Source organism: Gymnoscopelus braueri (assembly GCF_963280865.1).
Source record: "Gymnoscopelus braueri genome assembly, chromosome: 17".
NCBI lineage: Eukaryota > Metazoa > Chordata > Actinopteri > Myctophiformes > Myctophidae > Gymnoscopelus > Gymnoscopelus braueri.
Window position 1 is genome coordinate 40,725,013 of NC_137617.1, and position 72,089 is coordinate 40,797,101.

General features: G+C 42.6%; 2 protein-coding genes across 2 annotated transcripts; one reads left to right on the forward strand and one right to left on the reverse strand.

Moving 5' to 3' along the window:
* The first annotated feature begins 548 nt into the window (after nt 1-548).
* Nucleotides 549-33,559, forward strand: sec24c (SEC24 homolog C, COPII coat complex component). The gene is made up of 23 exons (XM_080455314.1): nt 549-696; nt 5,212-5,381; nt 9,243-9,366; nt 9,590-9,756; nt 12,074-13,042; nt 13,550-13,707; nt 15,853-15,961; nt 16,469-16,596; nt 18,288-18,426; nt 19,098-19,213; nt 22,521-22,645; nt 23,698-23,889; nt 24,013-24,106; nt 24,585-24,701; nt 26,163-26,333; nt 26,804-26,900; nt 27,013-27,158; nt 27,783-27,921; nt 28,281-28,399; nt 28,577-28,756; nt 29,874-30,059; nt 30,615-30,704; nt 30,978-33,559. Exons 2-23 carry the CDS (start codon nt 5,231-5,233, stop codon nt 31,116-31,118), a joined length of 3,858 nt encoding a protein of 1,285 aa, XP_080311440.1. The 5' UTR covers nt 549-696; nt 5,212-5,230; the 3' UTR covers nt 31,119-33,559.
* A 35-nt stretch (nt 33,560-33,594) lies between these two features.
* Nucleotides 33,595-41,326, reverse strand: LOC308104819 (NACHT, LRR and PYD domains-containing protein 3-like). Its single transcript, XM_080455348.1, has 9 exons — nt 41,098-41,326; nt 40,614-40,751; nt 39,779-39,856; nt 37,794-39,549; nt 37,365-37,526; nt 37,045-37,218; nt 36,289-36,462; nt 35,147-35,193; nt 33,595-34,739 (listed from the first exon to the last, which is right to left on the reverse strand). The coding sequence occupies exons 1-9, from the start codon at nt 41,141-41,143 to the stop codon at nt 34,219-34,221; spliced, it is 3,096 nt and encodes a 1,031-aa protein (XP_080311474.1). The 5' UTR covers nt 41,144-41,326; the 3' UTR covers nt 33,595-34,218.
* Between the last annotated feature and the right edge of the window lie 30,763 nt (nt 41,327-72,089).

The window sequence follows — 72,089 nt, forward strand, 5'->3', positions numbered from 1 at the left end:
TCGCAGCCGCACCGTAATAAACTAAAGAGAACAACAATAAATAAACCACTTTAACCCGATATATTATAACTCTATGCTTTAACCTTGTGCAGAAAAAAAGTTAAATGTTCAAAAACATAATGCTTTTGTTTTTGTTTTAATGTTTATTTCATGTATTTATTGTTATTTTGACAATTAGGCAAGTGCAAGGGTATGTGTGAATGTGTGTGATAGTGTATGTAATGTATGTTACAAAAAAATAAAATAAAAATATTATATAAATATATTAATCAAAAATAGATACAACATTGTGAGCTTTCAGCTTGTAGATCTGCTTTATTCACTATTTTTTGCAAATATATGAATGTATAAAATAAGACAGGCCATAAAGTGTTTAATGTCATTCTTGGGTTTGCGCACATCACTAAACCTTGCTTTATTATTATTACATTTCAGCACCAATAGTTATGTCAAATCGGCGATTTGACATGGGCGTTGCTATGACAACCGTCCCAGTTAACGAATCACAACGCGACCAGCCACCCCCACGGGCTATGGGATGCAGACCCTCTACCGTGAGAGGAAAATACCGAAGAAGGGATTACACCGAGCCGGGGGACGACATTCATACATCAGTTTTTATCAGACGTAACCACCGGGTTTTTAACACTCTGCTCCGCACCGGGGACACCGTCACCATTCACCACACCGCCGCAGGTACGTTGTGAGCGAGGCGGACGGTGATTGTGTGACATTCCCGAACTCAAATAATGTAGCATTCCGGGAGGCTAGGGTAGCGGGTAGCTAACGCTACTAGCATAAAGCCAACGTCAATGCTATGGCTATCTAATGGGGGGGATGCTATGCTAACCAGCTAGCCTAGCCTAGCCTCCAGCTGATCGCAACAACTGCTGCTGTCATCAGTATCCCGAGTCGATCCGTGCCGTTCCGTTCTAAACCAACCAGTGGTTGGCAACCAGAGTGATGTTATTATTATGTTACTTTACACATGATTCGTGTGTTGTCAGGCTGACAGTGTTATTATACAAGCTCCATGGGGGTTGACACTATAGGCTAACATATCAGCTAGCAGGGCGACGAGTAATGCGGCACTGAGGCTGGACTGGAGACGTTCCCCGTTCCCGTTTAGCTCACTTGTTGTGCTAGCTAAGCTAAGCTCTTCAAGGTAACGTTAGTAAACAGTGGCTCCTCTTGACACTGACAGCACGACATGGTGTTTTATTGTCAAAGAAGTGCCTCTTGACATCAAGAACACGCTGCTGGATGATTTAAAAGGGCTTGTGTGTTGTTGTGTGACAGTGACACGGCCCGGGTCGAGTCCCGGATTACCATTATAGCTAACATCCATTAGCTATTATAGCTGGCTGCTAGTGTGGATGGAAGCCTATAGCTGGGGCAGCTTTGGGTCACTCAACACACCAGGCCCGTCCGTCACGGTAAATAGCCGCACGACTAGTCCAGCGATTGTGTTTCTTTCCCCCGTGTGTGTGTGTGTGTGTGTGTGTGTGTGTGCGCACCTGTACACACCGCTGAATTATTCACTGGCTCCTGTTCAGGTGAGCCTGTGTGTTTGTGTCAGATGATACTCCTCATCTGGAGTCCAGGAAAGACGCAGAATAACTCGTGTACACTACTACACACATCTGTCGGTTATGAGGCTGTGGTCCCCTCAGTGTAATCCGGCCCACTGCTGCGATGAATGGCCTCTCAAGTTAGTTACTTATTAGATAGATCAGGGTCAAGATCAAGGATCAAGGACCCCCTGGCTGAGAGGAGATGAAGCAGGGACCCCCCCAGGCCCCCACTACATATTGTGTAAAATTGTGTTGCAGATTAAACTTTTTCATAGATAACTTCCTAGACTTGTTTGACAGCACTGTCAAGTGTTGTGTTGGATTCATGTTAATGTGTATTTTCAGACATTTAACCACTTAAACGGTCAACACTTAGTAAACTTGACCTTTCACTCTGTAATTGGTCTGTTCTTCCTACCCTCTACAACTAACAAACCTCTTTGCCGAAAATAGACGATCTACAAGCTCATTGCGCCTCGCAGCGCAAGGCGTTAGGAGCTTGTAGATTTGCTATTTTTGTCTAAAGTTCTCAGAACAGGGATGCTAGCGTTCAAGTGGTTAATGCATGCAGTAACTCTGAGGACCCCCTAGGGGTCCCAGACCCTATTAGACTAATACTTTACTTTACTGTCTTTGATGACACCTCAAATCAGACAGAGCCATGGGTTCAGTTGAACCCACATAAGGTTTAGATTTTTCTTCAATTCTGCGTACTGTCCACATTGTTGCGAGAGTACAGGGCTGTCCACACCACAAATACAACTATAAAGAATAACAATAAATGGATGATGAACGATAACATTACGTAAACATGTTGAATGAGAGTGGTGTGTTGAACATGACACACATGGTTACACCCTGTAAATTCAGATGGATTTTGATTGGCTGCCAGTGTTTTTATCGTTCATCAAATCACTCTGAAAGTCATCCCAACGATTTAGTTCCCCGCTGTTGTTGTCATTATAGTTGTGGTGTGGACTCTGTCTTCCTCTTGAGTTAGAACGGATTATACATATTTATAGTAATCGTTGTAGTTATCATTCTTGGTGTGTGGACACTGGACAGCCCTTTAGTTACAAGTTATGAGACTTTGCGGCTGTCAGGCCGTCGGTACCACAGAATACTTGTTTTGTTACGCTTTAACATAATGAGAATCATGTACACCCCCTGAGTAAAGTGCAAGAAACTGAGTTAGTGTGTCAAGCCTCTGAGTCTGCGTTTGCTGAGCCAGAGAAGAGTTGGTGGTGGGTAAGGTGTGGTCAGCACAAACAACTAAAGCTAATAAAGGTGTTTCTCACATAAAGGAAATGATGACGTACTATATAACGGCTATTCTGTCACTTAAGAAAGTTGCACACTTAAGTACTGTGCAATCTTTTGTGTATTGACTTCTGTGTGAGTTGTAAGTGCAGATGAGTGCCGCGTATTAACACGGTTCAGTTTTTCTACATAATATCTCTTATATATAATCTTTGTATAATATTTTGGTCAAAAGTGAGCAATATGCACAATTTCTTATATAACTACTGACTGAACTGCATGCTGCACATAGTTCAGTTGACTTTTACACACATCAAGGTGAAGGCGGCAGGGATGTGAGAGAGACGTCTAATCTCACATTGTATCTGAACTCCAACTCCCGCTGTGCTTGAGGCTCCGGCTGTTGCCTTGCAGCAGGTAGTGGTACTTCACCCCCCCTTAGTTGGAGCACTGCTGTGTGGGCAGATTTGCCTGTCTGCAGGAGGGAGATGCCAAGACCCAGAGGAATTAGGTCTGTCATAACAGTTTTTAACACTGTTACCCTGCCTCACTCGCACTATAATAATAATTATAGGGGTGCAGCAGAATTGACTCCTCGCATTCGGAATTTATGTTCAGTAGTTGATTTGTAATTTAGATTCACTATAAAGCCTAACCCAACCCTGAAGCTATTACGACGGAACATTTAACATGTCGAAAATCTAGACAATACAGAATATTATAGGCTATGTATGTGGCAAGTGGCAACTCCTAAACTTTAATCAAGCACAGTGAGTCTGGTTTCTATTGGCAACGGTGGCAGTGTTGTTCATTCTAGCCAGTCCCTCTTTCCCATGAGATGGATTTATTTTCTCATCATCACTAAGAGAACCCTGCAGTGATTATAAAATGGATCGATCATTTCTTACAGTTAACTAAATGAATGGAACGGAGGAGAGTCATCAACACGAGCAAGGCAGTCAGAACTCAAGCAACCAGCAGCAAAAAAACGAATCCCAAACCCGACAATGACATCTATTTAGGCTACATTATACAGACTCAAGTTAATCACACCGTTATGCATTGTCTGCAAATAAAAGTTGTCACATGCAGCCAAGTATGGTACCAAGTAAGCTTGTGAGATGGTAGTTTTTATTTATTTCTAGCTAAGAGTTGAGGTGTCTCTTGTTATTACGGCGTGGCTATGCAGAAGTCTAGTCACTAAATAAGGTTGGTCTGTCGATCTGTGTCTGGAGCTAATCTCTCAAACCACTGGACCAATCAGCGCCAATCAGGACGTCAATGGGGTTCTGTTAGGGCTGAAACCTTGCCTAAATTTGGAGTCATACCTTACGTCATAGATATGTAATAATTGTCATATACGACGACTGATGTCATTGATGACTGAAGTCACAGGTTGGCAGGTCACAGGTTGGCACGCACATCGGTGCCACGCTGTTCCCATGTGGAATTTTGCTGATGTATTTTTTTGCAGGTGCCTTCTTTGCCAGACCCAAGGGGTCGGCCTACATGAGGCTTTGTCCCTATTTCGTCCATACATGGGCATAAAAGAGGGTTCAAGTTTCGTCCCCCATTGTGATGGAGCTCACTTTTAAAAAAAAATGATTTTTTTGAAGTGCATAATCCTATTTATAGGTTATTAATGTCATCATGTGTCTCACTAGCCAATCACAGTGCTGAATAGAGTCAGCCAATTTCGTCCCCCTTTCGTCCATACATGGGCATAAAAGGAAAAGGAATTTATTCTGGGTCTGGCAGAACCAGGTCTCCTGGTCTTGTTGCCAGACCCAAGGGGTCGGCTTACGTGAGGCTTTGTTTCGTCCATACATGGGCATGGTCACTTTGTCCTTAGGCCCCAGCCATAAAAGTCTGTCCCCCTTTCGTCCATACATGGGCATAGACACAGGCTGACACGTCATGTGAAGTCTGGGTCTGGCAGAACCAGGTCTCCTGGTCTTGTTTAAAAACAATGTGGATCTCTGACTCCATGTGATCAGCCTGTCACATCAGTCAGACGTCCGTCCTTTTATGACATATTTGACCTATGACTCCAAATTTGGGCAAAGTTACTTATGGTGTGACCACAATCCCATTGACTACATTAAAAATTTCAAATTAAATATGTAATATTTCAAAAAGTATAAAACGTGAAATAAATTTGTGGAAGTACTTGGCCTACTGGCAGCGTGACGTGTCATATACGGCTAGCCTGTTGCAGAGCCACTGCATAAAAAAATAATTTGGGAACCTCTGCTCGAGGCATTCCAGATGTGAACGCAGCACTATATTTTCAGCAGGTTTAACAAGCTCTTCATTCTCTGTCAATGATCATTCCTCCTGAGCAACTGTTTGATGGTTATGTCATAATCTGACCCAGATTTAGGCATGAACTGAGGATGAATGTAAACCAGCAGACTCGAATGGCGTCTCCATATGGCCAGCCCCAGCCTGGCTACGGCCAGCCCAGCTATGCTCCCCTGGCAGGGGGCTACCCTGCTCCCTACAACGGGCCCACATCGGCCTACCAGCCCGGGGTTCCACCACAAGGTAAAGTATAGTTTTACTTTAAGCACATAAGCCCTACTACAGTATAGACTGCCTTGCATGACGAAGAAGACTGAAAATAGCTAATCTTGTAGATCGGCTACAAGCTTGTAGTGGGTGAGATACACAACAACAGATAGGGCATCAGGCAGTTCACCCAGCCATAACCTCGTAGTGTCCTACCCCTCCCCTCTGCATCAGAATGTTGAGCGTGCTGTCTCTGTTCTCCCACCCATCACTTCTCATTCGGCCTGGCTTCACTGATTTCCCTTCTCCTCTATTGTGCTCGCCTTCTCTCCCTCTTTTTCTTGTATTTCAGGTTACTCTCCTTATGCAAGCTTTCCCTCTAAGGCTGTGGCAGCCAATCCTGTCTCTGACCTGTCTGCTCCTCTTGACTTAGGTAACTGCTTCCTCCCCTCTCTCTCGCTTCCATCTCTCTCTTTCTCAATTAACCATTAAGTCCTATACTTAGTCGTTTGACCAATAGCAAATATAGCTGATCTACAAGCTCACAATGCTCGCATCGTGACCCGTTTTGAGCTTGAACATCTTTTTTATTTTTATTTTTTACTTTAGTACATTTTAGTATTTTTTTTTTAAATGTGTGAATGTTTGCCTATGATTACAGGACCAAACTAGGAACGGCAGGTTGAAAGTGTTTAAAGGACCATACAGGTGGTCTGGCATATAGCCCATTGACCACAACTCACTGTATACTAAACTAGCCATTGGATTCCATAAATTTCAGTACGGTAACGGTATGAAAATTACTTGGCTCCAATTCGTTTTAAAGCGCTGATTAATTTTACACGGCCAGCCGAAAATATTCCTAGAGAAAATAAGAAATTAGAACTTCCTAGATCTTTGAAGTGCGTAATGATGTTAAGCCAACATAGACTTAGTTATTCAGATGCATTCTATATTTTCTAAATTACTATGTACAAAATCTAACATATAAGAAATACTAATAAAAACAACAACAACACAAGAGCAGAACCGTTTCTAATTCAGGTCACTCAGTTTGGTCTGAGGTTTCTTCGGCCATTTCTCCATCCATGCCAACAATGGTGACAAGCTTACGCCTTAGTCTGCAGTTGAGCTTGCCAAACAATGACGTAAGGTTGAAAGTGAGTACACTTGTCAATCACAGTCTTGTACCCAGTTTCTAAAATTGGTTGGCTCACGTTAAGACGTTTGAGTCTTCTGAGACGGTAAATGTGCTGTGAACGGTTCTTGAAAATATATTTAGTATTTCCAGATAAGCTTAATGAACAATCCATAATTGTGCCCCAGTACTGATTTAGTTCGAGTTCTTACGTTTTTACCAGTGTATAACCCGTTAAAACCGGGAAAGATTTTAGCGTTGGCTATTCAAGAATAGCAGATGTACAAGCTCACAGCTCGTCACTTCGTGCCGCGTCAAAAACATTTTTGAAACATCTTGATGGTGAAGAGCACTACTGGTTTTGAAGGTACTACATTGACACCATGTTTGAAGTGTGTGTGTGTGTGAGAGAGTGTCAGATAGTCCACTTAACTAAGGCCATGTCATCAGCATACTTGTACAACTGTAGCATTGTCTTGGATCATCATTTCATTTGTGTACAAAGAAAACATTACGGGACAGAACTGTACAGTCTGTACTACTGGTGAGTTGATCAGACATATTCTCTTTGACACAGACCTTCTGTTGTCGGTTGGAGAGGAACTTTATTAACCGAAGAACGCTAACAACACTGTTAATCCCAAGTTCAGCAAGTATTTTGAAAAGACTGTGGTGTTTTCATTGTATTAAAGCAGAACTAAAATTAAAAAATAGCTCTCTAGTGTATCCTTTAGGCTTAAGGTTAAGATGTCATTGTCTGTTCCTCCTATGACTTTTATAAGGTAAATTAACTTCTAAACAACAGAGGAGTAATGCGATTGATTAAAGCCTTTCCATGGTCTTGCGCAGAAAATAAGTAGGCGCTATTGCTCGAATAATGTCATTCATCATACTGGCTCCTGATTTCTTGTGCACAGTTTTGATGATGGAAAGTTTCTACGATTCAGGTATGGTGGAGGTATCCAATATACTGTATACTGGAACAGCCTATATGAGAACCCCTTTTAATTGGAGGAGGCAGACTTTAATGACACACCCTTTAAGTCTATCTAGTCCTGTGGCCTTGTTTGGCTTTAGCTTGGCAAGGCTTGCTGCGACCTCCACCTCTTTTAATATCCTAGGAGAGGTTATAAAAACACTGGAGCATAATTGATTACATCATCTTTGTCAAATCTGCCAAAAAAGACATACAGTTCCTTAGCAAAGGATTGACTGGTATTTGTTGAGCATTCCAGTTTTTTACTGGCCCAAGTTGAGACCCCCCTAGGCATGTCACACATCACCTGTGCAGAACGTATTTTCAATCTTATATTTGTAGTCAATATTTGTCTTTGTCTTTTTATTTCGAATTATTTAGAAAAGCATGATTTGTTGTTTGGGGAAATCCTGATAGATTTGGTCTCAATTATATTGTCTTTGCAGAACTTTATATATGAAGAGATGGTGTCTGTGAGTTTGTGGTCGTCTCAAGGAAGAAAATGTCCCATTCGCTGTCCTCCAGACAGTCCCTCAGTTCCTCTGTGCTCCTTTTCGGACCGTACTTGTATCACTTTGGTGGCAGGTTTCATTTACTTAACGATAGCGCTGTACGTGGGCACAATATGAACATTGTGGTCCAAGGGCCTTCTAAGCGTCTGGGATTCCAAAGCCGAATGGGTAGAACGATTGGTACAGTCCACATACAGTATGTTCTGAAGGGTGGGCAGGTATCCAGATAGTATTAAAACTACAAGGATAAAAACAGATTGATCCACAGAGCGAGAGAGAGAGCGCATTATTGTAACTCTCCGCTATCATCTCTGCTGCAGCTTCTTTATTGCCTGTGCCAGGTATATATACTATAAGTATTGATAATGGTAATCTGGTCAAACTCACGTGGGAGTTAGAAGGGTCTAAATGAATCGGTATTTCAAAGTACGGAGTACATGCGTACTTGCGTAAGCAGAATTGTTTTGCCCTGGTTCTCTTCAACAAATATACACAGCCCCCCCCCTCCTATTGATTTGTGTGAGCTGTTTCTCTGCCTGCTCTGATTGTGGTTTAGCCTCTGGGAGTTGCCTGCTCTTCCTTGAGCCAAGGTTCGGTAAAACAGATGAGATTACTTATCCTGAATTCACAGTCATGTTCTGCTTTGGCTGTGAGTCTGTTCCAGTTTGTTGCTACAGCCAAGTCTTCTAAGCTGTTAAAACGCCTCCTCTCGAGCCTCGTTTATTTGCTCTTTTTGGTAATGTTTTAGTCTTAACGCATTTCATTGAAGTCCTTGAGTAAAAATAAGTCCAAGACATCACCAGTGTTGTTCAAAAAGGCTAGAACGTCTCGTGTAGACGAGAGTGTCCTTGTGCCGTCCGTCTGACAGAATCTACAATGCAGCACAAATGCAGTGAAGCTAAACAGTCATCCATAATCATATAAGGGTCATTGTATAATTCTACGCTACAAGTTCACTCTAAATAAATTATTTAACAACATTACCCACTTAAGCCCTATTTTATACTTTGTTGTAGGATGCGGTGAAAATAGTTGATCCACAAGATGCGACGCGCTGTGAGCTTGCAGATCTGACATTTTTGACATTCCATATACAGCATCTGGCAACCGCAGTGGCGTGACCGCAAGGCCGTGCTTAGATGTGCGCTCTAATAATCCCATCACTGTTTGAAAGATTGATCTCAGTTAGTGGATTACGGATCGTCATGATCCGAAGTGATTAAGGATTTAACAGCTGGTTAAATATCTAATCTCTTCTCTTTGACTTCCAGGTCCTCCCAGGGCTCCTCCTACCTCTGGGGCCCCACCGGTCTCTGCCCCACAGTCCTACTCCCACTACAGTCCGGTGGACCTCCAGAACGGACCCCCACCACCCATGACCCAGGCACCTCCCAGGTAATGAATGGTGTGTGCGTGCGTCAGGGTTGTGAGTTGTCTGTCCTCATCGTGAGGATGACCACTTAAGCCCTATGTATTTAGTCCTATGACTAATAGCGAAATGGGTCAATTTTGGCCTCTGACATGCCCAAAATAGGGACGCCAGGTTGAAGGCGGTCAACCCCACAGGTGGTATTGTGCACACTGTGCTGTGATGATAAGTGTGTTTTCCTCTTTATAGGCCTGCAGTGTCTCAGCCATACAACCAGGGGGCGGTCAACCTGTCGGGGCCACATCCCTCCTATCCCCAGCAGTATGGGGCACCGCCCGGCATGCAGCAGGTCACCAATCAGATGACTGGGATGCAGATCTCCTCTGGACCGCCCACCCCTGCTGGACCAGGATATGGTAAAATTCCAGTACCCCAACTTCCACACTCGCTCACTCCACTCGCGTCCTCCACCCGCACATTAGTCCCGCCTCCGAGCGAGGAGGAGAGGATTATTATGCGAGTCCGGAGGAATCAAGCCGGCTGGACTGACAGCCACTCTGTCTCACTCCTGCTCACTCACTCTTTACTCCTGCATTTCATGTTGTAATGTATCTATTTGCCTATTGCTGTATTTCTCATAGGCCTTTATGAGCTGTTTGACATGCACTCTCGATAACAGCATGATTTTATGAATAAAAATCAACCCATTTATTTCATTTGTTGCTTCAGTAGCTCAGAGATCCCTGTTATTCAGAATGATATATATAAATGGCAATGCACTTCAGTATCTCTGCAGTTTAATCAAATAAGACACTTTCACTCTCAAACCGTTGAACACACGCATGCAGGCAGGTTATGTTTACATTTTAGGATATGAGCCCGCAGAACAAAGTTTTGTCGGCTCTAAAACATCCCTTCTTTGAAGTCCGCGACACGGCAATGCTGTTTTTCTTTAGACCCCATCTCCCAGACAGCGTAGTTATGGGTTTCCCTCCAATAGCCCTAGACACGGTCCATCCAATAACCGAACAGATAGGCAGACAACACTTCCGGCGAGAGGATGAGCACAGGCTGAAGCCTACACTCGATGCTGTTTGACGCTCCAAGCGGCTTTGAGAGCCCACTCTGTTCCTCCACACGGCTCCTCCAAAAAGCCAATTACCAATTGGGACAAAACTATTTCTGGGTTAAGCTGGAGGACCTAGTGTGAGTGAGCGAGTGAGCAGAGATTTTGGGTATTAGAATTTGGTTTTGGAGTTATAGACATCTAAAGCTAACGGGAAATGCACAACTTAACCTGTGTCCCTGCCTGGGTTATTTCTTGTTGCCAGCCGGCCCCCAGATTGCCTAGATAGAATCTCCTACATACAGTATCAAATACCTGATTTATACTTGGTTGCGCATCATGTCATGCACCACAAATAGCAGATCTGTTATTTTCGGAGCGCATCACTAGCATTGCAAGTATAAATCAAGCTTAACAGTTCTAAAAATAATCATAGAGTTTAGAATTTTGGATTGAGTATATTGAGGCCTATCATTTTGTTGCCCAAATGAAGGATTCTCGAGCCAACCTCGTTTCAGCCTAATGAATGAAAAATGTATATCGTCTCTGTCGGGTGAAAACCTCATATGCCCAAAACTGTTACTTTTTTCAGGAATCGAATTAAAAAATGTAAAAAATAGCAGATCGACAAGCTCAAAACGCGCCGCTTCGCGCCGTGTTTCTAGCTTGTACATCTGCTACTTTTGTGTGACACTAGTATGATCAAGCAGGGCATTCATTTACGAAAAAACACAAAAATGTTCTGCCTGACAGCAATGATATGCTATACAGATATAACAATATTGCCTAACCACATCCAACGCTACTGGTTATTACACAACAGATGCGTTACCTAGTTCTCTTTCATCCAGCATGCCTGTAGCCATTGCATCATTTCTGTGCAGTGGGTAGAGTATGTAAAACATTGGAAAAGCATTCAGTTACTGTTCCACTGCGGCTTGTTTATAAGCTCCAGCAATCGGACACCAAATTATTACATTTATGTTGATATTGTTGAGTATCAACTCAACAATTGTTGTTGTACATGGCAACTTTCTAACATTGAGGATAAATGGGCATTCTAAATATTCTGTGAAAGGCATTAGGCCTATATTGTGCCTTTCTTTATTATTTGAGGGGGATAGGTTAGGTAGTGGGTAGGCTTTGAAGGAGTAAAGAGTAGAAATCTGCAAGTATGCCTTCATTCACTGAATCTGTGTGTACACGATACAGCTTTTATAGAGTATTGACTGGATGATGTTGGCAAAACACATTTTTAAGCACTGCACGAGGTACTAATGTTTCATTATTGAATAGAAAGTAGCTCAAAGTGCCACATCCAGCCATCACTAGTCCATATCCGCATTTCTACCTGCGACCCCAACTACAGTTCCCATAGAACCATCCATGGCATTGCTGTCAATTCAGCATATGGGAATACAAATCCTGTTCAGAAAATTTCTGAAAAGTGAAAAATCGACATCCTCACTCACTGCATATTGCGATCGTCAACGGCCATGTACGAGTTCAGATTGACTTTTTTTTAGTTGATTGAATCCTGGGGACTTGTTTCCATTGTGGTCCTGTGTATTCAACTCATCAACATGGCAACCCACTGAGAGTTTTGCTCATTGTCTAGTAGGATGACACCATGATGAGTCACTGACCTTTTCTCCTTGTGTCTTCAGCTCCGCCGCACAGCGCTGCGCCTCCAGTCAGCGCCGCCTACTCTGCTGCGCCTCCTGCCTCCTACACCCAAGCTCCTCCGCTCGCGTCCGCGGACCCCACCCAGCCTCCCGCTCCCAGTGACCCCGCCGCACCCCCGCAGCAGCAATACTACGGAGGCCCCCCTCCTCCTTCCCAGCGCTTTGCCTCCCCCGCGCCTCCCCCTCCCGCCTCTCAGCAATTATACACTTCCTCTGCTCCTCCTCCTGCTCCTCAGCAATCGTACCCCTCCTCCGCTCCTCCTCCTGCTCCTCAGCAACCGTACCCCTCCTCCGCCCCCCCTTCTGCCGCTCAGCAACCACCGTACGCCTCGGCCGGTCCTCCTCCTCCTGCTCAGCAGCCGTACGCCACCTCCGCTCCTCCGCCTCCCGTCTCTCAACAATCGTACGCCTCCTCCGCACCCCCTCCCTCCCATCCAGCGTTCCCTCCCTCCTCCTCCTTCTCCGGTCCCGTGCCTCCCAGCCAGGCTCCCCCGGTGTCTGAGCCCCAGCAGTCCTTCCCTCCACAACCTCCCTACGCCTCCGGTCCTCCTCCTCCCACACAGGGCTCCTTCCCTCCTAGAGGAGCGCCGGGCCCTCCTCCTCAGCCGGGCTCCTTCCCTCCCGCTGGTCCTCCTCCTCCCACCTCGGCCGGCCCGGGTCAGTACCCCCCGCCGCCGGGAGCGCTGCCTCCCCAGTCCCAGGGGGGTCCCCCTCCTCCCCAGCAGTCCTCCCCCTACCACCCCGGCCCCCTTCCTCCCAGAGCTCAGATGCAGATGCATCCTCCCACCTCCATGGCCCAGGCCAACCACCTGCCTCCGGGACCGCAAGGCCCGCCACCGGGGCCACCTGGGCCCCTCGGCCCACCTGGGCCCCTCGGCCCCCCCGGGCCCCAGCAGCAACAGCAGCCTCCTCAGCCTGGCATGCAGGGAGGATATCCGCCTCAGCAGAATGGTGAGGAGACGGTCGTTGACTAGAACAGCGGTTTCTCAGCCGTTTTTAATTTCATGGTCCACCAGTTTGATATGCGTTAGGTTAGGCCATGGACCCCCATTTGATGCGATTTATATCTCTTTATATCTCTACACTGTAAAATCCTCGGAGTCCGTTTCGTTCCGTTTGTACGCCCAGCCTCTCAGAGTCACAGACCCGTAAGGGAGCATTTGGTTCCTCCCAACTACCAATCATTTAGCTGGGGACCACCTGGAACCCTCCCCCCCCCCCAAGGAGGCTGGGGGTCCCCACGTTAGAACATTCACAGAGTGACCTGGTGGCTTTTTAACGTGACATCCCGGGTTCGAATCCCACAGGTCCCAGCTGTGTCCCTCCTCTTGTCCTTATCCTGCCGTTTCTCTTGAGAGAACAAAAAAAACGAAACCCAAGCATTTTCAATACAGTCTCCAGTGTAAGATAAGTGGAATGCTCTGTACGGTGCCTCAGTGGTTCTTTGATCCCCTCCAGGTGCATTTGGCCAAGTGAGAGGCCCACAGCCCGGCTACGGAGGCCCACAGCCCGGCTATCCTGGCCAACCACCACCAAACTACGGAGCCCAGGCTCCAGGCCCTGGTCCAGCTCCCCCTCCACAGAAAAGACTCGACCCAGACTCCATCCCCAGCCCGGTGAGAGAGAGAGAGAGACACACACACACAGTTTTATGAACGTTAATCGTACAATATATACACAGACTATGTAATTTTGTGATACAATTGTTAGGTTATAGCTTTGTAAATCCCTGAGGGCATTCTAGTAACCAACAATAAAAGAGTCAGAAAACCAAATAGAGTGTGAATCCCCAAATTGGACTTAAAATCTCCTGATGCAGCTAAGCTAAATTCCTTTAGGGGGCTTTTGCACAGCAGACAGTGCTTACCCAAAAAACAAGGCGTAAGCCTTAAAAGATGAGCTATTTCTACAATTTCTTGGTAAAAAATTAAAATAAAGTCCTATCGCACCAGACATTTCGGCAGATGCCTTTATCAAGGTATCGGGTGGAAGTGGTATACTTCACGTGTAAAGTGTCATAACTGTATGTATACATAAATGATATGATTCAACATGCACGACACAAGTCTAACCGTGTTAATTTCTCTTTTTAATATTCCTTGCTCGCTGCAGTATACCGTCTGCAGCATTCTGTACATGTAGACCAGCTCCGCATGTGCGTCAAACAAGACTTATGACGCTGCTTGAATCTGTCGTATAGTCTGCTATATCACTAATCTATAATCAATACTACTGCTCGGTTCATCTCTGCACATAGACAAATGTCTGCCTGCTAGTCAGGACAATCTGGCAGAGTTCTCTTTTTTTTACTCACTCTCAATCTGTCCCCTTTTTTTCACTCTTCTCTGTATTTTAATTTCATTTTATTTTTGCATAACGCGCTGGACACACTCTGTTTTGAAACTTAAAGCAAGCGTCTGACATGCCGGCTGTGCAGAAATCAAGACATAGAATAGACCCAGACGCTATCCCCAGCCCAGTAAGTCTCCTGTGTTGCCTGCCTTTGCCCTTTCCTCTGTGCCCTGTCGCACTAACCCTCAGCTGCCCTCCAGATTACCTTCCTACCCCGCCTAACCCCAAACTCTTAACCCCTCAAACCTCGCCGCTGGTATTCAAAATGTTGAAGATGGGCTGCTATTGGATATATAGTGTTACCTGTTGATAACTCAGTGTTTCTGAGCCATCAGCAAGCAACAGAAACACTAGAAAAAAACATTTATAGAATATAGAATATTTTGAATGCCTCTGCCATGCTAAACCACTATGGCGCCAACACATTTGCACATTTCAAGTTTACAGTAGACATTAAGGACAATTCTGTACTACTGGCCAGATTACATTTGTCTTGGATCGTGAGGACTATGAATCTGATTTATTTTAAAGGCCCAATAAGTTCCGTAGTCATTTGGGATTTTAACACTAATATAACATTTCAAAGAGCAGTTTGTGTACCACTTCACCAGCATACAATAATTATTTGAACACAACATCACTTATGAGCAATGTTTCAAATAAACATACCCGATGAAAGACTAGGGCAAAAAGAATGGTGGTGTTTAGGACTTGCTGATTAGGTCTTTAAACAACAGCAACAATAATTTTGGTCAGTTATAACGTGCTTAAGTCACAATTTTAATCTAAAAGGTGAACATTTTCCCTTGTCTTTAGCAGAAATAATTAGTGGATATTCACTTTTCACTGAACTCCCCCAAGGCAGCCCATCTCAGCTTTGACAAACTTTAAAGAGGGTTCCCTAGTTTCCTGGGTTTGGGTGGGTTTTCTTAAGAACTTTCACCCCCCACCCGACCCCAACCACACCCCAACCACACCCCAACCCCCTGCCCTGCATGCCAGTCTGCAGTGTCTCACTTGCCCGTGGTTCGTAGCTTCAGTGGCATGCACTGAGCATCCCCAAGGATGTTCTCATCTGCTTGTTCCTTCAGGTGTCTGTGGGGAGTGATTCTTTTCATTGTAGCGAGTCCCGGGATCTGTGCACACACATGTCATCTGCTATTTGTTCCTGGCCTCAGCCTTGACAAACTATGGGATTTATTTGAGTGTGTCTGTTTAGTTGTGTGTCTTTGTGTGTGGGTGCGTGCGTGTGTGTGTGTGTGTGTGTGTGTGTGCGACCAGGATTGTATGCCTTCTCCTGCATGCGTGTTCTGTGTACGTGTTTGTTGTGCGACTAAAGGCGTGTGTCTGCACTCCTGTCTTACCTCTCCCCCCCCCCCCCCCCCCCCCCGTTCTCCTCTCCCGCTCAGATCCAGGTGATTGAGGACGACAAGAGTAAGGGCGCCGAGCCCTTCACCACCGGGGTCAGGGGTCAGGCCCCGCCCCTCGTCACCACCAACTTCCTGGCCAAAGATCAAGGTAAGCGCCTACGTACTCTCTGCGTCTCTGTGTGCACACAAACCCCTGTCTGTGAATGGTTTGTAGTTTGAGTATGTAGATTATTTGTAAAATGAAGGTGTCATCCTCAGGGCAAACATAATTTGTCTAGGACTGGGCCGCAATTATACTATGGATTACTTTTTTGATTAATCGAATAATCAAGAAGCCCGTATTTTTTTTGGGTGTAATAAAAAAAATACACATATCATCAAAAGCCCTATTTTATGCAGTACTTTGTTGTACAACGGTGTCATGAAAGAAATACGAATCTACAAGCCATTTGAGAGCCATTTTTACAAGCTCAAATTTGCTGTTTTAAAAAATTATTAAAATGTATAATCGTTTATGACCAGTTAATTTGATTAGTTCAATATAAGTGTTGGACCAGTCTTGCCTTTCATAAATAATATGATCATCATTCTTGACAAAGAAGAGTTGAAGATGTTTTGGGTGACATTGTCTGTGTGTGTCTCTTTGTGTGTCCAGGGAACGCCAGCCCCAGCTTCGTCCGCTGTACAGCCTACAACATACCCTGCACATCCGACATGGCCAAGCAGTCCCAAGTGCCGCTAGCCGCCGTCATCAAGCCCCTCGCCACACTACCCGCGGACGAGGTACCTCACTCCTCCCGCTGTTAGGGTTGGCATCCCTTAGGATTTTAACCATTCAACGATTCCCTCCTAAATAATCCCTAAATAAACAGTTTGAGAACCACCGGTATTGTAATTGTATAGCAGACGTGAAGTCCACATACCAGCTCTGACGGAAAAAAAAGACGGTTGGTGGAAACGTTTCCAAATGTGATGGAACCGATTCCGGTTCCTCAATGTTGGATCCGGTTCCTCCCACTGTCTCCTGCCAGTAGCTACTGGAGCTCTCTCTGAGATGAAATGAACATTTGGTGATGAGCCAGACACCGTTAGGTTATTGGATAACTTCCATTCATCAACCTAATCCTTCATTTCACTGTATGAACACATGCTTATCAGAAACAACACAGTGCTTTCTGGGGCTGTAGACACTGTTGGGAGGAGTTCATTGAGTTCATTTGAATAATTTCCTCTTGTGCACGTCAATGTACCACGCCCTGTTGGAATAACCTCTGCAAAAGAAAAACATTGAAGTTCTCATTTACTAAAGACATCTGTAGTAACTCTGTACTACCTTTGCATTTTTGATAAGACTTTCAGAAATAGGACACAAAATAGACAGTTTCGCCGGGCCCCCTAAATTCTGCATGGCCATGCTGTGACTGATTCCCAGAGGTACAGTAAAGGAGGAGGTCACAGATGGGGCTATCCTTTAACCAACCCTGTAATTATAGGAATGCAGCAGGGTTCTATAAGTCTTGCCCTAATGTCCATGTCACTGGAAGTCATGGACACGGTTTATCAGTCGGTCTCTAATAGCCATACCACTGGAAGTCATCATTTTGTTCGGGCCTGACTGAGCCTTGCTTGGATATTTTACTGTGTGAGAAGGCATCATATTTATCCAATCGCAGTTGTAGCCTTAATGCTTTTTCATTCCAATACATAATTTTTAGGGATCTAGCATAAGTGATACTGCGGCACAGTGCTTGCACACAGTTACCGTTTTATCCACCCCCATTGTCACAGGTAATACTAAAGCTGTAATGCGCCCATACAGCAGACTGAAACCATGCTGGAAGATCAACTAACTGTACTTAGTCTTGCCTAACTGACAGCTGACACTTCATCCATGCCAACTGAGAGCTTTCACTGGGTTATTGGCACCAGGTTTTTCCCACCAATAACTTTATTCAATCCACCAATACATACAGGCCCTGAACCATAACTAGCCAACTGAATGTTTTGAATTGACCATTGCTAAAAGAAAAGAAGAAAATGTTTACTACTTTTACTGTTGACAAGGACAACCTATCAAGAGTCGGTCGTTTTGTCAGCACATTTTAACATTCCTAATTATTTTATAGTTTGATTTGTATTGTCAGCCTTATGCTTAATTTATACTTAGTTGGATGCCAATGTCACGTGTCGAAAATAAGCAGAATCTACAAGCTCACAACGTGTTGGCGAGGCGACACGTTTGTGAGCTTTTAGATCAGCTAATGTTTGGCAGGCAACCAAGTATGAATCAGGCTGTGGCTTATCAGCTTTCCATGTTTGTGCATGATTTAATTTGATTTTGGTAAAAGAAATACAAGTTTTAACACAATATAACTTCAGCCCAGGATGTACACATAAAAGTGTAATAAAACACTTATTTCCAATGTGGTCCTGTGCTTCTTTTGACTTGATTTTTGTTTTGTTTTTCCTCCCAGGCCCCTCCATACGTGGTGGACCACGGGGAGAGCGGTCCTATCCGCTGTAACCGCTGCAAGGCCTACATGTGCCCCTACATGCAGTTCATTGAGGGAGGACGCCGCTTCCAATGTGGCTTCTGCAGCTGCGTCACAGAGGGTAAGTTTCATAGCCGAGTCCTACGCATAGGTTAAAGTTCTCAGCCTCAGTCTGAAATCAGGCTGATTACAGTCATGTGGATTCCATAGAAGCCAGCATGTCTTGTCCAAAGTAGCCTATCTACAAGCTCTCAATGCGTCGCAGACGCATTGAGAGCTTGTAGATAGGCTACTTTCGGTTATTATTTTAAGATTAGAGCATTTGAAGTGGTCAAACTATCAATATGTGCAGAAGCATCTTCCATAACATCCTAATGGTCTGGGATATTTCATAAAAGCAAATTAAGCAAGTTAAAACTTCAATCTGTGATTTATTTATTTTGGCTGTAGCCTATGTAGAACAGCAGGAACAATATAACTTGTTAATTATTTAGGAAACAGCGTTAGTGGGGGGGGGGGGGGGCCTGTTTCCCAAATCGCACATTAGGACACAATTTTTCAGTCGGGAGATTTTATTTTGCTTTAATCCATGAGCCTACGAGTTAAAAGATAAGGGACCATTTATACTGTACTTATTTGCACACCTGTGTCATATGACAAAATTACATATTTTCATTTGAAAGAAAGTGTTCGTCACGAATCGTTAGTTTTTTCTGTGCAGCACTTCTTGAACGTATTTGAGTGAAAATGTAAAAAGGAGTAATGTAAGAATCTTTCAACTGTTCCCACTAGTGCCTCAACATTACTTCCAGCATCTGGACCACACGGGGAAGAGGGTGGACTGCTACGAACGGCCAGAGCTCTCACTGGGCAGCTACGAGTTCCTAGCCACCGTCGACTACTGTAAGGTAAGACTTCCCATACATCGTGGATGACTGGCTTCTGCAACGGGGAACCTGTCCCTTATACCGGATACAATTCTGTCTCATTACTTTACATTACCATTACATTACAGTCATTTAGCAGACGCTTTTATCCAAAGCGACTTACAGTAAGTGCATTCAACATCAACATAGGTAGGCAGGAAAACAGCTAATCACCAGAAGTCTTAAGTGCATTCTCTTCTAAAACAAGCAACTAAGAGTATACTTAGCGCTACGGTAAAAGTGCAATATATCAGCTACTGTAGCTACTTTCTTAAACAGATGAGACAAATAGGAAAATCAAATGAGCAAGAGCTAAAACAAATAAGTGTATCAAATAAACAAGATCCAATAAAACTAGAGCTCGTACAAATAATTGACAACAAGTAGGCAAGGCTAAGAGGAAGGGTCAGGGTAGTGTTTCCTGAAGAGGTGGGTTTTCAGCCTGCAGCGAAAGATGGGCAGACCGAAGTGGTTGGGCAGGGGTGTAAGCCTTGACCATAGCCCGGAGGTAAGAAGGAGCTGTTCCTTTCACTGCCCTATAGGCTAGCACCAGGGAAGGTTCATAGAAGGTTTATGACTTAATTTCTAATCAGTGTGGTAGGCTTGAGCATGGGACTGAAGGATCGCTGACAAACATCACGTAATTGCCCCGGTATTTGCCCTGAGCAAAATGTATGCGAAAATCTGGATTTAATATTTTCAGTTTGAGGGTTGGGTCTCTGTCAGGTTTTACCGGTCCAGTGCAATGTAATTTAGTATGAGCTTACATCACTTTAACTTTATGCAATCTGACTGTACCAGCGTTTTATCATCATGAGGCGCCACAGCACCTGGCACATTGTTGGTGCATTGGTTTTAGTTTGCCATGGGTAGACCTGTTCCTGTTGCACATCCTTGAGACCTGAAGCCGATTCTACATGTCTCCTAAATCTCAACAGTTTTCTGAAAAACCTATGTTTCTATATCAGTGGTGCTCAATCTTTTTCATGTCAAGGACCCCCAAAATGATATGTATTTGGCCGCGGACCCCCATCAAAATATTTTGTTCCAGGGACCCCCAGAAGCAAAGATTTGAGTAACAAATGTTCGCTTTAAAAAAATATATATTCAAAGGTTTGCACACATTTTCACGATTTTTCAAAAATAGCAGATCTACAAGCTCGTAGCGCGGCACTCGGTGCCGCGCTATGAGCTTGTAGATCTGCTATTTTTGAATAGCCCAAAGTGTAAAATAATGCTTTTTAGCTCAAATCTAAAAATGACACAGTTCCAGGTCTTAATGGGTTAAGACCTGTGGCTTATTTTAAAAATGTCTTCTAAATCCTAACAGTTTTCTGAAAAACGTATGTTTCTATATCAGTGGTTCTCAAACCTTTTCTTGTCAAGGACCCCCAAAATTACATGCATTTAGCCGCCGACCCCCATCTCAAAATATTTTCCAGGGACCCCCAAAAGCAAAGATTTGAGGTAAAAATGTTCGCTTTAAAAGAATATATATATTATTCAGATTCAGATTTGCACAAATTGTCACGATTTTTCAAAAATAGCAGGTCACAAGCTCGCTATGAGCTTGTATATCTGCTATCTTTGAATAGCCAAAGTATTAACACATTGAGTGCCAGGGTCTTTTTAAAACAGGGTACAGTCGGTGCCTGGATTTTTAACCATTTTTGAACCTTTTTCAAGTAGTCACAAAATATTTTCAGTGATCACCGTCCTCAAGGTGACCCCCTCATTACACACAGAGAGGTCTCGTACAATCGGGGGAAAAAAATTAAAAACATTAGGTAATCCGTTCCATAGTTGCAGCCAGTTGAAAATAGTCGAAAATAGTCAAAAATACATATTTTAGAAAAAAAGTACACAAGAGCCGAGATACAGGCTTTTGAAGTCATAAGTTAACCAGGAAGTGGATTGGAGTCTAAATCTTCAAAAAATGATATCTCCTGGTGCTGGGAAGAAAAACAAAAAAAAACGGTCATAACCGTTTTTGGCACACAACGCATGGCTTCTCAAAAACGGTCCGGACCGTTTTTGGCACTCAATGTGTTAAATTACAGATGCTTTTCTGGTTTTAATGGGTTAATATTGCTGCACTGCGTCAGAAAAAAAACGGCAAATAACAGCAGCGCTCCATTCATTTTTAGAAGAAGTGAGAGGGGGATTTCCCTAGCATTTCCCTTTCAGTGAGCCAGCGCAGAGAGAGAGGAAGGAACAATTGCGAGAAAACAAAAGTAACTCTGTGGCTGTCTTTTCCCCCAATGCCAAGAATTGAAGATGAAGATGAGAAAACACAACATATACCATTATGGAAACACTTTGGTATATGGAACAAAATCTAATCAATAGATTCAAGTATCTGACAATGTATAAAGTCACCATACCAACACTTCCTCAACCTTTGATGAGGCAGTGTTGTTTTAAAAACATGTTTGTATTTTATTTCCTGAATTTGTTGGTTTCTTCCCGACAGCAGAGATATAGTTAAAAACAGAAAAACAACTGCATTATTAATGTCATTGATTGTGTTTTTTCTTATATTATATGCTCTAGTCTGGAACAGCTTGTGCGTGTGCCCCCTAACATTAAACATTTACTGGTACCAGGTGTTTGGCAAAATTATGAAACCAGAGCAGACTGAACATTGTAATGGAGTGGTGGCAGGGTGCCTGCAGGTCCTGACTCTGACTGAGAGAGCTTTAAAATGCCATTGTGTTCCAGGCTTTAAATACAGTTACATGTTGTGTATTATTAAAGTTCTCAGTCGCCACGACTGATTTCAGTCATTTGGATTCCCGCATGACTTCTATGGAAGCGTGTCACTCACCGAAAATAGGCTATCTATAAGCGTTTGTAGCGCTTGTAGATAGCCTATTTTTGGATATTAGTTACTTTAAGATTAAAGAGTATATGAAGTGGTCAAACTAGCGATAGAATACATGTCCAATCTTCCAGAAAACCCTAATGATCTCAGGTATTTCATAAGAGCAAAGGTTAAAGCCTCAGTCTGCAATTTCTTCAACTGGCTGGCTGTATGGCTACCAAAACATTATAATTATTTTACATATTTTCTTGTTTATGAAACACAGCACTAGTGTGAGGGGTGCTCCTTTCAACATGTTTCACAACTTGCAGATTAGGACTTGGCCTAACAAAACCTTTCAGTCATGAGATTAAAGTCTTAAATGTAGCCACACAGTCTCCCTGTGTAGGCTGTCCACTGGAATAATAGTAGAAGCTCTTTCTGCGTTTATCAAATGGAGCACGACTTTCTCTCCTTCTGGCACAGAACAACAAGCTTCCTCAGCCTCCTGCCTTCATCTTCCTCATCGATGTCTCCTACAACGCTGTGAAGAGCGGCATGGTCAGCATGGTCTGCCAAGAGCTCAAGACCCTGCTTGACTGCTTGCCCAGGTACACACACACACACACACACACACACACACACACACACACACACACACACACACACACACACACACACACACACACACACACACACACACACACACACACACACACACACACACACACACACACACACACACACACACACACACACACCTGCTCTCTCTAACCTGAAAATGGCCCATATTCAAAGTTTCAAAGACAGTAATAACGCATATCCTCTGTCCTTGGTACTGAGCCAAACTGCAAAAGCACCAAACTTTTATTAAACAGCAGCAAAAAAAAGACGTAATAATTACTACTGATTAATAAAGTTGGGAGCAATTAAAGTTAGTTGCGAGCCCTTTCTTTTGCCCTTTTCAAAGTTTAACACATTTGTATAGCAGCACATTTCAACCACAAAGGCAATGCATAGGGCTGTGCGTACAAATACATTTAAAGACATAAAAAGGGCATTTAAATATAGCTAGAGAATAGAAGGGAAATGGAGAAATAAATAAGTAGCTCCTGGTCTGAAAAATTAAGCCAATACAAGTTACTTAAACCTGCATTCTCTCCTAATGGCCAGCAGGGGGTGTCTGGTTACAAAAATACATAGATGTTCTCAATCGCTAGCTTCAAGTCTTCAGCATGTTGTTCATTTAATAAAGTATGTTCCCATTTTAGAGTAAAATAGTCAGTAAAGCAGGGTATGCCTTAAGCCAGAGTGTAGCTATGTTGTGATTGACAAGTCGCTATCACAGGACTTGTCAAGATATAAAACACTTACGTTCCCAGAACATATAACTAACTAACACAGTCCATTTATATACTCTTTGCCCCTTACCTTGCAACAGGCATTGGCTCAAAAGTTATAATTTCGTTTTAACGGTTTAATTTCATGGACCCCCAGTTTGATATTCATATTAGGCCACATAATTGGACCCATAAGGCTCAATTTGGTCCCTAACTATCATCACTTAGTTGGGGACTTCCTGGAACCCCCTCAAGGACCCCAATCTGTGAACCACTGCTGTTAGCTCATGCTCTTGTGTTTGTGTTTGTGTGTGTCTCTCCAGGGAGAACCCAGAGGTGGACTCTGTGGTCCGCGTGGGTTTCGTCACATACAACAAGGTGTTGCACTTCTACAACGTGAAGGCCAGTCTGGCCCAGCCCCAGATGCTGGTGGTCTCGGACGTGTCGGACATGTTCGTACCGCTGCTCGACGGCTTCCTGGTCAACGTCGCCGAGAGCAGGATGGTCATCGAGAGGTGAGAGAGAGAGAGAGAGAGACGGCAGGACACGCACATGGCATACAGATGAATGAGGTGTTGTGTTGGACAGATTAAGCGTTTCAAATGAATGACACACTGTGTGTCGTCTCTGCGTTTCAGCCTGCTGGATCAAATCCCAGAAATGTTTGCTGACACACGGGAGACAGAGACGGTGTTTGGACCCGTCATCCAGGCAGGACTGGAGGCACTCAAGGTAACAAAAATGTTTTACTTAGTTCTATCATACCACCCACACACATACGTTTGTATTACTATACTTGTGAGGACATCAACATTTTAGGACGGTGATTTTAATCAATGTCATTTTAACCTTAAATATAACGCCGGAAATAGTCAATCTGCCTCAACGGCGTGCAATACATTGGGCATAATTACTCTAACCCCTAAACATAACTTCTAAATAGCCTAACCCCAACCTGAATCTTTTCCTAATTGTAAGCCTAAATCAACAAATCTATCCATAAAACAATCATTTCTCTTGTTAGGACCAGGACAATGGTCGTCGCAATGTCTATTTCTCTAGTTCCACTATACTTGTTGGGGCGTTTGGACCTCACAAGTATAGTGTAGTAATACAAACACACACAGAGTTACATAAACACAGTGGATGTTCCTGTGTTGAACCGGTGATTGTTTGGGTGTTGTCTGATGGTTGTTGTGTCGTCCTCCAGGCTGCAGATTGTGCAGGGAAGCTGTTTGTGTTCCACACGTCGCTGCCCATCGCTGAAGCCCCCGGCAAACTAAAGAACAGAGAAGACAAGAAACTCATCGGCACAGACAAGGAGAAGGTACCTAACCGGAGCATCATGTTTACAGTGAAATACTGTGTTAATTTAACTCTGAGCATGTAAAAAATGGAACCAAATGGACTCGTAAGGGTCCATTTGGTTCCATTTGTGAAAACGAAATTAACACTGAGGACTTTACTGTGATAAGGCTGCAACTAATGATAATTTTCATAATTGATTGATAGATTTAATTAATTTAGGCCATACAATTATGGTAAATATAAGGTAATTTGGTACAATATTCAATCAGTCAATCAGTTTTATTTATATAGTGAATCAATTAATCAGTTTTGCTTATATATATATATATATATATATATATATATATATATATATATATATATATATATATATATATATATATATATACACGGTGTGTATATATATATATATATATATATATATATATATATATATATATATATATATATATATATATATATATATATATATATATATATATATATATATATATATATATATATATATATATATATATATAGTGCCAAATCACAACAGCTTGTGCCAACATGTAGAGCAGGTCAAGATCTCTTCAGAAACTCATAATTCTCCCATTACATTAGCAAGCGCTTGGTTTTAAAATGATGGTAAAGGCTCATCACAAGTTGTCTCAACCCATGAAAATATCGTTGCTTTCGACCAAGAAACATTTGACAGTATGGAGCAAAGGCAACAAGCATTCACATTTTGATGAAGTTGTAGATAAAAGGAATAGCTATGCAGAACAGACACACACACTCTGTGGTTGTGTCTTTACGCTCACGTTGCCTACAGATTCCATGAGGTCAGGGCATTTCGAAATTCAACACCAGTAGAACGTCATTAAAAATGAAAGGATCACAGTTCAGGCGCCACATGATGATAGACGCTGATCTCGCAGTATGAACTGAGATCTTTGTGTGGATGTGTCTTCCCAATACACTTCATACACTGTAAAATTATCAGTGCTAAAGGGAGTCCAACACCTAGAATGATAAAGATTACTATAATGATAATGATGAACGATGACATTCTGTAAACATGTTGAACATGAGTAATAATATATCCTGTTGAGCCCATCTCTGAAAGTGCTCCCAATGATATTGTTACCCACTATCGTGGGTAACAATATATTTATAATTATTGTTCTTGGTGTGGAGAGCCATTTTATGTAACTCCGAAAGTGTACAAAATGGAACCAAATGCATCCATTTGGTTCCATTTGTTGACTCAGAGTTACATTGTAGCGGTGACGATATTACTGTGTGAAGTTTTGGGATGTAGCCAGTTGCATTAACCACTTAAACCCCAGCGTCCATATTCTTGGGGGAACAAGACATTTGGTGTAGATGGAAAATGTGGTCAAAGTACAGTTGTAACTCAAGTCCAGTTCTCTAAGACTACAGGGGCTTAAGTGGTTAAGGTGCGGAGCTCTGTCTGATTTCTGTTCTCCCTCCCCAGTCTCTGTTCCAGCCTCAGGCAGCGTTCTACGCCACCCTGGCTAAGGAGTGCGTGGCACAGGGATGCTGCGTGGACCTCTTCCTCTTCCCCAACCAGTATGTTGACGTGGCAACGCTGGGGGTCGTCCCTGTCTCCACTGGGGGCTCCATCTACAAATACACATACTTCCAGGTGAGGACGACGGCAAAGCCATTTCTCACTTTATCCAAGTTGTTGTAAAAAAAAAAAAGTGAGTTTTTTCTCTCTACTTTATTAAGACTTTAACAAATATGGAGAGACAAATAACAGGAAACAAACGACGACAGTGAATATGAAAATCGCTAATTCATACTCCATCGCGCGACGGTGTCGCTTCCCAAAAATAAATTGTTTTCAAGCTAAAGTGCATCATCGCGATGCATTATGGCTTGAAAATCAACTCTTAACTCTTGTCACTGGTCTAGCTGATGTTTAACCGCTGATTGGTTCGGACACGCAGTGTTCGGCCATCTCTACTCCCTGCGCAATCCCAGACCTCCCTGAAATCAAATGCAAATGAGATTTCCGGAGGGAGGGGGTTTACCAGGCTAGCTGATGTTCACATGGCCGTGTAATTTCATTATAATACATTACTGTGTGTGTGTGTGTGTGTGTGTGGTTAGGCTGAGACGGACCGGGAGCGCTTCCTCAACGACCTTCGGAGAGACGTTCAGAAACTAGTAGGCTTCGACGCTGTCATGAGAGTGCGAACCAGCACAGGTGAGCCAGCACCAAGTCTCACACACATCATCACACCACCTCATCTCATCCTTGTGAAAAGGAAACATTATTTGCCCCTTACTCTTCATCTCAATTCCTCGTCTCCCTGCAGGTATCAGGCCGACAGATTTCTTCGGGTCGTTCTACATGAACAACACCACAGACGTGGAGCTGGCGGGCCTGGACTGTGACAAGACCATTACCGTGGAGTTCAAACACGACGACAAGCTCAGCGAGGAGACTGGGGCTCTCATGCAGGTGGGTGTGTGGTTGGTCTGGGAGTGCACTGGTTGATGGTAGACTGGAAACATGGGCAGAGCCTTGTGATACCTTTTTTATTGGGTCTCACTGTCTTTCTAAAGTAGCTTTATATTCAGCTTATCGTCAGGGAATGACATGTAAAGAAGTAGGCCTTTATTGTTCACATAACATAAGGTGGAAAAGGTTTCAGTGATTTAATATCTAGTAATTATTTGGTTTGCCTGAATTGATGTTTTAAAGCTACACTCGATAAGTTATTATGACCATTATGTTCGTCTCCCGAGAGAGATAGATACTTGCAATGTCCGAACTACAATAAAGATGCGGTGCATCTAGTGTCTGATTCAAATAGCTTTATTGACATTGTCAACCAGTAGTTGTCCTACCCAATACCAGGGTCTAAATTTCTCAATGGAAAAGTAGGGAGACCATTTCCAAACACTGCAGATATGGTAGTTGTATTGAATTAACACAGTCTACCATACATTTTGGTTAAAATAACGTTATATCCATTACAATTGTAGCTTAAAAAATGTATACCTCATGCATAATCTGTGTCATCCTGATGAGTCAGTGTTTGAATTTCAAACCAAGGCTTTATGTTGTGTGTCTGTGTGTCAGTGTGCGGTGCTGTACACCAGCTGCAGTGGACAGAGGCGTCTGCGCGTACACAACATGGCGGTCAACTGCTGTTCCCAGCTGGCCGACCTCTACCGCAACTGTGAGACGGACACCATCATCAACTTCTTCTCCAAATACGGTGAGCAGGAGCTGAAATCAGGACCCTATCGTATATTAAATGTGATCATATTCCACTATTAAAGTAGTTCTTTGTCTGTGTCAGAATCAGGGGTAGACGGATATAAAGGGTTTAGTTGGCCACTCTGGCCGCGATTTTACTGATGCATGCATGAATCAGTTAATAATTTATTCATAATTTGTGGGCCTGACTCAACGTATTGCAATTGTGGACAGCACTGAATACCTACAAAAGTCACTTTATATATATATATCTTTGATGTACTGTGTCAGTTAGATATTCTATCGTGATGTTGTCAATGCCAGTCTGTGTATATCTCATATATGTTTTGTCTCTCTCTACATGTGTCTTATGTGCAGCGTTCCGGAGCGTGATGAACGGCCCGACCAAAGCAGTAAGAGACACCCTAGTCAACCAGTGTGCTCAGATCCTGGCCTGCTATCGCAAGAACTGTGCCAGTCCCTCGTCCGCTGGGCAGGTAGGACACTGGTTACCAACCCACCTTCTTACCGTTATATTATCCTTACTTTATTTTTTTTGTACATTTATTTTTTAATTTTTCATTCATTTTCATTCATTTTTTGTACACCGCCAAAAACGGGGACACCAGGTTGAAAGGGCTTAACACTGATGATTTTACTGCTTGTTGTCCCAGCTCATCCTGCCAGAGTGTATGAAGCTGTTACCGGTGTATCTGAACTGCGTTCTGAAGAGCGACATCCTGCTGCCGGGTGCCGACGTGTCATTGGACGACCGGGCGTACCTGAGGCAGCTCATCGGCTGTATGGATGTATCGGAGAGCCACGTGTTCTTCTACCCACGTTTACTGCCACTGGTAAGACCCAAAGACACAAACGTATTAGTGGACTGGCACAAACTTGATCAATTGCTGGAATGAATAGTACACTTTTTTTTTCCCCACCGTGAATAAAGGCATCAACCTTGTATGAATGAGGCATCAATAATATAAATGGCTTTATTATTATTCTGTTTCAAAATACCCGCCATCGATTTTCGTATGGTTTATTCATCAAAGGGGGCGTGGGGATGGTCGAGTAAACTTCGCCAGGGCATTAGAATATTCTAATTTGATTTTGATCAGTTCCTGGCCACGTGCAACATTGTTTTCTCACTCAACAGTAAACAAACCAACATACAGTATAAATGTATTCTGGGTATCTGCACATTTCTAAAGTTACAATTTAATGACTTTTAACACATTCACTGCCAGGGGTTTTCTAAAACAGGCTGTAGCTTCTGCCAGCATTTTTAAGCATTCTGACTAATCTTTCAAGAACCACAGAATATTTATCTCCAATATGATCGATCCCCTGATGGTTGCTAATCTCGACCTCCCGTTCGCTTGTTGTACCCAGTTGAAAATAGTATGTTTCGCCAAAAATACATAGTAAAACACAGGAGCCGAGATACAGAATATTTCCCAAATACTTTAACCAGGAAGTGAATGGAGCAGTAAATCTTTGGATGACGTGATCTCCTGGTTCTGTGTGAAAAAAATAAGATTTTTTTGTTTAGTTTTTTTCTTTTTTGAAATGACTGAGATCTCCGTCAATGGTGGTGAACGGGTGGATTTCAAATGACGGAGATTTCCGTCAATGGGAGGGAATATGTTAAGACCTTTTTAATATCAAATTGGCCAAATTATCAAATATTACATAAGAAAGAGGCAAACATTGTGAAAATAGCCGATCTACAAGCTCAGAACGCCTCGCAGTTGTGAGCTTGTAGTTCGGCTATTTTCACAATATTTATCTGTGGAACCGAGTCTAAAGGTAATGCCTACAATTCCAAGTGCTTGTCAGGTTGGGGGGTCCCCAGTTCAAATATGATTATTTTGGGGGGGTCGCGGCCTGAAAAGTTTAGGAACCCTGTAGCTCATATACAGTACGTATAGCATTAGATACATGTGTTTTTCCGTCCTGACTTTGCAGATGAAGTTGGAGGCTGACTCGTTACCAATGGCGGTGAGGTGCTCCGAGGAGAGGCTGTCGAAAGGCGGGTTGTACCTCCTGGAGACGGGGCTCCACCTCTTCCTGTGGGTGGGAGCCAACGCACAGCAGGAACTGCTGGCCAATATCTTCGGCACACCCAGCTTCGGCCAGATAGACCCCAACATGGTGAGAGAAAATACTGGGCTTCTGAGGATCCTTTGAAAGTCTTAAATTAGTTTATGTAAAGATGAGGCCGAAAAAAAGACTTGCAATGTCTTAAATTCATGCTTCAAAGGTCTAAAAATGCCACAGACAAGTAAAATAACATGTAGAATACAAATGTCTTGCGTTGTATTTGTGCTTTTTTGGGCTTAACCACTTAAAACCTTCGTATATACTTAAAATCCATGAACAGCTATGTTATTTTTGTGGATTTATCATTTCTACACTAAATCTCTTATCCGAAAATATGTCTATTTTCAGCTAATGCCACCCCCAGACTGGGGATGCTAGGGGTTCAAGTGGTTACATTTAATTCTGAGTGGCATTTGAAATGTCTTAAAAGTCTTAAATCCAACTTGCCTAAACGGGCAGAAACCCAGAACTCACAAGGCTCACGTCTCCGTGTCTTGTTGGCTTACGTGTATGTGTTGTTGCTGAACTTTGAACACTGCTTGTGTTTGTGTGATTTGACGGGTGGTCCGCATCGGTACTTAACCACGTTCCTCTCTTGTCTTGCAGACCAACCTGCCTGTGCTGGACAACCCCTTCTCCCAGAGACTCAGAGACATCATAGAGTCCTTCAGAACAAAGCGATCGCGATACATGAAGGTTCGGCCACCGCCACCTTCTCTCGCTCTTTCTCTCGACCTCTGAACCTCTCTGCCTTTTTATGCATTTATTTCCCTTATAAATGTTTTCAACAATGCATATTGTTGAAAATGTTTGCCTATAATGTCATACCCAAAATGAGGACACCAAATTTGGAAAATGTTTTGCATATTTTTATATAATATCTTAGCCAAAATAGGGACACGCAGCGGGAAGTGGTTAATCTGAATTTTCTCTTTGTCTCTCTGTCTTCCTCCCTCCCTCCGACCGTAGCTGATGCTGGTGAAACAGGAATCTAAAAATGAACTGATCTTCAGGCACTTCCTGGTGGAGGACAAGAGCGTCAGCGGGGGAGCGTCGTACGTGGACTTCCTGTGTCACATGCACAAGGAGATTCGCCAGCTTCTCAGCTAGGACTGCAACATCCCTCTCCCAACATGGTGGCACCCTACTCCACCTGTCCGACCTGACACCACCCCTCCCCCCCCCCCCCCCGACACCACCCCTCCACCTTCCTCCTCCCCTCCTCCACCTCCCGCCTGCCTTTCTTCTGAAAGAGCTTAATCTTTTATTATTCACCCAAATAACCTGAAAATCCCCGCACCCCCCCCCCCATCCCCCCCATCAGCCAGGATGCAAACTCAGACATGCTGACGGAACTCCCTGTCATGGCTGTGCATTAAGAGAGAAACGGTGTGTATGAGGGAGTGTATGGACTGACGGTGTGTGTGTGTGTGTGTGTGTGAGTGAGAGAGAGAGAGAGGGTGGATGTAGATAGTAGTGGGTGTACTATCTTGTGACACTAGCACTGAAAGCCGCTCTGGGGCGCGTTAACGACACGACAATAGAAAAACTTTTTTCTTTTTATATGTGAATCCAACGCACGGTAGACCGAAGGACAACTACATAGGACATGTATTGAAATTAAATAAACGCTGTTCTTTTTTTCCATCCCTAGAATTATTTTTCTATTTGTCTCCCTCCCCCCCCACCCCCACGCCAGCCCTCTATTTCTCAGCCATGGCCTTATTATTAACCCACCCCACCACCACCATGTCACTCCACCAATCATAATGTACATACAACTTTTATTCCACTGTCCGCTCTGTTGTTATATCCCAGTGTGAATGTTGAGGGCCCAGTGACAGAATTTCAGTTCTAGATACTCAACAAACTGGTATAAATAACTTAGCCTTGTAATAATTATTAACTCATGTTAACATACGAGTATCTTACATTTGAACTTCTCTGGTGTCACAGATGTAAAGGAAACAACGGCAGCAACGGGCAAACGTCCACTATGACTACGGCTCGCCTGTTAACCTAATAACCCCGATCGGGGATCAGTACAATCTTGAGTGACTGGGACTCTTAGCCCTGATCTCGAGTCTTCTCCACGGACGCTGACATTTAGCTCAAGTGGTGGAGTCTTAAAATATTCGCCGCCGAGGGACGCGGGGTCGTATTTTGGTCCGTCGCTAGTGACGTGCGATACCAGAGGTGAAATTCTTGATAGTTTTTTCGAATTCTATGCATCCAGTGTGAAAGACGAAAGCAAAAAAAAAGCAAAACGACACAAGCTTTTGATTCTCAGCCTTGGGAGATTGTCTTCAAGGTTGGGATGGGTACAGTATGTAGGTCAGATTCCGAACGGAGGATGAATGATGTACATTGCACAAAGCATGTGGTTGCTTAACATGTTATGGAGGAGAGGACAGAGTAATGCACATGTGGCAGCCTTGCGGTGCATCACACCTAATGCATTGATGGACGTCAAGTCGATGGTTCCAGTGCTGGGAATCCGGTGCGTCCAGATGCGTTGTCAATGCATTTGTTGTGAATGCGCCGTAATGGACGCACATACACTAAAGTTTGAGTTATACTCACAGTTGCGCGCGGATGTTGCGCACTGAAGATAACCGATGTACAAGCTCACAATGCTGTGATGCCTTATGAGCTTGTAGATCTGCTGCCATTGACTTTGCGTGACACGGCGCGCAACCAAGTACAAATCAGGCATAAGGTTGCACTGAGCTGAAGACACGCTGCGAGGGCCGGGAGCTGACAGGCCAGATGGGAGAGAGAGAATCATGAGGAATAGATGGACGTCAGCAGTCCATTAGCTAATTATGTGGGTTGTCGCCGCACTGAAGACTTTCAGAACGTAAATAAAAGTATATAATCTGTACAGAGTAACAAAAGAAAAATCTCCATTTGAAAAGATGGAATGGCAGCGGTTAGTCGATTGCTTGGTTTCTCTGTCACAAACACACACCAGTAGCCTAAATGTAAAATCCTCTCATTCATTCAGGTGGGGGGAAAGGGCTAGACTGGGGTTTTTCTTTTTTTCTTTTCTCTCTTTTTTTTTTGACGTCTTTGTGTATGTGTGTGTATGTGAGAGAGAGAGCGAATGGGGAGAGAGAGAAAGAGAGAGCTATGTTCACAGTGTGTTTATGAACCTTGTGTGAATGTGGGTGGGTGAGGGGGGGGGGGGGGGGGCGGTCCTGGTGAATTTCTCCAGAGGAACAGAGGGATCAGCCAACACACACACACACACACGTGCGCGCACACACACACACACACACTCCCCCAATGAGATTGGATTCAGATATTTTTTTCCATGATGGCTTTCTGTTTCTTTGTCGTTTTTTTAACTATGTGTTCTTTGTGTTTCTTCGGTGTGTGTGTGTGCACCCCTCTGTTCCGTCTTCTGTTCATGGATTGATCACCTGCTCTGTCTGGTGAGGTCGCCCATCTGACGACTCGTATAGACAGTCTTAGTTTGATTCTTTTCTCCTCGATTTTGTTTTGTTCATTGACTCTTGGGACTGCTAATAAAATAATGATTGTTGAAAGTGACTGTCTGTGATATGCACATTTTAACACAAGATCAGAGATGAGATGTACTTTATTACATGAACTTGAACACAGATGAGAAATCATCATTTCATTCTTAAGTGTAATTTAGTTGCACACTACAGGTTAAACTGCTGAGCCCTCTGTAGGCAGCGTGGGCCCGATTCACCCGGACATCTGTGACAGCCTTCATCTTTTGATGTCTACACTGGGTTTTATTGGGTTTTATTACGTTGTTGTTTCATGCTAAACAGCACAATGGATTATGTCACACCTGCAGTATGTGTTTTGATACAGTACATGTGAAGGTAAATCAATTATTGCTCATTGACTGAATAATCACACTTTATTTTGGTGTACTGAATCGCCCCAACAGAATATGTTAGTCATTAGCAGTCAGCTGTGTTTATCTGAAATGGGATACTTCTATGTGTCTCCCATTGTCAATGCCAGTGTTTCTCAAACATTTAAATGTCAAATTGATATGCATTTGACCACAGTCAACATTTTACAAAAATAGACCAACAAGCTAGATCACCTACAGTACGTTTGAATAGCCGAGGGGGGAGGAAAAACGTCTAAACTGATACTTATTTTGATGGGGACCCACTGGAACCCCCTCAAGGACCCAACCAGTTGTCTATGCAGCGCTTTGCACTTAGCAGAGGACCACTGTGGAGGCCACCCACCCAAGCCTAAAGCCTGGGTAGAGGGGTTCGGTGAAGGTGTTCTCGAAGGAGTGCAGTAGGGTCAGCGTACCAGAGGAGACCCTGTAGAAGGACAGCCTTCCAGCCGACCAGTCCAGATACACCCCGACTTTACTGGAGCACGGGGGCAGTTTCACGGGAGTGTCTACGCCTTTGTGCCAAGCGTTGTAGCTGTCTTTAGTGCAGCTCAGGCTCCAGGAGAAATCGTTTTTCCCGAGCCAACAGTCGTCGCCCTCTCCTTTCCTGCTCATCCGCCTGTAGGCAACTCCTATGTGAGCTCTACCGTTCCATTCCGTCTCCCAGTAGCAGCGACCGGTCAGACCCTCCCTGCACAGCACCTGTCTCCAGAAATCAAACCTCTGCGGGTGGTCGGGATACGGCTGCTCGGTCCACCGCGTGGCCTTCCTGTTCCCCTCGGACAGAAGGAGATCTCTGTGAGCTGTGTTTGGATCCAGGGTGAGTTCAGTCGTATCTGGTGAAAACAGAAGTGAAACCATCAAAGGAATTAGTTACTGTACATCAGGGGTCCTCAAACATATTCATTCCAAACATTTCTTTTTTTCCAGTTGTCAATGTGCAACCCCACCGTCACCATCCTGCAACCCCACTTGGGGTCCCGACCCAGGTTGAGAGAGTTTTGAGAACCTCTGCCTAACATAATTATATTTTGGTTATTTGAGGAAAAAGTCGGAACTAAATTGGATTGTCTCAGCCTCATTGTCCATCTTTGCCCCTTACCAAAACCCAAGACTGTACAACTGGGTCAAGTTTACCTCCCTCCCCTTAGCCTCCATTTGTATATAAATACATTTATTAAAGATTATCTATCACCTAAGGTGCTATGCAAGGCATTTATATTTATCAGACGACTAGACTTACATTTCTTTGGTTCTGGTTGGATCCTAGATTCCCCACATTGTTCCATGCTGTCATATAAGGAGAGAGAAAGACACAGATTTACTGACATGCAACCATAATTCAGCACATAAGCCCTATTTCATTCTTTTATAGGTCTTCAAAAAGAAGTGAAAATAGCCGATCTACAACCTCACAACGTGTCGCATCGCAACACGCTGTGAGCTTGTAGATTGGCTATTTTCACAACTTTGAATTATGTTTGAAATTTGTTGAAAATGTTCAACCCTAATGACATGCCCAAAATACTGGCGCCCGGTTCAAAGTGGTTAATAGAGAATGTTATATTTATAAAGGCAACAGCACAAACATATTGACCAAAGTTCAGTATGTGGCAAATAAGTTACGCCCACAGAATAATATTTACTTGACCAAGACAGACATTGTCAACATGACGCATTTTCAATTGCAGTCAGTGGTGTAAAGTAATTAAGTACTGTACTTAAGTAAAATGTTGAGGTATTTTTTACTTGACTGGAGTATTACCAATTTCCAGTACGTTTACTTCTACTCCACTGTATCTCATAGGCAAATATTGTACTTTTACTCCACTACAGAAGGCTGTCCTGGACGGGAGTCTTAAGACGTAAAAACAGATGATGATGATGACTCCACTACAATTATTTGACAACTTAAGTTACTAGTTGCTTTGTAGATTTTGATTATTATTACTAATTGTACATTGCCCACTTCAGCCCTATATACATTTCGGCCATTTGAAAATAGCCGATCTACAAGCTCACAATACGTCGCTATGCGACGCATTGTGAGCTTGTAGATCTGCTATTTTCAAAAGATTTTTATACATTTGAAAACTTGTAAAATGGGACATTCTGCATAATGAGTATTTTCTACTTTTGGTACTTTAAGTACATTTTCATACTAATACTTTTGTACTTTTGCTAAAGTACATTTTGAATTCCAGACTTTTACTTGAGTATTTCTACATTGCAGTACGTATTGGTACTTTTTCCACCACTGATTGCGGGGTTGATGTGACAACGTCTAAATTCGCCTTTACACTCACTTTCTTAAACCCTCAGTCTCTATTGGCTTGGTACTAACGCACAGCAGGCCTCTTTACAAAGGCACCTTCATCACTATACCTGAGTTTCTCCAGACTACAGCGTGAGTCCTCTAGCAGGGTGGAGAGCAGGCTCCGCCCGAGTTCCTCTGGATGGTTGAAGGCGAGGTCAAGCTCTTTCAAACGAGAGGGGTTGGAATTCAGAGCGGAGGCCAGGAAAGCACAGCCTCCCTGTGTGACTCTGCAGAGGCGCAAACTTCAAAACAGAAGATAGATATTACATTTTATATATCTCTGCTAACCAGCTATGTCCAAAATATATTTTTTTCAGGAAATGAAGAAAAAAAAACATGTTTTAGAACAATACAACTCTGCCTCATCAAAATTGGTATGGTGACTTTATACATTGTCAGATCCTTGAATGTGTCCTTATATTATCACAATTTTACCCAAATACAGCTTTTCTTTTTACCATTTCATTAAAGAGGAGATTTTTTTTTCATGTGACTTCATCATTCTAATCAATGAAGGACAAAACAACTATCTCCTCAAGTCTGAATTAAATGGATTGACAGACAGTTTGAGGATTCAATGGAGTTAGGGGGTTTAGTCAGAAGCGCTTTTTAATACTTTTCATTGGTTCAATATTTGTAAAACACACACAGACGTAAAGGGTGTTCAATAGCACTGATTTATTTTATTTTTTAAAACATTTTTTAAATGGAACTGGTTTCTGCCCGATAGCGACGATATCTCAATGACTGAAAAGTGTTTGCATGTACAGTGAATACTTGTTGCCATTAAAGCTGTAGGCGTGGAGTTTCTTCAGGACACTTACATGAGTATTTCCAGTTTACACTGCAGCCTCGCCAGTCCATCTGACAGCTTCTTCACTCCTACATCCAGCAGGTCATTGTCGGACAGATCTAGCTTCCTGAGCTGAGATGAGTTCGAGCTGATAACTGAGGCTATGTCATCACAGCTTTGCTCTGTTAGTTTGCAGTGCTTCAGGCTTGATCAACCAAAGTCGGGAAAGTACCAAAATTAACCCAGGAAAATATGTTTTCCTCATAGAAAAAAATAAATATTGTATACTTGATATGGCGTGGATGGATAAAGTGTTATACAAATGATGAAACATATAGGTTGTATACCAACCTTAGTGTCTCCAGTGTGCACTGCATCAGTCCAGCAGAGAGCAGTGTTAATCCTGCATCTGTCAGGTTGTTCTCGCTTAGGTCTATCTCTCTAATTTGGGATAGGCTGATACCAGCTGCCAGGCTTTCACAGCAGTTCTCTGTGAGGTTACATCCATGTAGACTGCAACAGGGGACAATTACAAACAGCTTAAAATCACTAAAAACTTTCCCACATAAGAGACCCGGGTCAGAGAGTGACCTTGTAGTTGTAAATGTAAATGTAAATGTAGATTTACATTTACAGGATGAGGGCAATTCAGAGAGGCTGTCACTGAAGACTATGCCAAATTAACTTGGAAAGATTAAAAACAAACGCTAAGAATTATGAGCAAATACAATTTCATGCAAATATGGAGATTAGATCAACTATTTACATCATAATACTCACTATGCTATTTTAGATGCTTTGATGACGGGCAGCAGCCTCAGAAGACCCTCCTCAGACTTGGCATACTTGCTCAGCTCAAACAGACCAAAGTCCTCCTCTGAAGTCAGCAGTACAAAGTTCAGTGTGAACCACTGTGCTGGTGAGAGCTGGGTTCTGGTGAGACTGCCTGCGGTCAGGTAACTCTGGATCTCCTCCACCAGAGAGCGGTCATTCAACTCGTTCAGACAGTGAAACAGATTGATACATCTCTCTGGAGATGGACTCGCCCTGATCTTCTGCTTGATGTGTTTGATGATCTCCGGTCTGGTCTGTGACTTTGTCCTGTTCTTGGTCAGAAGATCTCCCAACATCTTCTGATTGGATTCCAGGGAGAGGCCCAAAAGAAAGCGGAGGAAAATGTCAAAGTGTCCACTCTCGCATGCCAAGGCTTTGTCCACCGCTGCCTTGTAAAGGTTTAGTGCTGATGAATCTCTGCTGACCGGCAAAAGTCTTGAAATGGAGGACTTCCTGACCAAGACATTGACGTTGTCATTGTTGAATGTGAGAAACACATAAAGAGCAGCAAAGAATTCCTGAATACTCAGATGCACAAAGCTGAACACTTTGCTTTTGCACGGTGTCAGTTCCTCATTAAAGATCTGAGTGTAGACCCCGGAGAGCAGAGGCACCTGTGCTACGTCTACGCCATTTGCGATCAGGTCTTTCTCGTAGAAGATCAAGTGGCCTCTCTCCAGCTCTTTGAAGGCCAACTTGCCCAGTGAAATTATGCAGTTTCTTGTCGTGTCAGTGTCTGAATCCATTTGTCCATGCGAGCCCAGGAAGTGTATGTACATCTGGGTAAGCGTCTTGGGTGTGCCTCTGCTATCTGTCGCCAGCAACCTCTTCTCAAGAACCGTGGCTGCCATCCTGCAGAAGATTGGTATGTGACACATGATGTGGAGAGTCCTGGAGGATGTGACGTGCTTGATTATTGCGTTGGCCAAGCTCTCGTCAGAGATACGCTTCCTGAAGTATTCCTCCTTCTGGGGGTTTGTGAACCCTCTCACCTCTGTCACCAGGTCAATGTACTCGATAGGGATCTGATTGACTCCTGCTGGCCGGGAAGTAACCCAGACAAGAGCGGAGGGAAGCAGACTTCCCCGGATGAGATTTGTCAGGAGTACATCTACTGTGGCTGGCTGTGTATCATCATACACGATGTCATAGTTCTCGAAGTCGAGGGAGAACCGGCTTTCGTCTAAACCATCCAGGATGACGAGTACCTTGTTCTTCGTTGAAATCTGCAATTCTTTTATTTCGGGGAAAGTGACAACGAGAAGCTGTGATAGACTCAGGACTCTCTTACTCATTAAATTCAGCTCTCGAAAAGACAGTGGAAACACAAGTTCCAGGTCTTGATTGGCTCTCTCCTCGGCCCAGTCCAGGATGAACTTATTGACGGACACGGTCTTTCCTATCCCTGCGACGCCCCTTGTGACCACAGTTCTCACAGGGCCGTCTTGTCCGGGCAAAAGCACAAAGATGTCATTGCACTTGATCGGCGTCTCCTGTGTCATTGTTCTGGACGCTGCCTCGATCTGTCTCACCTCGTGTTCATTGTTGACCTCCCCTCTTCCTCCCTGTGTGATGTATAGCTCTGTGTAGATCTTATTGAGAAGAATCTTGTTTCCACCGGCCACCACTCCCTGAAGACAGTGTCTGAACCTGTCCCTCAGAATAGATTTAATTGTTGCTCCAGTCTTCAGAACCCATCCCTCTGAAAGAGGCAATGTGTGAAACTATTTAAAGTCATCAGCGCTGTTAAGGAAATGTGTCAAGTGACGTTGGCAGCAGGCCTGTCACAATTATTACACAATCGCCTGGTCGCAATCATTTGAGTCATTCGCAATTACAGTATTTTGCAATATTGCAAAAAAATAGCAGAAATGGCAGCTCTACACATTGTACATTAAAATATGTATTTAAATATGATTACAATAGCTCACCATCTGTTTCACAAGGCAGATGGGCAGGTGGGACTGCAGCATGATTGTTAGCTGAGTCTTGTGATGGAAGTACAGGTCCTGCATACATGGATGAAAGAAAAATAAAACAGCTGAAAATGTTTGTATGACCAAGTCCTAATGTGCGATTTGTGAAAACAAAACAGTGTGAAAGGAGTCCCCCCCCTCCACACGCACACGCACGCACACACACACACACACACACACACACACACACACACACACACACACACACACACACACACACACACACACACACACACACACACACACACACAAGCACTGTTTCCTAAACAATTAACACAATGTGAAGAAATCACAGATTGAGGCTTTAACCAGACTATTAAGATTTTTTTAAACATAATTGCGAGTTTGACACTTCAAATGCTCTAGTCTTAAAATAATAACCGAAAATAGCCTATCTACAGGCTCTCAATGCGTCTGCGACACATGCCCTATTCTATATTTAGTCGAATGACAGTGTCACGCAAATGCAGTGAAAATATCAGATCTGCAAACTCACAATAAATCGCAAACCAACATGTTGTGAGGTTGTAGATCTGCTATTTTCAAAAATATTTTGAACATTTGTGAAAATCTATACCTATAATGACATGCCCAAAATAGGGACACTAGGTTGAGAGTGGTTATGTGTGTGTGCTTGTGTGTTTTATAAATATTGAACCAGTGAAAAGTATTAACAAGAGCTTGTGACTGAATAATAACTACATTGGATCCTTTGAAACACAGGTAATTTTTTTTCCATTTCCTGAAAAGTACCGTGTTCTAGACCTACAAGGTTTTTATGTAGGCATACCTGGGCTTGTGGAGCTGACACTGATGTTGACCGACCCACTGATGTGACACCCAGAGAGGGTAGGAGCCATGGCTGTGCCTCCATTCTGGGCTTCACAAATGCCATGGGCTGGAGGAACAGCGGGTAGAACAGAAGGACCTGCCCAATAAGAGTCAATTAAAAACAATGACCTATTCAATGTTTAAAAACTCTCAGAGAGAGAGGGGAAATGCCACAATTACAGTTTTACACCACTAATGGGAATTACTGTATTGCAGTTTTTAAAGGTGTATTGGCTGACAACATTACAATACCTTATACAGACTTTGAACAAGGAAGAGATATGCATTGATATTAATACAGGTAATGTGTGTGTCTATACAGCATTTTCTTTTGTATGGAACTGTTTCTGAAATGAATTACAATCTTTTCAATGTGTGTCTAAACAATGTCAGAATCTGAGCTGCTAACATTCTTTTTTTTTCTCAAAAAATGTCATTGTTACCTGGACAGCCCTCATTTGTCCTTTCAGAAAGTTGATCCTGCTCCATTTTGTTCTAGGCTTCCACTGAGGGCAACACAGCTCCGTTCTAGTCACTTATCTTCACTTTGCCATCCATAGATTCAAATCTAGATTGGCTTCATCGATCCCTGCGCTGTGGCTTCTCACTGCTTCAGTAGGTAGTAGGTGGGTCAAATACAGAATACGCTCTCTCTAATACTCCCAGCTTGTTGCTGTTTCAGCTGCAGAGTGACACTCCTGCAGGTTGCTGTCAGATACTTACGTTGACTGTGGTTGCTCATTAGCAGAGCTATGGCGTGACAGACGAAGACCACATTTCTCACTTCCTCTCTAAGTAAGTGCATAACAGGAAGTCTGGTTTTGATATGGTGCCCTTGACTTTTATTTTGTTTTGAAATCTTGGCACCTCCTCTGTGTGGACAAAATAAAAAGTACAATAACAGAAATGTAAGGTATGGACATCCCCAGCAAAATCAGTAACCACTTTAACCCTTTTTTTACTTCCAAAAATAGCAGATCTGCTGTGAGCTTGATCGGATCATCGGATGTTTTCAAAACATTTTGAAAAATCAAATTCAAATCTTCTGTTATGGGGGTCCCTGGCACAAAATATTTTCATATGTAAATGTATGAGAGCCACTGGCCTCCGGGCTATGGTCGATGCCTACACCCCTGCCCGACCACTTCGGTCTGCCACCTCGGGGCGACTGATTGCCTCGTCACTCAAGGGTCCTTCTGGCCGATCCACACGGTCACGACTCTTTTCTGTTCTGGCCCCACAGTGGTGGAATGAACTTCCCACTGATGTTAGGACAGCAGAGTCACTGCCCATATTTCGCCGCAGGCTGAAAACCCACCTCTTCAGGAAACACTACCCTTCCTCTCTGCCTGACCTACTTGTTGTTAACTAGTTGTACGAACGCTTGTTTTTCTATTGCTGTATTGTTTATTGGATCTTGTTTAGTCGATACACTTATTTGTTTTAGCTCATGCTCATTTGATTTAGCAATTTTTGTCTCATTTGTTTAAGGAAATAGGTGGCTGATATATTGTACTTTTACCTTAGCGCTAGGTATACTCTTGGTTGCTTGTTTTTGCAGAAAATGCACTAAAGACTTCTGGTGATTAGTAGTTTTCGTTCCCTACCTATGTTGAATACACTTATTGTAAGTCGCTTTGGATAAAAGCGTCTGCTAAATGACTGTAATGTAATGTAATGTAATGGGTCCAGCCCTCTTTTGTCAAGATTGCACTTGATGTCTTTCACAAACTAACACAAGACCAGAAAACTATTTAAGGGTTATATTTTTCATTACTTTGGCTAAATTGCAGCTGGTATCAATTGAAATAGTTTCGGATATTCAGAATCATATTTATTAGGCCACATTTTGGCTGATATTTGATTACCGATTAACTGCATGGTCGATTTGACCGATGTTGATATTGCAATACAAGTTTCCAGTAGGGTTTACCTACTGCATTCTTATTTCCGGGACCGTACCTATGTTCCCCGGGTCCTATGTTCCCCGCTTTCCTATGGAGAGCGGGGAATATAGGACCTAACCTAAACCTAACCCTAACCCTAACCTTAGTGGGGAACATAGAACCCGGGGAACATAGGTATGACCCCCTTATTTCCTCATGTAGGCCTACATAAGCATATATGCTTAGTAGGCCTACATGAGGAAATAAATACTGTTGCACATGAGTTCAAAAAAATCTTTCTGCCCTCCCAAAGAACAGAAAGATGGTGTCCCTTATCAGAAAACACACGATAGAACTCATCAAAGCATAATTTAAACGATGAAAACAGTCAAGAACAAAAAATTAAAAGAACAAAAAAAGGCATTTTTATTCTGGATAGAGCAGGTAGTCATAAGAATTAATCATGGTTGATTAGACCATTTGTTCACAAAATGGGGTCCGGGGACCCCCAGGGATCCTTAGGGGGTCCCAGGAAAATGTGTTAATATAGCGTCACAATCATTTTAACCACTTTATAACCATATTTTATACGTTGGCTATTCAAAAGCAGATAATTACACAAGCTCATAGTCACTTTATGATTGTAGATATTCAAAAAATCCACAAGAACTTTTTTTTCCTACAATATCTTGAGAAGTTGTGCACATCACATTTTTTTTTATTTATTTTTTTACTTTTTTAAGCAAAAATCTTTTTTAACTCAAATCTTTGCTTCTCGAGGTCCCTAGCCTGAGGCTACGAGCTCAATCCATGGTCTTGAAGGGCGGACCCAAACACAGCGGCCTGGATTTGTGCGTGGCTTCCTATTGCTTCACCAATCTATGTCCCCGCCTCCCCTCCCCTCCCCCCTCGGCCTGTGCACGGAGCACGCTGACGTCACCAAATTTAGAGCGACGCCCCTCTGCACTCTGATTGGTTAGGAGATAACAAGGTCCAAGACCATAGTTCCTGCATCGCTCCCCCAGGCTTTTTTTCTTTTGTAACAAAAAAAAAAGCCTGGGTTTCCGAGGCTACGAGGTCCCTGACACAAAACATTTGAGCTGGGGGTCTGCAGCCAAATACATATTTTGGCAATCCTTGCAATCCGTGGTTCTCCAAAAAAAATTGAGAACCACGGATAAGAGATCAAATAGACTGGATGCACAGGTGATTGTTTCATGCAATCAATTCTCAACCTGTTGTTTCGGGCACGGCACGGCACCCCAAACCCGTCACACCCGTGTGTGTGTGTGTGTGTGTGTGTGTGTGTGTGTGTGTGTGTGTGTGTGTGTGTGTGTGTGTGTGTGTGTGTGTGTGTGTGTGTGTGTGTGTGTGTGTGTGTGTGTGTGTGTGTGTGTGTGTGTGTGTGTGTGTGTGTGTGTGTGTGTTGTCTAGTGAGGCGCGTCCTAGGGAGACCTGGCAGAATGGGTTTCATTTGGAGCCAGTATGACGTCGTCTGTTAAGTTGTCTATTAGCAGAGTGTTTTTCACCAGCCCCGGTAGTTCGCCGTGATCGTATAGTGGTTAGTACTCTGCGTTGTGGCCGCAGCAACCCCGGTTCGAATCCGGGTCACGGCATTGCGAATACAATGTCACGGCACAAGGGCTGACTTTTGGCTTTGTGCTGCGGCCGGCCATAACTGCATGGTGGTCGCATGTTCGATTTCAGACCTCAGCATTGTGTCGAAGTGTCCCTGAGCAAGACACAACGCTAACTGCTCCCTGCACTCCTCTGTGGGCAGCACTCAGCTGGGTGAAGCTGAAAACTGAACGGTATCCAAAAATAATAGTTTGGGTGTACTTTCTACAACCACACACTAGGGGATGCTGTAACATAATATTCCCATGGGATCTTGTTCTACTGACGGAGGTCAGGAGAATGAGCTGGGATTTGAACAGAAATATTTCAGTTGAAAGCCATCTACAATTGATCAGTTTCACCTGCTGCTTTCAGAATAGCAGCACATTCAGTGTAGACTTTCGTTTGTGCATTCATTTGACCAGTTTTTCCTTCCTGTACGACGTGCATCTAAGTGTAAGTTGTGTTGCTTTAATTTTATATTCTGTTACATGCTTTATTTTTTTCATATTTTAATTATGTGTAGCATATTGATTGGTATTGAAATTCTTCTCCAGATATTCAGAATCATATTTATTAGGGTCGGGATATTGAAATTTTGGCTGATATTCGATATTCGATTAATTGCATGGTCAATTCGACCGATGCTGATATTGCACTACAAATTTCCAGTAGGGTTTACCTTACAACTATTGTACAGAAACTGTGATTCTGGGCGCGGATCTGACTTCTAAGAAACAGTGCATTCTTATTTCCTCATGTAGGCCTACTAAGCATACTGTTGCACATGAGTTCAAAGAACTTAAAGGCATACTAGGTAACGTTTTCAACAAAACTAAAGTTAAATTGTATATCTTTTGTGAGTGGCAAAAGTTTCACAACACCCACTCCATGAATTTCACCCCCGGAAGCCTTTTATTTATATATTTTATATTGAACGTGGACTGGGGGGACTTTCCCGGGGAAATGACGTCATCTGGCCGGAAAACGGAGGTGGAAATGCACTGGTTTCCTGTTTGGCCAGGAACTACCGCAACGGTTTCCTGTTTGGCCAGGAACTATCGCGCTAATAACAAAAATGAACCTCACGCTGATTTTAAGAGAATGTAGGATTAGAAGATCGAAAAAGAACAGAAAAAGAAAGCACAGCTCATGGTAACTAATGCTCCACTGGCTAAGAGAAACGATCCGTAGATAGTATAAAACAATTAAAAGATCGCTTTTTGAAACGCTTCCGGCTTCCGGTGAAAACGAATGGAATTCTGGGTAATCGAGGACTAAGGAAATTGTATGCAGTGACGGTAGTGACCAGCAGAGGTTGCTAAAAATCGTTAGTTGTGAATTTGCATTGTACAACTTTAAATGTGGTATTTTTACTTAACATTTTTCTAACTTGTTGACCTCTTGAAAGCTTCCCCAGAAAACATTGATTGAATCTGTAGCCTTCATCTTCTCAAAAGGCTTTTTCAGCCTCACATTCAAACATAAAATATCAGCTAAAACCAATAATATTTTGATATCAGTTCGATACTGATGTTGCATTTTAAGGTCGATATTGCCTATACCAATATGATGACAATTTGACAAATGAATTGTGCCCTAATATTTATTGACAAATCCATAGCCTCTTTATGATTTATTTCAGTCATAATATTCTGGGGATTATTGCTGAGGCCTTGTAATAAACAGCAGAGGAGAGGACAGTTTGAATTTTCTGAATTTCTAAATCCATCAACCACAGATATTTTACCTACTAAAATGGTTGAGGGAAGAAAAAGGAATGTGTTGGAATTATTCAATTATCTCGCTATTAGACACAATTTTGACAATCACTATTAGGATTTGCCAATGTAAAAATAAACCCTGGAAACAATGGTAGGCCTTATAAACATCTTTAGATGGTTGGAAAATTGTGATCAACACTAACACATATACTGTCAAAAGACAAAATCGGGCCTTCCCAAAGGACAGAAGGATCTAGTGGCCCTTATTAGAAAATACGTGATAGAACTCATCAAAGCAAATTTAAACAATGAAAAAAGTTAAAAACTAAAAAATCTTAAGTACTAAAAGTTTTCTGGATAGAGCAGGTAATCATAGGAATCAATCAGGGTTGATTACAGCAAAAATGTGTTATTTCACAATTAGCAGCAAATGAGGAACCAGCCCGCTAACTCGCCGTGATCGTATAGTGGTTAGTACTCTGCGTTGTGGCCGCAGCAACCCCGGTTCGAATCCGGGTCACGGCATTGCGAATACAATGTCACGGCACAAGGGCTCTCATTTGGCTTTGTTGTGTGGCCATATTTGCATGGTGTTCGAATGCCCATTCCAGACCTCAGCAAAGCATATTTAAAGAATGTGAAAAGTAAAAAAACAAAAAAAGCATTTTCCGGATAGAGCAGGTAAGAATCAAACATGGTTGATTACAGCAAAAATGTGTTATAACACAATCAGCAGCGAGTAAAGAACCAGCCCCGGTAACTCGCCGTGATCGTATAGTGGTTAGTACTCTGCGTTGTGGCCGCAGCAACCCCGGTTCGAATTCGGGTCACGGCATTGCGAATACAATGTCACGGCACAAGGGCTCTCATTTGGGCTCTCATTTGGCTTTGTTGTGTGGCCATATTTGCATGGTGGTCGCATGCCCATTCCAGACCTCAGCAAAGCATATTTAAAGAATGTGAAAAGTTAAAAACCCCAAAATATATTTTCTGGATAGAGCAGGTATTCATAAGAATCAATCATGGTTCATTACAGCAAATATGTGTTATTTCACAATTAGCAGTGAATGAGGAACAAGCCCCGGTAACTCGCCGTGATCGTATAGTGGTTAGTACTCTGCGTTGTGGCCGCAGCAACCCCGGTTCGAATCCGGGTCACGGCATTGCGAATACAATGTCACGGCACAAGGGCTCTCGTTTGGTTTTGTTGGAAGAACATATTTGCATGGTGGTCGCATGCCCATTCCAGACCTCAGCAAAGCATATTTAAAGAATGTAAAAAGTAAAAAACCAAAAAATGCATTTTCCGGATAGAGCAGGTAAGAATCAAACATGGTTGAATACAGCAAAAATTTGTTATAACACAATCAGCAGCGAGTAAAGAACCAGCCCCGGTAACTCGCCGTGATCGTATAGTGGTTAGTACTCTGCGTTGTGGCCGCAGCAACCCCGGTTCGAATCCGGGTCACGGCATTGCGAATACAATGTCACGGCACAAGGGCTTTCATTTGTCTCTGTTGGGTGGCCATATTTGCTTGGTGGTCGCATGCCCATTCCAGACCTCAGCAAAGCATATTTAAAGAATGTAAAAAGTTAAAAACATCTAAAGTACAAAAAAATAAAATTTCTGGATAGAGCAGGTATTCATAAGAATCAATCATGGTTGATTCCAGCAAAAATGTGTTATTTCACAATCAGCAGCAAGTGAAGAACCAGCCCCGGTAACTCGCCGTGATCGTATAGTGGTTAGTACTCTGCGTTGTGGCCGCAGCAACCCCGGTTCGAATTCGGGTCACGGCATTGCGAATACAATGTCACGGCACAAGGGCTCTCATTTGGCTTTGTTGTGTGGCCATATTTGCATGGTGGTCGCATGCCCATTCCAGACCTCAGCAAAGCATATTTAAAGAATGTGAAAAGGTAAAAACCCCAAAATATATTTTCTGGATAGAGCAGGTATTCATAAGAATCAATCATGGTTCATTACAGCAAATATGTGTTATTTCACAATTAGCAGTGAATGAGGAACAAGCCCCGGTAACTCGCCGTGATCGTATAGTGGTTAGTACTCTGCGTTGTGGCCGCAGCAACCCCGGTTCGAATCCGGGTCACGGCATTGCGAATACAATGTCACGGCACAAGGGCTTTCATTTGTCTCTGTTGGGTGGCCATATTTGCTTGGTGGTCGCATGCCCATTCCAGACCTCAGCAAAGCATATTTAAAGAATGTGAAAAGGTAAAAACCAAAAAATGCATTTTCCGGATAGAGCAGGTATTCATAAAAATCAATCATGGTTGATTACAGCAAAAATGTGTTATAACACAATCATTAGCAAGTGAAGAACCAGCCCTGGTAACTCGCCGTGATCGTATAGTGGTTAGTACTCTGCGTTGTGGCCGCAGCAACCCCGGTTCGAATCCGGGTCACGGCATTGCGAATACAATGTCACGGCACAAGGGCTCTCATTTGGCTTTGTTGGAAGAACATATTTGCATGGTGGTCGCATGCCCATTCCAGACCTCATTAAAGCATATTTAAAGAATGTAAAAAGTAAAAAAACAAAAAAAATGCATTTTCCGGATAGAGCAGGTAAGAATCAAACATGGTTGATTACAGCAAAAATGTGTTATAAAACAATCAGCAGCGAGTAAAGAACCAGCCCCGGTAACTCGCCGTGATCGTATAGTGGTTAGTACTCTGCGTTGTGGCCGCAGCAACCCCGGTTCGAATCCGGGTCACGGCATTGCGAATACAATGTCACGGCACAAGGGCTGTCATTTGGCTCTGTTGGGCGGCCATATTTGCTTGGTGGTCGCATGCCCATTCCAGACCTCAGCAAAGCATATTTAAAGAATGTAAAAAGTTAAAAACAAAAACATCTAAAGTACAAAAAAAGAAAATTTCTGGATAGAGCAGGTATTCATAAGAATCAATCATGGTTGCTTCCAGCAAAAATTAGTTATTTCACAATCAGCAGCAAGTGAAGAACCAGCCCCGGTAACTCGCCGTGATCGTATAGTGGTTAGTACTCTGCGTTGTGGCCACAGCAACCCCGGTTCGAATTCGGGTCACGGCATTGCGAATACAATGTCACGGCACAAGGGCTCTCATTTGGCTTTGTTGTGTGGCCATATTTGCATGGTGGTCGCATGCCCATTCCAGACCTCAGCAAAGCATATTTAAAGAATGTGAAAAGTTAAAAACCCCAAAATATATTTTCTGGATAGAGCAGGTATTCATAAGAATCAATCATGGTTCATTACAGCAAATATGTGTTATTTCACAATTAGCAGTGAATGAGGAACAAGCCCCGGTAGCTCGCCGTGATCGTATAGTGGTTAGTACTCTGCGTTGTGGCCGCAGCAACCCCGGTTCGAATCCGGGTCACGGCATTGCGAATACAATGTCACGGCACAAGGGCTCTCATTTGTTTTTGTTGGAAGAACATATTTGCATGGTGGTCGCATGCCCATTCCAGACCTCAGCAAAGCATATTTAAAGAATGTAAAAAGTTAAAAACAAAAACATCTAAAGTACAAAAAAATAAAATTTCTGGATAGAGCAGGTATTCATAAGAATCAATCATGGTTGATTCCAGCAAAAATGTGTTATTTCACAATCAGCAGCAAGTGAAGAACCAGCCCCGGTAACTCGCCGTGATCGTATAGTGGTTAGTACTCAGCAAATATGTGTTATTTCACAATTAGCAGTGAATGAGGAACAAGCTCCGGTAGCTCGCCGTGATCGTATAGTGGTTAGTACTCTGCGTTGTGGCCGCAGCAACCCCAGTTCGAATCCGGGTCACGGCATTGCGAATACAATGTCACGGCACAAGGGCTCTCATTTGGCTTTGTTGGGCGGCCATATTTGCATGGTGGTCGCATGCCCATTCCAGACCTTATTAAAGCATATTTAAAGAATGTGAAAAGTTAAAAAACAAAAAATGCATTTTCCGGATAGAGCAGGTATTCATAAGAATCAATCATGGTTGATTACAGCAAAAATGTGTTATAACACAATCAGTAGCAAGTGAAGAACAAGCCCCGGTAACTCGCCATGATCGTATAGTGGTTAGTACTCTGCGTTGTGGCCGCAGCAACCCCGGTTCGAATCCGGGTCACGGCATTGCGAATACAATGTCACGGCACAAGGGCTCTCATTTGGCTTTGTTGTGTGGCCATATTTGCATGGTGGTCGCATGCCCATTCCAGACCTTATTAAAGCATATTTAAAGAATGTGAAAAGTTAAAAAACAAAAAATGCATTTTCCGGATAGTGCAGGTATTCATAAGAATCAATCATGGTTGATTACAGCAAAAATGTGTTATAACACAATCAGTAGCAAGTGAAGAACAATCCCCGGTAACTCGCCATGATCGTATAGTGGTTAGTACTCTGCGTTGTGGCCGCAGCAACCCCGGTTCGAATCCGGGTCACGGCATTGCGAATACAATGTCACGGCACAAGGGCTCTCATTTGGCTTTGTTGTGTGGCCATATTTGCATGGCGGTCGCATTTCCATTCCAGACCTCAGCAAAGAATGTGAAAAGTTAAAAACCAAAAAATGCATTTTCCGGATAGAGCAGGTATTCATAAGAATCAATCATGGTTGATTACTGCAAAAATGTGTTATAACACAATCAGTAGCAAGTGAAGAACAAGCCCCGGTAACTCGCCATGATCGTATAGTGGTTAGTACTCTGCGTTGTGGCCGCAGCAACCCCGGTTCGAATCCGGGTCACGGCATTGCGAATACAATGTCACGGCACAAGGGCTCTCATTTGGCTTTGTTGTGTGGCCATATTTGCATGGTGGTCGCATGCCCATTCCAGACCTTATTAAAGCATATTTAAAGAATATGAAAAGTTAAAAACCAAAAAATGCATTTTCCGGATAGTGCAGGTATTCATAAGAATCAATCATGGTTGATTACAGCAAAAATGTGTTATAACACAATCAGTAGCAAGTGAAGAACAAGCCCCGGTAACTCGCCATGATCGTATAGTGGTTAGTACTCTGCGTTGTGGCCGCAGCAACCCCGGTTCGAATCCGGGTCACGGCATTGCGAATACAATGTCACGGCACAAGGGCTCTCATTTGGCTTTGTTGTGTGGCCATATTTGCATGGTGGTCGCATGCCCATTCCAGACCTCAGCAAAGAATGTGAAAAGTTAAAAACCCCAAAATATATTTTCTGGATAGAGCAGGTATTCATAAGAATCAATCATGGTTGATTATAGCAAATATGTGTTATTTCACAATTAGCAGTGAATGAGGAGCAAGCCCCGGTAGCTCGCCGTGATCGTATAGTGGTTAGTACTCTGCGTTGTGGCCGCAGCAACCCCGGTTCGAATCCGGGTCACGGCATTGCGAATACAATGTCACGGCACAAGGGCTCTCATTTGGCTTTGTTGGGCGGCCATATTTGCATGGTGGTCGCATGCCCATTCCAGACCTTATTAAAGCATATTTAAAGAATGTGAAAAGTTAAAAACCAAAAAATGCATTTTCCGGATAGAGCAGGTATTCATAAGAATCAATCATGGTTGATTACAGCAAAAATGTGTTATAACACAATCAGTAGCAAGTGAAGAACAAGCCCCTGTAACTCGCCATGATCGTATAGTGGTTAGTACTCTGCGTTGTGGCCGCAGCAACCCCGGTTCGAATCCGGGTCACGGCATTGCGAATACAATGTCACGGCACAAGGGCTCTCATTTGGCTTTGTTGGGCGGCCATATTTGCATGGTGGTCGCATGCCCATTCCAGACCTTATTAAAGCATATTTAAAGAATGTGAAAAGTTCAAAACCAAAAAATGCATTTTCCGGATAGAGCAGGTATTCATAAGAATCAATCATGGTTGATTACAGCAAAAATGTGTTATAACACAATCAGTAGCAAGTGAAGAACAAGCCCCGGTAACTCGCCATGATCGTATAGTGGTTAGTACTCTGCGTTGTGGCCGCAGCAACCCCGGTTCGAATCCGGGTCACGGCATTGCGAATACAATGTCACGGCACAAGGGCTCTCATTTGGCTTTGTTGTGTGGCCATATTTGCATGGTGGTCGCATTTCCATTCCAGACCTCAGCAAAGAATGTGAAAAGTTAAAAACCAAAAAATGCATTTTCCGGATAGAGCAGGTATTCATAAGAATCAATCATGGTTGATTACTGCAAAAATGTGTTATAACACAATCAGTAGCAAGTGAAGAACAAGCCCCGGTAACTCGCCATGATCGTATAGTGGTTAGTACTCTGCGTTGTGGCCGCAGCAACCCCGGTTCGAATCCGGGTCACGGCATTGCGAATACAATGTCACGGCACAAGGGCTGTCATTTGGCTCTGTTGGGCGGCCATATTTGCTTGGTGGTCGCATGCCCATTCCAGACCTCAGCAAAGCATATTTAAAGAATGTAAAAAGTTAAAAACAAAAACATCTAAAGTACAAAAAAAGAAAATTTCTGGATAGAGCAGGTATTCATAAGAATCAATCATGGTTGATTCCAGCAAAAATTTGTTATTTCACAATCAGCAGCAAGTGAAGAACCAGCCCCGGTAACTCGCCGTGATCGTATAGTGGTTAGTACTCTGCGTTGTGGCCACAGCAACCCCGGTTCGAATTCGGGTCACGGCATTGCGAATACAATGTCACGGCACAAGGGCTCTCATTTGGCTTTGTTGTGTGGCCATATTTGCATGGTGGTCGCATGCCCATTCCAGACCTCAGCAAAGCATATTTAAAGAATGTGAAAAGTTAAAAACCCCAAAATATATTTTCTGGATAGAGCAGGTATTCATAAGAATCAATCATGGTTCATTACAGCAAATATGTGTTATTTCACAATTAGCAGTGAATGAGGAACAAGCCCCGGTAGCTCGCCGTGATCGTATAGTGGTTAGTACTCTGCGTTGTGGCCGCAGCAACCCCGGTTCGAATCCGGGTCACGGCATTGCGAATACAATGTCACGGCACAAGGGCTCTCATTTGTTTTTGTTGGAAGAACATATTTGCATGGTGGTCGCATGCCCATTCCAGACCTCAGCAAAGCATATTTAAAGAATGTAAAAAGTAAAAAACCAAAAAATGCATTTTCCGGATAGAGCAGGTAAGAATCAAACATGGTTGAATACAGCAAAAATGTGTTATAACACAATCAGCAGCGAGTAAAGAACCAGCCCCGGTAACTCGCAGTGATCGTATAGTGGTTAGTACTCTGCGTTGTGGCCCCAGCAACCCCGGTTCGAATCCGGGTCACGGCATTGCGAATACAATGTCACGGCACAAGGGCTTTCATTTGTCTCTGTTGGGTGGCCATATTTGCTTGGTGGTCGCATGCCCATTCCAGACCTCAGCAAAGCATATTTAAAGAATGTAAAAAGTTAAAAACAAAAACATCTAAAGTACAAAAAAATAAAACTTCTGGATAGAGCAGGTATTCATAAGAATCAATCATGGTTGATTCCAGCAAAAATGTGTTATTTCACAATCAGCAGCAAGTGAAGAACCAGCCCCGGTAACTCGCCGTGATCGTATAGTGGTTAGTACTCAGCAAATATGTGTTATTTCACAATTAGCAGTGAATGAGGAACAAGCTCCGGTAGCTCGCCGTGATCGTATAGTGGTTAGTACTCTGCGTTGTGGCCGCAGCAACCCTGGTTCGAATCCGGGTCACGGCATTGCGAATACAATGTCACGGCACAAGGGCTCTCATTTGGCTTTGTTGGGCGGCCATATTTGCATGGTGGTCGCATGCCCATTCCAGACCTTATTAAAGCATATTTAAAGAATGTGAAAAGTTAAAAACCAAAAAATGCATTTTCCGGATAGAGCAGGTATTCATAAGAATCAATCATGGTTGATTACAGCAAAAATGTGTTATAACACAATCAGTAGCAAGTGAAGAACAAGCCCCGGTAACTCGCCATGATCGTATAGTGGTTAGTACTCTGCGTTGTGGCCGCAGCAACCCCGGTTCGAATCCGGGTCACGGCATTGCGAATACAATGTCACGGCACAAGGGCTCTCATTTGGCTTTGTTGTGTGGCCATATTTGCATGGTGGTCGCATTTCCATTCCAGACCTCAGCAAAGAATGTGAAAAGTTAAAAACCAAAAAATGCATTTTCCGGATAGAGCAGGTATTCATAAGAATCAATCATGGTTGATTACTGCAAAAATGTGTTATAACACAATCAGTAGCAAGTGAAGAACAAGCCCCGGTAACTCGCCATGATCGTATAGTGGTTAGTACTCTGCGTTGTGGCCGCAGCAACCCCGGTTCGAATCCGGGTCACGGCATTGCGAATACAATGTCACGGCACAAGGGCTCTCATTTGGCTTTGTTGTGTGGCCATATTTGCATGGTGGTCGCATGCCCATTCCAGACCTTATTAAAGCATATTTAAAGAATATGAAAATTTAAAAACCAAAAAATGCTTTTTCCGGATAGTGCAGGTATTCATAAGAATCAATCATGGTTGATTACAGCAAAAATGTGTTATAACACAATCAGTAGCAAGTGAAGAACAAGCCCCGGTAACTCGCCATGATCGTATAGTGGTTAGTACTCTGCGTTGTGGCCGCAGCAACCCCGGTTCGAATCCGGGTCACGGCATTGCGAATACAATGTCACGGCACAAGGGCTCTCATTTGGCTTTGTTGTGTGGCCATATTTGCATGGTGGTCGCATTTCCATTCCAGACCTCAGCAAAGAATGTGAAAAGTTAAAAACCAAAAAATGCATTTTCCGGATAGTGCAGGTATTCATAAGAATCAATCATGGTTGATTACTGCAAAAATGTGTTATAACACAATCAGTAGCAAGTGAAGAACAAGCCCCGGTAACTCGCCATGATCGTATAGTTGTTAGTACTCTGCGTTGTGGCCGCAGCAACCCCGGTTCGAATCCGGGTCACGGCATTGCGAATACAATGTCACGGCACAAGGGCTCTCATTTGGCTTTGTTGTGTGGCCATATTTGCATGGTGGTCGCATGCCCATTCCAGACCTCAGCAAAGAATGTGAAAAGTTAAAAACCCCAAAATATATTTTCTGGATAGAGCAGGTATTCATAAGAATCAATCATGGTTGATTATAGCAAATATGTGTTATTTCACAATTAGCAGTGAATGAGGAGCAAGCCCCGGTAGCTCGCCGTGATCGTATAGTGGTTAGTACTCTGCGTTGTGGCCGCAGCAACCCCGGTTCGAATCCGGGTCACGGCATTGCGAATACAATGTCACGGCACAAGGGCTCTCATTTGGCTTTGTTGTGTGGCCATATTTGCATGGTGGTCGCATGCCCATTCCAGACCTTATTAAAGCATATTTAAAGAATGTGAAAAGTTAAAAACCAAAAAATGCATTTTCCGGATAGTGCAGGTATTCATAAGAATCAATCATGGTTGATTACAGCAAAAATGTGTTATAACACAATCAGTAGCAAGTGAAGAACAATCCCCGGTAACTCGCCATGATCGTATAGTGGTTAGTACTCTGCGTTGTGGCCGCAGCAACCCCGGTTCGAATCCGGGTCACGGCATTGCGAATACAATGTCACGGCACAAGGGCTCTCATTTGGCTTTGTTGTGTGGCCATATTTGCATGGTGGTCGCATTTCCATTCCAGACCTCAGCAAAGAATGTGAAAAGTTAAAAACCAAAAAATGCATTTTCCGGATAGAGCAGGTATTCATAAGAATCAATCATGGTTGATTACTGCAAAAATGTGTTATAACACAATCAGTAGCAAGTGAAGAACAAGCCCCGGTAACTCGCCATGATCGTATAGTGGTTAGTACTCTGCGTTGTGGCCGCAGCAACCCCGGTTCGAATCCGGGTCACGGCATTGCGAATACAATGTCACGGCACAAGGGCTCTCATTTGGCTTTGTTGTGTGGCCATATTTGCATGGTGGTCGCATTTCCATTCCAGACCTCAGCAAAGAATGTGAAAAGTTAAAAACCAAAAAATGCATTTTCCGGATAGAGCAGGTATTCATAAGAATCAATCATGGTTGATTACTGCAAAAATGTGTTATAACACAATCAGTAGCAAGTGAAGAACAAGCCCCGGTAACTCGCCATGATCGTATAGTGGTTAGTACTCTGCGTTGTGGCCGCAGCAACCCCGGTTCGAATCCGGGTCACGGCATTGCGAATACAATGTCACGGCACAAGGGCTCTCATTTGGCTTTGTTGTGTGGCCATATTTGCATGGTGGTCGCATTTCCATTCCAGACCTCAGCAAAGAATGTGAAAAGTTAAAAACCAAAAAATGCATTTTCCGGATAGAGCAGGTATTCATAAGAATCAATCATGGTTGATTACTGCAAAAATGTGTTATAACACAATCAGTAGCAAGTGAAGAACAAGCCCCGGTAACTCGCCATGATCATATAGTGGTTAGTACTCTGCGTTGTGGCCGCAGCAACCCCGGTTCGAATCCGGGTCACGGCATTGCGAATACAATGTCACGGCACAAGGGCTGTCATTTGGCTCTGTTGGGCGGCCATATTTGCTTGGTGGTCGCATGCCCATTCCAGACCTCAGCAAAGCATATTTAAAGAATGTAAAAAGTTAAAAACAAAAACATCTAAAGTACAAAAAAAGAAAATTTCTGGATAGAGCAGGTATTCATAAGAATCAATCATGGTTGATTCCAGCAAAAATTTGTTATTTCACAATCAGCAGCAAGTGAAGAACCAGCCCCGGTAACTCGCCGTGATCGTATAGTGGTTAGTACTCTGCGTTGTGGCCACAGCAACCCCGGTTCGAATTCGGGTCACGGCATTGCGAATACAATGTCACGGCACAAGGGCTCTCATTTGGCTTTGTTGTGTGGCCATATTTGCATGGTGGTCGCATGCCCATTCCAGACCTCAGCAAAGCATATTTAAAGAATGTGAAAAGTTAAAAACCCCAAAATATATTTTCTGGATAGAGCAGGTATTCATAAGAATCAATCATGGTTCATTACAGCAAATATGTGTTATTTCACAATTAGCAGTGAATGAGGCACAAGCCCCGGTAGCTCGCCGTGATCGTATAGTGGTTAGTACTCTGCGTTGTGGCCGCAGCAACCCCGGTTCGAATCCGGGTCACGGCATTGCGAATACAATGTCACGGCACAAGGGCTCTCATTTGTTTTTGTTGGAAGAACATATTTGCATGGTGGTCGCATGCCCATTCCAGACCTCAGCAAAGCATATTTAAAGAATGTAAAAAGTAAAAAACCAAAAAATGCATTTTCCGGATAGAGCAGGTAAGAATCAAACATGGTTGAATACAGCAAAAATGTGTTAAAACACAATCAGCAGCGAGTAAAGAACCAGCCCCGGTAACTCGCAGTGATCGTATAGTGGTTAGTACTCTGCGTTGTGGCCGCAGCAACCCCGGTTCGAATCCGGGTCACGGCATTGCGAATACAATGTCAAGGCACAAGGGCTTTCATTTGTCTCTGTTGGGTGGCCATATTTGCTTGGTGGTCGCATGCCCATTCCAGACCTCAGCAAAGCATATTTAAAGAATGTAAAAAGTTAAAAACAAAAACATCTAAAGTACAAAAAAATAAAACTTCTGGATAGAGCAGGTATTCATAAGAATCAATCATGGTTGATTCCAGCAAAAATGTGTTATTTCACAATCAGCAGCAAGTGAAGAACCAGCCCCGGTAACTCGCCGTGATCGTATAGTGGTTAGTACTCAGCAAATATGTGTTATTTCACAATTAGCAGTGAATGAGGAACAAGCTCCGGTAGCTCGCCGTGATCGTATAGTGGTTAGTACTCTGCGTTGTGGCCGCAGCAACCCCGGTTCGAATCCGGGTCACGGCATTGCGAATACAATGTCACGGCACAAGGGCTCTCATTTGGCTTTGTTGGGCGGCCATATTTGCATGGTGGTCGCATGCCCATTCCAGACCTTATTAAAGCATATTTAAAGAATGTGAAAAGTTAAAAACCAAAAAATGCATTTTCCGGATAGAGCAGGTATTCATAAGAATCAATCATGGTTGATTACAGCAAAAATGTGTTATAACACAATCAGTAGCAAGTGAAGAACAAGCCCCGGTAACTCGCCATGATCGTATAGTGGTTAGTACTCTGCGTTGTGGCCGCAGCAACCCCGGTTCGAATCCGGGTCACGGCATTGCGAATACAATGTCACGGCACAAGGGCTCTCATTTGGCTTTGTTGTGTGGCCATATTTGCATGGTGGTCGCATTTCCATTCCAGACCTCAGCAAAGAATGTGAAAAGTTAAAAACAAAAAAATGCATTTTCCGGATAGAGCAGGTATTCATAAGAATCAATCATGGTTGATTACTGCAAAAATGTGTTATAACACAATCAGTAGCAAGTGAAGAACAAGCCCCGGTAACTCGCCATGATCGTATAGTGGTTAGTACTCTGCGTTGTGGCCGCAGCAACCCCGGTTCGAATCCGGGTCACGGCATTGCGAATACAATGTCACGGCACAAGGGCTCTCATTTGGCTTTGTTGTGTGGCCATATTTGCATGGTGGTCGCATGCCCATTCCAGACCTTATTAAAGCATATTTAAAGAATATGAAAATTTAAAAACCAAAAAATGCTTTTTCCGGATAGTGCAGGTATTCATAAGAATCAATCATGGTTGATTACAGCAAAAATGTGTTATAACACAATCAGTAGCAAGTGAAGAACAAGCCCCGGTAACTCGCCATGATCGTATAGTGGTTAGTACTCTGCGTTGTGGCCGCAGCAACCCCGGTTCGAATCCGGGTCACGGCATTGCGAATACAATGTCACGGCACAAGGGCTCTCATTTGGCTTTGTTGTGTGGCCATATTTGCATGGTGGTCGCATGCCCATTCCAGACCTCAGCAAAGAATGTGAAAAGTTAAAAACCCCAAAATATATTTTCTGGATAGAGCAGGTATTCATAAGAATCAATCATGGTTGATTATAGCAAATATGTGTTATTTCACAATTAGCAGTGAATGAGGAGCAAGCCCCGGTAGCTCGCCGTGATCGTATAGTGGTTAGTACTCTGCGTTGTGGCCGCAGCAACCCCGGTTCGAATCCGGGTCACGGCATTGCGAATACAATGTCACGGCACAAGGGCTCTCATTTGGCTTTGTTGTGTGGCCATATTTGCATGGTGGTCGCATGCCCATTCCAGACCTTATTAAAGCATATTTAAAGAATGTGAAAAGTTAAAAACCAAAAAAAGCATTTTCCGGATAGTGCAGGTATTCATAAGAATCAATCATGGTTGATTACAGCAAAAATGTGTTATAACACAATCAGTAGCAAGTGAAGAACAATCCCCGGTAACTCGCCATGATCGTATAGTGGTTAGTACTCTGCGTTGTGGCCGCAGCAACCCCGGTTCGAATCCGGGTCACGGCATTGCGAATACAATGTCACGGCACAAGGGCTCTCATTTGGCTTTGTTGTGTGGCCATATTTGCATGGTGGTCGCATTTCCATTCCAGACCTCAGCAAAGAATGTGAAAAGTTAAAAACCAAAAAATGCATTTTCCGGATAGAGCAGGTATTCATTCATAAGAATCAATCATGGTTGAATACTGCAAAAATGTGTTATAACACAATCAGTAGCAAGTGAAGAACAAGCCCCGGTAACTCGCCATGATCGTATAGTGGTTAGTACTCTGCGTTGTGGCCGCAGCAACCCCGGTTCGAATCCGGGTCACGGCATTGCGAATACAATGTCACGGCACAAGGGCTCTCATTTGGCTTTGTTGTGTGGCCATATTTGCATGGTGGTCGCATTCCCATTCCAGACCTTATTAAAGCATATTTAAAGAATGTGAAAAGTTAAAAACCCCAAAATATATTTTCTGGATAGAGCAGGTATTCATAAGAATCAATCATGGTTGATTATAGCAAATATGTGTTATTTCACAATTAGCAGTGAATGAGGAGCAAGCCCCGGTAGCTCGCCGTGATCGTATAGTGGTTAGTACTCTGCGTTGTGGCCGCAGCAACCCCGGTTCGAATCCGGGTCACGGCATTGCGAATACAATGTCACGGCACAAGGGCTCTCATTTGGCTTTGTTGTGTGGCCATATTTGCATGGTGGTCGCATGCCCATTCCAGACCTTATTAAAGCATATTTAAAGAATGTGAAAAGTTAAAAACCAAAAAATGCATTTTCCGGATAGTGCAGGTATTCATAAGAATCAATCATGGTTGATTACAGCAAAAATGTGTTATAACACAATCAGTAGCAAGTGAAGAACAATCCCCGGTAACTTGCCATGATCGTATAGTGGTTAGTACTCTGCGTTGTGGCCGCAGCAACCCCGGTTCGAATCCGGGTCACGGCATTGCGAATACAATGTCACGGCACAAGGGCTCTCATTTGGCTTTGTTGTGTGGCCATATTTGCATGGTGGTCGCATTTCCATTCCAGACCTCAGCAAAGAATGTGAAAAGTTAAAAACCAAAAAATGCATTTTCCGGATAGAGCAGGTATTCATTCATAAGAATCAATCATGGTTGATTACTGCAAAAATGTGTTATAACACAATCAGTAGCAAGTGAAGAACAAGCCCCGGTAACTCGCCATGATCGTATAGTGGTTAGTACTCTGCGTTGTGGCCGCAGCAACCCCGGTTCGAATCCGGGTCACGGCATTGCGAATACAATGTCACGGCACAAGGGCTCTCATTTGGCTTTGTTGTGTGGCCATATTTGCATGGTGGTCGCATGCCCATTCCAGACCTTATTAAAGCATATTTAAAGAATATGAAAAGTTAAAAACCAAAAAATGCATTTTCCGGATAGTGCAGGTATTCATAAGAATCAATCATGGTTGATTACAGCAAAAATGTGTTATAACACAATCAGTAGCAAGTGAAGAACAAGCCCCGGTAACTCGCCATGATCGTATAGTGGTTAGTACTCTGCGTTGTGGCCGCAGCAACCCCGGTTCGAATCCGGGTCACGGCATTGCGAATACAATGTCACGGCACAAGGGCTCTCATTTGGCTTTGTTGTGTGGCCATATTTGCAAGGTGGTCGCATGCCCATTCCAGACCTCAGCAAAGAATGTGAAAAGTTAAAAACCCCAAAATATATTTTCTGGATAGAGCAGGTATTCATAAGAATCAATCATGGTTGATTATAGCAAATATGTGTTATTTCACAATTAGCAGTGAATGAGGAGCAAGCCCCGGTAGCTCGCCGTGATCGTATAGTGGTTAGTACTCTGCGTTGTGGCCGCAGCAACCCCGGTTCGAATCCGGGTCACGGCATTGCGAATACAATGTCACGGCACAAGGGCTCTCATTTGGCTTTGTTGGGCGGCCATATTTGCATGGTGGTCGCATGCCCATTCCAGACCTTATTAAAGCATATTTAAAGAATGTGAAAAGTTAAAAACCAAAAAATGCATTTTCCGGATAGAGCAGGTATTCATAAGAATCAATCATGGTTGATTACAGCAAAAATGTGTTATAACACAATCAGTAGCAAGTGAAGAACAAGCCCCGGTAACTCGCCATGATCGTATAGTGGTTAGTACTCTGCGTTGTGGCCGCAGCAACCCCGGTTCGAATCCGGGTCACGGCATTGCGAATACAATGTCACGGCACAAGGGCTCTCATTTGGCTTTGTTGTGTGGCCATATTTGCATTGTGGTCGCATGCCCATTCCAGACCTTATTAAAGCATATTTAAAGAATATGAAAAGTTAAAAACCAAAAAATGCATTTTCCGGATAGTGCAGGTATTCATAAGAATCAATCATGGTTGATTACAGCAAAAATGTGTTATAACACAATCAGTAGCAAGTGAAGAACAAGCCCCGGTAACTCGCCATGATCGTATAGTGGTTAGTACTCTGCGTTGTGGCCGCAGCAACCCCGGTTCGAATCCGGGTCACAGCATTGCGAATACAATGTCACGGCACAAGGGCTCTCATTTGGCTTTGTTGTGTGGCCATATTTGCAAGGTGGTCGCATGCCCATTCCAGACCTCAGCAAAGAATGTGAAAAGTTAAAAACCCCAAAATATATTTTCTGGATAGAGCAGGTATTCATAAGAATCAATCATGGTTGATTATAGCAAATATGTGTTATTTCACAATTAGCAGTGAATGAGGAGCAAGCCCCGGTAGCTCGCCGTGATCGTATAGTGGTTAGTACTCTGCGTTGTGGCCGCAGCAACCCCGGTTCGAATCCGGGTCACGGCATTGCGAATACAATGTCACGGCACAAGGGCTCTCATTTGGCTTTGTTGGGCGGCCATATTTGCATGGTGGTCGCATGCCCATTCCAGACCTTATTAAAGCATATTTAAAGAATGTGAAAAGTTAAAAACCAAAAAATGCATTTTCCGGATAGAGCAGGTATTCATAAGAATCAATCATGATTGATTACAGCAAAAATGTGTTATAACACAATCAGTAGCAAGTGAAGAACAAGCCCCGGTAACTCGCCATGATCGTATAGTGGTTAGTACTCTGCGTTGTGGCCGCAGCAACCCCGGTTCGAATCCGGGTTACGGCATTGCGAATACAATGTCACGGCACAAGGGCTCTCATTTGGCTTTGTTGTGTGGCCATATTTGCATGGTGGTCGCATGCCCATTCCAGACCTTATTAAAGCATATTTAAAGAATGTGAAAAGTTAAAAACCAAAAAATGCATTTTCCGGATAGAGCAGGTATTCATAAGAATCAATCATGGTTGATTACAGCAAAAATGTGTTATAACACAATCAGTAGCAAGTGAAGAACAAGCCCCGGTAACTCGCCATGATCGTATAGTGGTTAGTACTCTGCGTTGTGGCCGCAGCAACCCCGGTTCGAATCCGGGTCACGGCATTGCGAATACAATGTCACGGCACAAGGGCTCTCATTTGGCTTTGTTGTGTGGCCATATTTGCATGGTGGTCGCATGCCCATTCCAGACCTTATTAAAGCATATTTAAAGAATGTGAAAAGTTAAAAACCAAAAAATGCATTTTCCGGATAGTGCAGGTATTCATAAGAATCAATCATGGTTGATTACAGCAAAAATGTGTTATAACACAATCAGTAGCAAGTGAAGAACAATCCCCGGTAACTCGCCATGATCGTATAGTGGTTAGTACTCTGCGTTGTGGCCGCAGCAACCCCGGTTCGAATCCGGGTCACGGCATTGCGAATACAATGTCACGGCACAAGGGCTCTCATTTGGCTTTGTTGTGTGGCCATATTTGCATGGTGGTCGCATTTCCATTCCAGACCTCAGCAAAGAATGTGAAAAGTTAAAAACCAAAAAATGCATTTTCCGGATAGAGCAGGTGTTAGAGTTATTTTGTCGACAATATTGATATATATGCCCTCATATCCTATTTTAGTGTGCAATCTTGGCATAACTCAAGTTTGCCTACCAATCTTATGATTTTATTAAGTTCGAGGTTGGACAAAACTAATCCTAGTATCAGGTCTCTCCTTTCCTCTAGAGACTGCATGTGTTTTGAGCTGTACAGAGCGCAGGCCCTCCAAGGTCACTGATTATCTCTGGAGGAATACAATAACAGCTCATTGGAGTTAACTTGACCATCTATGACAAAGCAACAACACCTCCATATTTGCCATCTGGTGCCGGCTCCATATGTTTCATATCAGTAAAAACATGTCTTGGTCAACGCTTTGTGATCTAATGTCCTAATGACCTGTATCTCTATACATGACCTATATCTCTGTATGACCTGACATCGTCACTAATGTACTCTGTCAGCTGTCACCCTGTCACAGATAAACCTGCCACATGTCCTATGATATCGAAGGGATAACTTGTTTATGAAACCATAAGATGTACGCAAGGATACTATAAGATGAACAACAACTTATTATGATGACACCCTGATGCCTGACAGCTCATCAGATATGATCTGACGTCTGAGGGTCTTAACCAATCGTTAGGATCCACCTCATAACTGATGTCCGGACTCCAACTTGTGTATAAATACTATTGCCTGTCTTTGTAATGGCAGAGAGATACTTTTGCTGTACGGTGCCTCGTGGATGGATTCTTTCTCTTAATACAATGTCAACCTTTTAATTTGAGAACCAGCCTGTGTCTGCCTTTGATTTCGTCTCATCCTTTTTACACTGGGTTTTCAGCTGTTTAACTACAAATAGTTTTAATTAACATAGAGCAGGATTTACGACCCTTTAAAAACTCTATTAATTGGTCCTTCGAACGGTTAAAGGCCTGTCCGACATTATTATCATTATTATTATTAATATTTTTCTCGGACGGTGCGTTTAGAATCAGCCTTAAAAATTTAGATTTTTTTCACGGTCGACTCTGAGGGGCTCCGGACGACTCCTCTTCGCACGAGGACTCTTTCCGGTCAGCTATCTTAGAATCAGCCTCTTTTCCAAATATTGTTTTTGGAGACAAGCGGCTCACAGACATTCCTCAAACGCGTGGGGATTCTCCGTCCAGCTGACTACAAGACACAGGTTCCCTTTTGGTTCAGTTCCTTGACTTGTAATTTTGACATTGTATTAACTTTATCACGAGGCTCATTGGCCGTACTTGTATATATATATATATATATTATTATTATTATTATTATTATTATTATTTTATTTTTTGGACAGATACTCTCAATACATATATATGCGCATAACGCTGTCTACCAGTGTGTGCATAGATATTTATTGCCTCGTACATTTGTTCCTTGGTTTTTAACTACAGTTGTACATAGATAGGCCTACATATATTCATATCTGTTTTTTTACCACTTAATAATCCACAGGTGCAAACCTGTTGTTAGATTATATTGTGTGAACTGTACCACTTAATAATCCACAGGCGCTGCCTTCTAGCCAACCTGTTGTTAGATTATATTGTGTGAACTGTTTAATAATCCACAGGCGCTGCCTTATAGCCAACCTGTTGTTAGATTATATCTGTTTAAATAATCCACAGGTGCTGATTTTCTAGCAAACCTGTTGTTAGATTATAATAATCCACAGGTGTGCCGCTTTTTAGCCAACCTGTTGAATGATTATATTTTTACTTTGATTTTGTAAATCATTTAAACCTTGACACACACAGATACCTTCTGTGGGTGTCAATCAGAGGGGAATTATTATAGTATAACATAGTCCAGATACACCAATACTGAACCCAGCTAGCCCATCCAAAGTCATTAATACTAGCCAAACTCCGTTTCTGACTCATGAGCTGCAGATCATGAATCAAAAAGGACAGAGGTTAGATATTAAACTAATAAGACCATACTGTCCTATTATTTAGATTTTGTTCTATTCCTACCTTTGGTCAATTTAAAAAAATATATATATGTTTTAATATTTGATTTCATTCCCATTTATCTAGAAACCAGCCACCTTTGCTCCAGGCAATCTCTGTATCACTAAAACCAGCTACAGGCATCTCATCCAATCAGACCCTAAACAGCATTACATCAGCACTGAACCGTTTGTATGATATTTACTTATTTTCTAGGATAAGACACAGCCTGCTGATTTGAGTATTTTAAAGAAACTAGTCATTTAAACCTTCCACTTGGCCACAGACAGTATTTAACCTTGGGTAGGGCTGACGGCCTCTTTATCTCACTCACTCACTCTCTCGGTCCCTTGAACGTGTCAACAATCTGTAGTCACTGTCACTGTTTCTCTCTCTCTCTCCCACAAGCCGTGCATCTGCTCAGAATTGTTTCATTAAAATTTTATATCAGTAAATTGTCTACCTGCCCACCCACTTCTTGATAAATACTAAATAGATTTTGAACACCGTCTTTTACGTTTTAGTCACGTCTGAATAATTAAATTTTTACATTATGGGAAATATCCTTTCCCCGTCACAGGGACCCACCAGTGGTAACAAAGCACAGTGCACCACTCACACTGACATTCTACCTTCATTTGATAAGTCAATGTTTGAAAGTGAGGATGATGAGGTTTTAACAAAAATTACTCTTTCTCCACGTTCTCAGGATGTGGACCTGCTTGGACCTGTGCTTGGACCTGCTGTCGGTGAGCCTTCAGGACTTTCACCCCTACCCCACGTTCCTCCATCTGACACAAGCACTAGTAAGAGATCAAAATCTTTACATGAATGTCGGGTTAACACACAATCACTTACTGCACAACATACAGTAGATCAGATAGAAACACTGATTGCTCCCTTAGTGGCCTATACACAGGGGGATGGCAATTTGGCTTATAGGTACAGGAAATGGTCTCCTGAAGATATTAAGAACATTGCAGAAACTTTACCTAATATTCAGGACAATCCAGAGGGGTGGGAGACCGCGCTCAAAGCAGAGATAATAGAACACCAGCTTAACACTATGGAAGTCAGGGACCTTATTGCAAAAAGTAGCCCGAAAGCCATGTCACATCAGATTTCAAAGGGGGCCCACCTCCTCGACCTACATGGCCGTGCGATCCAATGTTTCCGTACCGAGCCACCAGCTCTGGACGAACAGAGACCCCATATGATAAGACAGGTAGACCACGAGGAAGCTGTAAACAAAATGATAGGGAACGCACTAGGTCTCCTGCGTGCTGACACTAATTTATCTGTCCTCACCGACATCAAGCAGAAAGACGGAGAGGATGTCTCGGAATTCATTCAGAAATTTAAAACCCAGTTTAACCGCCACTCAGGCCTAACCAGTGGCCAGGTGGGCTACCAGAAATTGTTTAACCTCCTCTTAATGGAGGCTCTACGCCCTCACTTAAAACAGGCCATCACTATGAATGATCCCTTATGGAAAATGAAAACCACAGAGGAACTCACTACTCTAGCTCAGTATTACAACAATTGCATAGCCGAACCAAAGCCTAGGGCTAAACTACAGGCCGTGATTACTGGGGAGGGACACATCAGCCTACAGGCACCACAGAATAACCAAAACCACATATGGGGTTCCGGGGCAAACCGACGGCAGAGCCATCCAGGACCAAATCAAGGTAATACAACACACCACACCCAGAACACCCCTGGTCTCTCTACACAGGGCTCACACACTGCAGGCCGGTCTCCACGAACTTATATTTGTTGGTCATGTGGGACCACGGCGGACCATACTTTGACCCTATGTCCCCAGCCGAACACAGCGCTCCCTTTCAAACCTCCACTTTGGCACCGACGGCCAAACTGGGGTTTTGACAACCGGGTTGTTGTAGATAATTAGACATAGATGAACTTCCCTTTAAACGGACAAAGACACTCTGGCCGAAAATAGATGAAATTGATACAGAGATAGATGAATTTGATGTGTCCTAACTTTTAAAACACTTTTAAAACACAAAAGGAATCAGTCCTTGTTTCACCATTTAAAAACAAAAGGTGATTATTTCCTATCTCCCATTACTATGAAAAAAAAAAAAAAAAAAAAAAAAAAAATATTATATCTATATATGAGTTTAATATATATATATATTTCATATATATATAAAATCATCTACCCTAGCCCACTCACTTCATGAAATTCAGATTAGAGGTTCTAATATGATATGTGTCAATATAGTATTTATGAATACCCATCTTCAAATAATCTGATACCTGTTACATTTATATTTACCAAAGACAATTCAGATTGTTAACCCATTTAGTATTAATCTCTCACATTGTTGTCTTGTTCCCATTTATATGGGTCCCACTTTCAATTGTTAACAGAAAATGTACTCAAATATATACAGAATTAGTCCTTGATGTCACAGTATGTGCTCACACACCCCATACCACTGTTGTACACTAATGTTGCTTTGTTTGTGTTTAGTGTCTATCCTCCCTGCTGGGGCCCTCATATTGGCTAGACACCCACCTATGACCCCTATGACGCTGCCCTCTCCTTCTCTGCTGTGCCTAATGTGTGATTATTATTCTTGTCTGTAACTTGTACCCAGGGCACACCAGCATATTAATTCCATTTGAGTATTTTACATTAATTAGTCCAGTTTCTGATGGGTTGGTTTTAAGTTATATATCTAATGTTTTTTTCTTTTTTTTCTCTCGTTAGCGGGTAGTTCAAGCTTTTATTTTGTTTTGGTAGCTAAGGGGGTCCTGTTTATGACGACGGGGAAATCTTTTCTGGCATAAACGGAATCCCACCCTTTTGTTTATTTGATATACCCATCATTTTTGACTTCATGTTAAATTCCACCCTTTTGTTGTAAAAACCTTCTCTATGTCTGCTTTATGCCTCACAGCATCACATATTACCCCGAAAGAAGGCAGCCGAGATCCATTCAGATACAAATTACTGTATTATTGACCCAAGACCGTATGGGATCAGAGGTCAGTGGATTTCAGATAATCACAATGAGAGGTAAGGTGTGCATTTTAACATCTTACGCCTCCTGTGCTCCTCTGAAACTAAAAAAAAAAAAAAAAAAATTGCTACAATTTGCTACAATTTGCTCAGTTTTGAATAATAATTCATATCCATTTACTTAAAAAGGAAGATATTTCGTTAGATTCCCAGAGTACACTAAAATACTCATTGTCAATTTACCCACTACTAAGTATATTAGATAATCAAATTCATCATAGGTTCTCTCACTCCCTTATCCAATATACAGCCTCTAATTTCTCCAGTTTCTTATCTGTTTACATTCTCTTGTTCAGCTGTTCTCATAACAAAGTAGGCTATGGTTAATAATTGCTCACAGAAGTGTGAAAGAAAGTAAAGAAAGTGAGTTATGTCGAAAGTAAAGAGAAGTGTGAAAGAAAGTAAAGAAAGTGAGTTATGTCGAAAGTAAAGAGAAGTGTGCAAGAAAGGTAAAGAAAGTCAGTTATGTCGTAGTGAAGGTAAAGAAAGTCAGTTATGTCGTAGTGAAGGTAAAGAAAGTCAGTTATGTCGAGTAGTGAAAGTAAAGAAAGTGATCAGACAGAATGTAGAATGCAAAGGATTTCATTTTATTTTATTTTTCACCAGTTTTGCTGTCTCAGAAAAGTCTGTGACCGAATTGTTATGAGAACATTCTGACCTTGTGAGGGCCATTGGGCTCAATATAACTTTAACCCATTCCTTCCAATTACAGTAACTCCCTTATAGCAATATCTATCTATCTATATATATATAATATCAGTTTTATTACTGTCAGCCCATTATTAATATTATTTCCTTTATTTTTGCCATAATGTCAGCACCATCAGCATATGTGAATGAGTTTGTTCATCTAATTTAGTAACTGTTAAGCAAACTCCAATATCCACAATCCCTTGTGGAAATTTCCGTTTCCGTTAGGGTCTGTAACAGCCACGTTGCTATGGCAACTCATTCCAAAATGACATCTTATCTACTCCATTACCCATAATTCCTTACGGGCAGTGTTAGCTTCCCTGGTAACTAACACATAACTATGGCAATACCATCCTAACGACATTGAATTCCTCCATTGAATTCAATTTAACCCATCTTAAATTAACCCTTATAAGATTCAATATGTTATAATATTATTTAGAAAACATTAACACATAATATTACAAAGATTATAACGTCATTTTGATTTATAAAAAAAAAAAATAATAATAATATTTAATCATTTTAACTTAAGATTTTTTGTGAGCTTGTAGATTAACTACTTTTCGAAACTGTTTAATTCTCTACTTATCTCATTTCAATATACTCTTCAGAACAAAGATGTTTATTCCTTATTTTTCATTGTTATATTTTAATTTTAAATATTTTAATTATAACTTTAAAAAAAAATATCTTGCTTTTCAGTTTGATTTTTTTCCCCCTTTCTCATCTGACACACACTATATTATAGATATATGGGTGTCAAATAGAGGGGAGTTTGATTAACTTGATTTAAATGTGATTTGCTTAATATCTTTTTGATGTTGTTTTTTTGTCCTTTATCATAGTCATTTAACGATAAATACTAACTTCAGATCTTGCCCCAGGAGTCATTGAAGTTTACAAAACCTCCCCATACAAAACCTCCCCAGGGGAGACTGAGGGTCTAAAACTCAGATGGAAAACCTTTGTATTTTATTTTTCAAGAGTTCTTAACTGTTTTAAACTGCTTATGTTTTGTCAAATACATTTCATGTACACTTTCTACACACAGTAATTCTGTGTTTAATTCATTTACAGATTAAATAATCTTCCTGGTTAAATTGAGTGACAGAAGCCTTTCCTCTCGACTGCTCAAAGAGGAAAAGTAGGTCCTATACGTCTGTGTGAGTAAAGGGGCATCACGTGAGTTTTTCCCGCCATAAATTATTTTGCTTAGGGTTAACATATCTACCCACAGTATTGCTTCAAGGAGAAGTAGGGCTAAAATTCGACTGAGCCTATACACACTTGGGGGCGGGACCTGAAACAACAGCTTCTTGGAAACAAGACTATGTTGGCTAAAGTTCCTGGTGGTACATACATTGTGGGATTTTCAGGAAAAGTTAAAAGTTAAAAGTTAAAAAAATTCAGATCCTGCCAAGGGATGGCCTTCAAAATAAAATAAAATAAAGAAAGGTTTGATAGAGCTGTTCATAATTATAATACCTTATTCTGGGAACTTATGAGGTGATGTCATTTTTCTCATTTAACAGCATATAGAACCCACTTACCATTTTAATTGTTCTATAGTCTATGTAAGATTTCATCCTACTAACGCTGATTATTTACTCATGAAATATAACCATTTTGCTTCCAAATTAATAAACAATACAGTCCTTTTGAAGAAGTAAAAATGTGTATGTTATCTGAACAAAGAAACATTTGTTTTTGCCCTTATAGTCCTTTAATACAATTTAAAAAGGTATTTAAGTCTACATGTATCTGTTTTCTTATATTAATTAATTAATTAATTACATATTATTTTGACGTCATCTACCAATCTTGTCCACAAGAACTGGGGACTTGTTAGAGTTATTTTGTCGACAATATTGATATATATGCCCTCATATCCTATTTTAGTGTGCAATCTTGGCATAACTCAAGTTTGCCTACCAATCTTATGATTTTATTAAGTTCGAGGTTGGACAAAACTAATCCTAGTATCAGGTCTCTCCTTTCCTCTAGAGACTGCATGTGTTTTGAGCTGTACAGAGCGCAGGCCCTCCAAGGTCACTGATTATCTCTGGAGGAATACAATAACAGCTCATTGGAGTTAACTTGACCATCTATGACAAAGCAACAACACCTCCATATTTGCCATCTGGTGCCGGCTCCATATGTTTCATATCAGTAAAAACATGTCTTGGTCAACGCTTTGTGATCTAATGTCCTAATGACCTGTATCTCTATACATGACCTATATCTCTGTATGACCTGACATCGTCACTAATGTACTCTGTCAGCTGTCACCCTGTCACAGATAAACCTGCCACATGTCCTATGATATCGAAGGGATAACTTGTTTATGAAACCATAAGATGTACGCAAGGATACTATAAGATGAACAACAACTTATTATGATGACACCCTGATGCCTGACAGCTCATCAGATATGATCTGACGTCTGAGGGTCTTAACCAATCGTTAGGATCCACCTCATAACTGATGTCCGGACTCCAACTTGTGTATAAATACTATTGCCTGTCTTTGTAATGGCAGAGAGATACTTTTGCTGTACGGTGCCTCGTGGATGGATTCTTTCTCTTAATACAATGTCAACCTTTTAATTTGAGAACCAGCCTGTGTCTGCCTTTGATTTCGTCTCATCCTTTTTACACTGGGTTTTCAGCTGTTTAACTACAAATAGTTTTAATTAACATAGAGCAGGATTTACGACCCTTTAAAAACTCTATTAGCAGGTATTCATAAGAATCAATCATGGTTGATTACTGCAAAAATGTGTTATAACACAATCAGTAGCAAGTGAAGAACAAGCCCCGGTAACTCGCCATGATCGTATAGTGGTTAGTACTCTGCGTTGTGGCCGCAGCAACCCCGGTTCGAATCCGGGTCACGGCATTGCGAATACAATGTCACGGCACAAGGGCTCTCATTTGGCTTTGTTGTGTGGCCATATTTGCATGGTGGTCGCATGCCCATTCCAGACCTTATTAAAGCATATTTAAAGAATGTGAAAAGTTAAAAACCAAAAAATGCATTTTCCGGATAGTGCAGGTATTCATAAGAATCAATCATGGTTGATTACAGCAAAAATGTGTTATAACACAATCAGTAGCAAGTGAAGAACAATCCCCGGTAACTCGCCATGATCGTATAGTGGTTAGTACTCTGCGTTATGGCCGCAGCAACCCCGGTT

What these genes read in the sequence shown, in the direction of transcription:
- LOC308104819 (XM_080455348.1), bottom strand. Translation starts at nt 41,143, where the DNA reads ATGGAGCAGGATCAACTTTCTGAAAGGACAAATGAGGGCTGTCCAG. An exon ending in TCTGCCTTGTGAAACAGATG is followed by an intron (nt 39,550 to 39,778) that starts GTGAGCTATTGT and finishes TGCCTCTTTCAG; the next exon opens with AGGGATGGGTTCTGAAGACT. An exon ending in CCAACCAGAACCAAAGAAAT is followed by an intron (nt 34,740 to 35,146) that starts GTAAGTCTAGTC and finishes TGTTTTCACCAG; the next exon opens with ATACGACTGAACTCACCCTG.
- sec24c (XM_080455314.1), top strand. Translation starts at nt 5,231, where the DNA reads ATGAATGTAAACCAGCAGACTCGAATGGCGTCTCCATATGGCCAGCCC. An exon ending in AGCAGGATGGTCATCGAGAG is followed by an intron (nt 23,890 to 24,012) that starts GTGAGAGAGAGA and finishes TCTGCGTTTCAG; the next exon opens with CCTGCTGGATCAAATCCCAG. An exon ending in GAGAGTGCGAACCAGCACAG is followed by an intron (nt 26,901 to 27,012) that starts GTGAGCCAGCAC and finishes GTCTCCCTGCAG; the next exon opens with GTATCAGGCCGACAGATTTC.